Here is a 72,089-nt window from a genome sequence, read left to right on the forward strand (position 1 = left end):
ACTGACCTTTGACTTGGTTTTGTGACCTGAAACTCACAGGGGATGTTCAGTGATGCTTGATTACTCTTATGTCCAAGTTTTATGAACTAGATCCATAAACTTTCAGAGTTAGGATGGTAATTTAACATATACCCCCAACACGGCCAAAGTTCATTGACCTTAAATGACCATTGACCATGGTCATCAGGTCATGTGACCTGAAACTCGCACAGGATATTCAGTGGTACTTGATTAACCTAATGTCTAAGTTTCATGAACTAAATCCATAAATTTTCAAAGTTATGATGGTAATTCAACAAATACCCCCAACTTGGCCAAAGTTCATTGACCCTAAATGACCTTTGACCTTGGTCACGTGACCTGAAACTCGAGCAGGATGTTCACTAATACTTGATTAACCTTATGCTTAAGTTTCATGAACTAGGTCCATATACTTTCTAAGTTATGATGTCATTTCAAAAACTTAACCTTCGGTTAAGATTTTGAAAATAATTTTCCCAACATGGTCTAAGTTCATTGACCCTAAATGACCTTTGACCTCGGTCATGTGACCTGAAACTCAGGCAGGATGTTCAGTAATACTTGATTAACCTTATGTCCAAGTTTCATGAACTAGGTCCATATACTTTCTAAGTTATGATGTCATTTCAAAAACTTAACCTTAGGTTAAGATTTGATGTTGACGCCGCCGTCGGAAAAGCGGCGCCTATAGTCTCGCTCTGCTATGCAGGCGAGACAAAAACTAACATTCATATTCCTTAAACCTTCACCAATATATTTTTCTGCTATTTTTACAGTATGGCAGTGTATCCTATTGCCGGACACCTTTATTTCAGTGCTTTAAAAATGACAACTAGAGGAAATACAATCAAGAAAAATTCACTCTTGCTATTCCAAATATGAAAATTATGAATATGATAAAATTATTCTATATTTACCAACCATTTTCTTTGCATCGCACTTGCCGCATACCCCTCCACGAAAAACAATTATTTTCGTGCGCGACAAATTATATCATGATTCCGGACGCGCGCCGGACGGGTAAAGATATCCTTGATTATATTTATATGATGTAAGAACAAATTTGTGTGATTTTTTTCTTATATCATATCATGAGTAAATTCTAAGTTTTTATTTGCTTTTTTTATATCAAATCTGAGCAGATGTTGGTAATAAATTCGTGTTTGATAACTTATTCTATTTTTTCTTGTTAGCTGCATGTTCCATGGCACTTTCCATTAATAATAATGTGCTCGCGTTCGTATCGTGACGCTCATCAAGTTCTACCGATGTGCTGCCGATCGACGGCTCTACTCACGGTAAACCTCGCGCATGGGTACCTTGAGAACTAGCCGTCGACGATCACCCACAATACACCACACCTCATCATTCGATCGAAGGAGTGGACGAGATTGAGATTGAAATTCGGAAAATCAGGCCCATATTTCCGTTAGAAAATAAATTATATCAATCGTTAATGCAAAACTATATATGTTATATGATATTTTAAGCATTTTCTGTCATTTAAGAGATAAATAAGGTAAAAGTTGGATTTTTTCGCCTTGTTTTTCAATCTTTTTCTATGTATTGCTCTGTGAAACTGAATTGCGGAAGTCTTACGGTACGAAATTGTTTTCGAACGCAGTAATATGCGCGACTATAAATCATTTGTCAGGGTGAACTTCTCCTTCAAAACAGGTCGATAAAATGGTACCTAAGAAACACCTATGATTATTTTAACCTCTGCCATTTTTACCTTTGCCATTAATAATATTACCTCTGCCATTTTTTACCTCTGCCATTATACCTCTGCCATTTTTACCTCTGCCATTTTTACCTTTGCCATTAATATTACCTCTGCCATTTTTACCTCTGCCATTATTACCTCTGCCATTTTTACCTCTGCCATTTTTACCTGGCACCACTTTATGGATGATGATGATGAAAATTGATGGTGATTAGGCCTACTCTGTACTCAGTTTAATTATAAAAATCAAATTCAATCTGCAAGTGCAAGTGCAAAGGCTAGTCAAAACTCACAAAACAAACAAATTAAAATAATATCTACCCAATACCTTCCAGATTTAACCTATAGGCATCTTGAAATTTAAGGCAAAAAAGAGCCCTGAAAGTGGAAGAAAGAACAAGACTAGCAAGGTCCAAGGACAAGGTAGAAGAAGAGACCGTAGACGCGCGCGGAAGAGGAAGGGTTCTCGCGGAGCTCTTCATTTCCTTCCAATTTTTGGTGTTCATTATCAGAATTGCTATTTTTTCATCGAACCGCATCTTTTACGGATCTTTTCGGACCAATATTTGGATTTCTTCTGCAAAGAGAAAGCAAAGGTAAGCAGGATTTGTTGGCCCTCAACTAATTCCCATTCCGCACACACTAACGCATAGGCTAACACGTATTATTTTGAATACCCCGCCCTGTAGCGGCGGACCAATCATGGCAGAGGGTCACGCGAAAACGGGACCGCCATTGCAAGATACCACTGACGATGAATTCCGGACTGTCACGTACGCACGATCACCTAAAATCAAATTTCGCGGCAAACGAAGACGTGAAGGAAGCTTGGACGTGGAAAATATCACGCCCAGGGCGGAATCTTCGTCAGATAGTACAAGCAACACAACTTTTACGATACACAGTACCCCATCCACAAACAGAAGGGTAAATTTTACTCTGTATATTAGCCCAATAGAAAAAAACAAGAATTTCAACAACGTTAATCCCATAGAAATAGCAAGAGCAATTAAATGCACTTGTCCCAATCCAATTGACAATATTATCTCTCTCCCTCATTGCATTATTGTCAAGTGCAAAAACCAAAAGCAAATGACCGCTCTTCAACAAATAACCCAAATTGGCAACATCCCAGTAAAAATAGAAGAAAAGCGAGCCGGAGTGAAGGGCGTTATTCATGGGGTCTCTACAGCTATCTCAGAAGAGGAAATCAAGCAAGAGCTAAAGACCCAAGGAGTTTCTTTTGCAAAGAGAATTACTAAGAAAACAAAACAAAATGAAAATGGCCCCATCGAAGAGGTACCCCTCAAAAGTGTGATTCTAACATTCAATAAAACAAATCTACCCCAACAAGTAAACTTATGTTTTCAAATTTTCCCAGTTAAGATCTTTGTACCCCGTGCTTCAAGATGCTTCAAATGTCAACGGTTTGGCCACGGCATAGCTCAATGCAGAGCAAAGATACGTTGTGTAAGGTGCGGAGAAGCACATACTTTTGAGGAATGTCAAAAGAAAGAAGATAGGAAATGTATCAATTGCGGGGGCAGACATTCTGCAGCATACAATGGCTGCGCTGTGGCTAAAAAGGCACAGAAAATACAACACATAAAAGTAACTAAGAACATAACTTATGCTAACGCCGCAAAAATGCTCGCTAATGAAGAAAAAACAGCAGAAAATAACTTGACCACGCCTCATAATGTAGACTCTACTAACAAGCACCAAATTGATCCCCTTGTAGCTCAAACTAAATCCGCCCCTCCGATGGTCCGTCCAAAAGAACCCCTCCCCCAAAAGGCTGCACCACAAACAGAAGTACCAATGGATCTTAATTATGAACATACAAAAGAAGAACATAGATACGAGCCTAAAACGGAAGGTAATTTTTTAACAACAGCAGACAATGAACAGATTATAAATTTTATTACCTATCTTATATTCATTTTTGTGGAAGGAAAAACAAAGAATGAAGTTTTAGCTCTGGTGGAATCGGTAACTGGACGATTGCTAAGAAGTGGATCTACCCCTACCCCACAGGCAGAAGGAGGTAGCTAGTTCTTTTCTTATCATGGCGTCCCTAGCAATATTGCAGTGGAACGCACAGGGCCTACACTGCCATGGCAGTGAACTTATTAGATACCTAAGCAATCCTCACAATTTATTCTATCACATTATTTGCATACAAGAAACTTGGTTCGGGGAAGATCATATTTTTAACATTCCCAATTATACATGTACATGTATACCCAGGAACCGTATGAATCAAAATAGAGGAGGGTGTGCATTTTACATCCACAACACGGTCGACTACTTAACCCCTCATTTTGATAAGGAACATGAAATCCAACATATTAAAGTGTATTTTGGCGAGTCCCATATTGGCATAGTCAATTTTTACAATCCATGTCAAAAATTAAATGAAAATATTTTAAATAAATTACTAACTGTAGCCTGTGGTACTGATAGGTTTCTCATACTAGGAGATTTTAATTCCCATAACAGCCTTTGGGGCAGTGTGAAAAATGATCATAACGGACTTATCATAGAAGATTTCATTAATAAACACCATTTAGTTATATTAAACGATCTTTCAGGAACAAGACTTGATCCTCTCTCTGGAAAAATGTCCAATTTGGATCTTAGTTTAACTTCCCCAGCTTTATCGAACTGATGCTCCTGGGAGGTCCTCAACAATTCTTTTGGCAGTGATCATTTCCCTATATCGATAGAGCTTTTTATGGATATCTCTAAAGACACCGCACCTCGAAAAGATAATTCTACTCATAGGAAATTTTGGTCTTTCAAAAATACAAAATGGGCTGATTTCGCAAAGAAGTGTGAAAAATTGATGGATGAATTCATAAATTTTGAAAGTCCTCAAGAATTTTATACTTTTTTCATAAAAAGTCTTACAGATGTTATTCTTAAGACAGTTCCTTCTAACACAAAAACACAGCATAACCCTATTCCTTGGTGGACTCCCGAATGTACCAAAAGCATAAAAGCGAGGAATAGAGCTAAAAATAAACTAACAAGACATATATCTGTACAAAATCTTGCCTCTTTCAAGGAAAAAAAGGCAGAAGCACAAAAAATTCTACGTAAAACGAAAAAGGAATATTGGGATTTATTCTGCAAAAAACTCAACCGTTTCGTTCCCGAAGGCAAAATATGGGCAACAATCAAACGGATGAACGGCATAACTAGCAAGAAATCTAACAGAATGTCGGCACTTATTGAAAATAACAAGGTAATAACAAAAGATCCAGACAAATCAGAATTATTAGGTAATCATTTTCAGGAAATAGGATCATCTACCTTTCCAACAAAAAAACAATTACCCAACCTTGAATTTGAGATTTTTCAGGCACAATCTGAAGGTTTAGATCATGTAATAAATGAATCTTTCACAATTTTGGAACTAGAAAAGGTTCTCAAAACCTGCAAAAATTCAGCCCCAGGTAAAGACAACATCCCTTATATCGTTTATCAAAATCTTCCTCTTAAATCTAAAAAAGTAATGTTGAAAATAATGAACAAAATTTGGGACTCGGGAGATATACCACATGAAATGAAACATTCTACTCTCGTTCCGATTCTTAAGGAAAAGAAAGATCCTAAACTTGTCTCTTCATATAGACCTATAGCTCTTTCTTCGTGCTTCTCCAAAATATTTGAACGCATGGTTAAAGGAAGACTTGAATGGTACATTGAAAAACATCATATTTTGCCTCCCATAATCAGCGGCTTCCGAAAAAACCACAACACCACTGATAGTATTGTTGATTTGGAAAACACTATTCAAAAAACTATTAACAATGGAGAACATACTTTGGCTCTATTTTTAGACGTCGAAAAGGCGTACGATAGATTGTGGATAAAAGGTCTAATTTACAAATTATTGCAGTGTGGTATAAAGGGTAAAATGCTAACTTTTCTCTACAACTACCTTTCAAATAGAACATTTCAAGTTACAATTGGAAAGAGTGAATCAAAAATATATGTAATGCAAAACGGACTCCCACAAGGAAGTACTCTTAGTCCCATATTATATAATATCATGATGAGGGACATCCCTATCATCAATCCAGTCACCACATCTATATATGCAGATGATATAGCAGTCTGGATGTCCGGGAATCAATTAGATGTAACCTCAAACAAAATTCAAGAATATCTTAATAAATTACACGAATGGTTTAATAAATGGGGTTTCCGTCTCTCCTCTCATAAAACCGCTCTGGTTTTATTTACAAAAGCTCCCCAAAATAATTGCCCTGAGATAAAACTAGGAGAGAATCGTCTAACTTTCAACTCTGTTAAAAAGTTTTTAGGTGTCACTTTTGATCACCGACTTACATGGCATGCCAATATCGAGGATATAGTGACAAGGTGTAAAAGGAAACTGAACATTCTCAGAAGCCTTACTGGAACATTATTTGGAAGCTCCTCCAAATCCCTCCTCATTGTTTATAGGGCAATAATAAGATCGCTAATGGATTATGGGTGCGAGGCTTATAATAGTGCATCCCAAACAATGAAAGCAAAATTAGATGCAATTCAATATCAAGCATTAAGGATTTGTGTTGGAGGGCTCCCTCTTACTTCACTAGAAGCCCTACAGGCTGAACTCGGGGAAATGCCCCTCGACCTGAGAAGAAGAGCACTCACAGATAAGTTCAGGACAAAGATTGAAACACATGAAGACCATCCAATTTTGCTTAATATAAAACCATGCTGGCAATTCGATTTATCCAAAACTCAAAAAAATAATAAACCTTTTGGAATCAGAGCAGAAAAAATAAACTATTCTGTAGAATCATATATATACGCTTTTCCTCCATGGCTTTTTCAACGCCCGAAGGTTTCAGTAGAACTGAACAAGGAATTAAATAAACATGACCATCCATTATACCAAAAACAAAAAAGCCTCAATCTTATTAACTCAAAATGGTCAAATCAACTCCATATTTACACAGATGGATCCAAAGAACCCGTCACTGGAGCCTGTGCTGCCTCCTTTTACGCTCCAGCTTTCCATTACTCCCAGTCTAAACGCCTCACTGATTATACTTCATCATATAGAGCTGAATTAGCAGCAATTATCTTAGCCCTCCACTGGTTAGAAAATCTTGATATATACGTAGGAGTAGTAATATTTAGTGACTCATTAAGCTCCCTCGTAGCAATATCAGAACAAAAAGAAGTACCTTTTGTCTCAGAAATTCTTACCCTACTAACAAATCTAACATATTTAGGCATAGATATAAACTTTGAATGGATCCCCAGCCACTGCGGTATTAGTGGGAACGAGATGGCGGACATGAAAGCAAAAAATGCATTGAAGAAAAAAATCGAAATCAACAACAAATTATCTTTAACAGAAATAAAACATCTCATTTTCAAAAGATACAATCTAGAATGGCAAAAAAGATGGAATGAATCCCACCGCCTACTAAAATTATACCATCCCACTGTTAATTCTCCATTTTTTTGTTCCCTAATTAGATTCCACGAAACCATTATCCACAGACTCCGTTTTGGCGTAATAGGATTGAACTACGATTTATAAAGACTTAATATACACCCCACGGGACTTTGTGATACATGTCAGCCTAAAAAATTTGAAACAGTTGAGCATTTCTTAATCGAATGTTCCAAATATATAATAGAGAGAGCCATGCTACTTACAGAAACAAATCTATCAACCCCCCAAAAAATAATGGATCTCTTAAAGAGTACTAAGGTAGAATCCCAATCTGCACTAGTCCGTTTCGTGCTCAGAACGAAACGACTATATAAATCTGAATGAGGAAAAAAAAAAGAAGAAAAAAAAAATATATCCTCCTTTCTTTCCTTTTGCTAATTATCCGAGTTTTTTTTTTTTTTAATTTGGCGTTTTGTCAGGGGGACAGAAAGGAGATAAGGATGAAGAGAGAAGTTTGGTTGTTTATTTGTTGGTTTGTTTAGTTCTTTTTTTCAAATTTTTGGTTTTGTCTTTGTTTTGTTTTTGTTTGTTTTTTGCACTTTCATCTCATACTTTAGTTTCGGTTTCCCGAAACCTGAAGTTTTATCAGGCCACAAATCTAGTTTTCTTTTGTTTTCTCTGTTGCAGCTTACTGTAGCAGAAGAATATCAAACGTGCTGCAAGAATAAGAACGCATACAAAAGAAAAATAAAGAAAGAAAGAAAAGGAAGGGAAAGAAAAAGAAATAAAAAGAAAAAAGAGAAAAAGAAAAGAAAAGAAAAAAAAGAAAAAGAATACAAAAAAGAGACAAAAGAAGAAAAATAAGAAGAAAAGAAAAAGAAAAAAAATAGAAAAAAAAAGAAAAGAAAAGAAAAGAAAAAAAGAAAAGAGAAGACAAAAAAGAAAAGAAAAAAAATAACATGAAAAGGAAAAAGAAGAAAAAAAAGAAGAAAATAACAGAAAAGAAAATGAAGGAAAAAGAAAAACAATATTAAAAGAGAGAAGGGAAAAAAATTATAATAAGCTACTGAAAATGAACAAAAGCTGTGGCAAAAATAGTCAATCCTGACTGGTTGCCAACCAAGGAAAGAAGAAGAAGAAGAAGAAGGTAGGCGATATTTTTTTTAATTTCCAACATAAAACTCTACAATACGGGACCAAGGTGAATTTTTTGTGCGTGAATCCATTGAAAATATCAATCCCATTACTAAATGTTGGTTTAAGAAGTTTAATACTTCACATCTAATTGTTAGCCTTAATGCTTATTTATCAAATGAAAAGCAAAAGTATTTACCATTCATTGATAATGTCGAGAAAAGCTCTGTCTCACTGAAAAAAGTCCGAAGATTCCATGCCTACCTCACACTGTTCGGTCAGTGAACTTTAGAGGGAGCGCGAGATCGAGAGAAGAATCTGACACAACAAAATGAGAAAAGAACGAATTAAGAGACCGTGATTTTCCGTTAAAAAACTGAAATAGCCTTTTCCGTTTCAGAAAATCTGAAACTCTTAGGGGTCTAGTAGAGTAATTAAGAACTTGAACAATCGGAGAGCAACAAGAAATGCAGAACATGCACAAACAGAGGGAGAGTTAAAGGGATGGTCCAGGCTGGAGACCCTGAGATATTTTATATCTCAATAAATAGGGTAAAATTCACAAAGCAAAATGCTGAAAATTTGATTAAAATCTGATAGCAAATAACGAAGTTATTGAATTTTAGATATTTCATTATTCCGGTGAAACAGTTCTAGGCATGTCTTCATGAATTAGGTTGGCTGGTGATGTCATATCCCCACTGTTTCTTTTGTATTTGTTACTAGTACATGAAATTAGGTTTATTAAAAAAAAATTCTACCAAGAACTAAAACAATTAGATTTCAACTGATTAAGTGCAATAGTTGTTTATTGCCGCAACTTATTTAATCATAATGGAGACACATCATTTACACATGTATGAAAAAATGTAAAAATTATGATTTCATGCAATAACATAAGAAAAAGGAAAGTGGGGATATGACAATTTCATCAGCCCACCTAATGAATATTCATGACGATGTGCATAATAACTGTTTTCACAAAATTTGATAAACTTTAAATTTCAATAACTTCGTTATTTGTTAACCAATTTTGATGAAATTTTCAACAATTTGCTTAGTGAATTTTACTCTATTTATTTAGATATAAATATTTTCATCTCGGGCCATCCTTTTAAAGAAAAGAACAATGGAAAGAACTTAAAAAATATAGGCGCGGATCTATTGGTCCTTTCATGAAACACTCCCCAGGGAGCGTTTCGTGAAAGGACTTGTCAGACGTTTTATCCGACAATTCCCATTTTATCCGACAGTTACCATAGTAACAGTGCTTCTTAGCCAATCAACATCAAGGAAAGATGTCAGATCTGACAACTTGTCGGACAAAAATGTTGATGAAACACTCCCCTGCTCCCATTTCATAAAAAGTTGCTATAATATAGTCTATAGCAACTCTTGCTGGAATGTCAACTACCATTACAACAGTGAAAAATTTGTTTCCTGGGGAGTGTTTCATCAACATTTTTGTCCGACAAAATGTCAGATCTGACATCTTTCTTTGACTTTGATTGGCTGAGAAGTACTGTTACTATGGATACTGTCGGTTAAAACAGGACTTGTCAGATAAAACGTCTGACAAGTCCTTTCATGAAACGCTCACCTGATTGGCTCTTCAAAAAAGTTGAAGATTTCCTTCGATCCCGCCCTCTTTTGCTTTTAGATTCTCGACTTTCAAATTGCAAACCAAAAAGTTTGAAAACTATCCATTCTTGAGTGAACATTGTCCACTTAATTAACGCAGTTGCCCATCGAGTCTGATTTTTATTTTTATACAAATTTCAAAATTACATGTTAATGCCTCAAAGTCCCTTTCACCTCCTCTCGGACAGAAAGTTTATTTTTTTCTTTTAACTTAATTTCTCTTTATTACGAAAGTTATATAAACATAATAATCAGGTGTGTAAGACAAACAAAATGAACTGGGGCCCGTTTTATAAAGAGTAACAACTGTTGTAACTTTGCCATTATGGCAACTACCATGGCAACCTTGATTTTGATTGGCTGCTGAGCCCTGTTGCCACTGGTTGCCATGATGGCAAAGTTACAACAGTTGCAAGTCCTTTGTGAAACGGGCCCCTTGTTATAGCTGCATAAACAATGTGATATATGTTTTCCTTTTTTTTCATTTGGTTTATCTTTTGTTTTGTCTCTAAATGTTCTAAACACTCATAATTAATTGTTTGTATAAGATATTTTGTTTTTCAATACAACTAAATAAAATGTCCATTTAACTAATGGGTATGGGAATTATGCTATAGCTAGGAATCTTTCAGTTTTTAAAAAGCAATTCCACCCCAACAAAATGTTGATTTGAATAAAAAGAGAAAAATAAAAAAAGCATGACACTGAAAATTTCATGAATCGGATGTAAAATAAGAAAGTTACTACATTTTTTAAGTTTCGGTTAATTTTACAAAAACAGTTTAATGCACATCGTGGTCGGTATGCACATGAAGGGACTGATGGTGTCACCCACTCACTATTTCTTTTGTATTTTATTATCTGATATATAAAATATTCTAACATGGACGGAAATCTGTCCCCCAAGGTAGGGGACCAGGTGCCGGAAACTTTGACAAGGAAAAAAAGGATATCACCCAAAATGTAAGGTCATTTTAACCAAAAAAATTGACAAGATAAAAAAAAAAAGGTTTTCACCCAAAATGTAAGGTCATTTACATGGCCCTGTGAAGCGGGGGTGCTAGCTGAAGCACCCCCGAGATTTTCCCAGGGAGTGCTGCGTGTATTATTCTCTGATTATTCTCCATACGCACCACCCCCAGGAAATCTGGTAGGTATGGCATATTCGGCTTTTTATTCGCAAAGATATAGGGAAAATTACGCACATTTTGTAGTGAAAGCTTTTTTTTTTTTTGCTTGTCAAATTTGTTGGCAACAACACGGCTTTTTTTTTTTTGCTTGTCAAATTTAATTCAGTACCCCCAGCAAAAAAAAATCGTTCCCAGGGCCCTGGTCATTTAGTCCAAAATAACGTATTATTTCGAGTGTGAGTGATGTATTTTTCTTCATCATAAAAGAACAAAAAAGAGTAGGGGAACATTTGATATTGTGTCCCCCCCCCTATTTTTTTTTGGTAGGGAGGACGCGTCCCCCTGGGATTTCCGCCCATGTATTCTAATTTTCTCCATGAAACAAAGTTTTCTTCCTCCTTAAGTGGAATTAACATTGTTTTAGTTTTTACCATTGATGGTTCTGTCAAGTTGGTCCTTATATTGTCAAATCTGTGAAAAATGAAATATTGTACAATTCAGACAATAATTAAAAGAAGAAAGTCAAAAGGGGCCTAAGCTTTCGATCCTAGCAGAATCTTCGTCGGAGGCAAAAATGACAAACATATAAAGTGGCATTAATTAAAAGAAATAGTGAGTGAGCTATGATAAGGGACACCGGCTCTCATTTGCATGTGAGTATATATGTTTCATCTTTATTAATCAAAAAAAGTTATATATTCAACCCAGGTCAATGGCACAGAACTATAACAACATAATCATTGTGCCATTGGCAGGGTGTAATAATAAAACCATACAAAGATACATACATGAAATAGAAAATGAAACTTTTAAAGATCTAATTTGAATAAGAGAGTACGTATTAATTCTATAACAATAAAAAAAGTATATTAATATAATGATATTTCAACATATTAAGAATTGCGTATGTGTTATTCATTAAACAATAATAATACTTAATTCATACATTCATAAGTTATATGGAGTGGAGTAGGCCTATTAAATTTACAATTGTAGAAAATAGTTGATATGTACAAGGATAATTTGTTTTGGACATAATTATATCGGTATTATTAACGTATCGTAAATATCGTAATTAGGTGATAGTACATAATTATGTTTTGTGCATATGTTTTGTGCAAAATAGGCGAAACTTTAAAATGTCATAACTTTCTTATTTTATATCCGATTTTGATGAAAATGTAAATATTATTTATGGCTGATTTTCCTCTATATTAATTCAAATCACCTTTTCTGGGGTGGACTTGGCCTTTAAGAGTCGAGTCCTTTAGGCTTTTTAATCTTGTATAACTTGAGTTGAAGTTGTTGCGCTGACTGGCCAGGAATCAACAAAAGATCGAGGATCGATCTTTTCATTTGTCTCTTAGTTATTTTGCTAATAATACTATAGTCAAATTGACGAGATAAGTAGTCAGCTTGGTGCAACTGTTATTCTAGTCATATTTGACTATAGAACAACAGTGGCACCAAGCTGACAGTATTTAGTCATTTTTTACTGATATGTTTTGAGAGTGTGTATACCTATATGCGGAGAGGCGCCTATATAAATATAGGCCTATATAAACCAGAGAATTAATAGTGAACTGAATTTATTATTTATTATATCCATGTATCATACGATGGGCGGATCCAACTTTTGCCAACATGGAGGGGGGCGTAAAATAATTTCTTTTGATCTTAATTCTTGACTTTATTCTTACAAACAAGATAATAATAATAATAATAATAGAAATAATAATAATATGGAGGGGGCGTAAAATAATTTCTTGCGATCTTAATTCTTGACTTTATTCTTACAAACAAGATAATAATAATAATAATAGTAATAATAGAAATAATAATAATATGGAGGGGGCGTAAAATAATTTAATTCTAAATGACATTATATTATCTTGAACGAAGGCCCACTATTTTCGTTAGACTCTAATCTTTCTTTTGATACTATTATGAGTTCTAAGAAAATATCGAAAATATATACGATGATTTATTCCTTATTTTTTTAATTTTCTGCCGGAGAGGAAAAAATTGACTTAATTCAATTAGTTTCAAGTTCAGTCTGTCAATTGTTTGAATTGGTTTTTTTTTCTTTAAGTAAAATACTTGCCTTGAAACTTGTTGTGTACGAGTTACAATGGTTGGCAATTTAAAAGTGAAAGTGGACTACATTATTATGGCCTAAAAAGTCATTTTAGTCCCGATTTTAGTAGGCCCTAAAAGTTTTCACTCCAAAATGAAGATGCATTTCGGTCCCTTTTCGGTCAGCAAATAATAGTTGACAAGCAGCATAAAAATGTCATCAATTTACTTTTTTTATTTGTTTGTTTTCAATGTTTATTATTTTCGAAGAGTTTCAAATAGTTACAAATATTGTGATTATATGTCATGTATGTGGTTACCACAAAAAACACTCTAAAATGAAGTTGATTTTGATTCAATACTAACATTTCAACTTAACAACTTGATATCCAGGGTGCTGCCTATGGTGTATACAGTGGCGTACCTAGGATTTTCCACAGGGGGGGGGGCAAATTCCGCCAAAAAATTTGACAAGCAAAAAAACAAAAAAAAATCGTCAGGGGGGGGGGGGGGCAGATATGTCCCTTGCATGGGTTGTGACTCGTCAGGGGGGGGGGCAGTCTGCCCCCCCCCCCGTAGGTACGCTAGTGGGTGTATAACGTACGCAGCACCCTAAGAAAAATCTTGTTGGTGCCCCTTTCCCAGGGCCATGGCCATCCACCCACCCTTCCCCCGCGGTATGACATTCGCTCTCACAAAAGAGAACTGTTAGTGAGCTTAATTAATTCGTACACTGAACTACGTACATGTATTGTTTCAGTGGCTTTTTTTTTTACACGGGCACACGTTGGTATCAATAATGCAAAAAGCATATTCATTTATTTGATGAAAGATAAAAGACAAATGTATCATAAAATTGCATTGGTCAAGGACCGTGCCAGGAATCGAACCCCTAACTTTCATGGTCTAAGGGCGCCTTATAGACCACTCGGCCACGGCATCATTTTGTCAGAGTTTTTCTTGTGTTGCTGCCCTCTACGTTAATTGCAGTAATTTTTGCATAAGAAATAAATGTCAATAAATTTTCATTTACAAAGTCGCTTTCCCGATCCGCGGTGGAGTGGAGGTATGTAATGTTACACTCTAATCAGTTTTCGCAGCTGTTTTTTAATCTTGTACGTGTTATATGTTATTGATATTTTATGTAATTCATCAATTTCGGTAAATGTAATTTTTGGTGAAGAGGATAAGATAAAAGAGAGGGGTTTTGTTTCGCAACTCCGATCGCTGATTATCCATCTGATTTCGCCTTCGGTCCCGAACACTATTTTCTTTGTTGTATTATAATATTACTGTACGTTTCAGAAAAAATGTAATCCAAATCTAGAGGGCTGATTTTCGAATCATACTAAATTTTGTGAAATTATTCTGCATGGATATGAAAGAGAAACTCATCAGCTTTCCATTGATACCCTATTTGTGCCACGCATTGTTTTGTTTTTGCCACTCTAAGCACCAAGGCTAAGTATTAATTCCTGTGTTAAAAAAGTGAGTGCACGCGAATTAAATGTTGGACTTAAATTACTTGATCTTACCATGGAGCTCCATGACGAAATATGTTCTTAAATTAGACTCTAGATATTACTAAATTGAAAAAATGTATAAATAGTACTCGCCTGGTCTTTTCTTGGGGTATTGAAGCCTTTTTGTCCAGAACTTGCTCAACTTTTGCGGCAAATTTTGTCGCCATAGTCATAGATAGGGTTGTGCATATTCTCGTTTAATACTGGTTGTCACGTGACACGGCAATGTCGTTAGGCTGTTTGGCCTGTATTCAAGGCGTTCTATCCGTTATGATTTTATATTGAATGAAGCTAATTCCATCAGGTATAGGCCCCTATCAAGTCAAAATCGATACAGGGATCGAGAGGGGGGGGGGTGGAGCCAAAAATTTCCCAGTCACATGGTATGAAAATGATATTTTTTATGATTGTCCACGATCATTAGGGCAAACCCGTGTGTGGCAGTACGGTAGCGTGATGAGTAAAAAAAAAATAAAATAAAAGAAAGAAAGAGGGCCAATGTAGGCATACATGGCACGTGGGAATAAAGTTGCTTTATATGTTCCAAGCGAGTGAAGCAAGCGAGAAAAAAACTTTTCGTGCAAATCTAAATTTGAGATAGATATCTTAACTTACACTTTTCCTTTTCTTTTCATTAATTCCCTTCATTTCTTTTTTATCTTGGTTGTAGAACTTTCGGGGGCCCCTAGGCCTAACCCTTCCATCGTGTACCCCCAGTGCAATATCAGCAGGTGGGTCTCGATAACTCTGGATATTTAGCAATTAGACCTATTTATAGAAAAACATAACGTTAATGTTTTGACCCCTTCCCCCCCCAAAAAGGAAAAACAATTATAAACTAAGTTATATACATCCCCCTTTTCTCATTTCGCTTTTTATTTTCTCTATTCCCTCCTTATTTTTTTGGGGGGAGGGACCTTTTCGGGGGGCACCGCCACTAGCTACGCGCCTACCAGATGAAGAGGCGAGCGAGCAAAACCTTTGTCACTTTTATTACAAATATCAATTTTGCAATAGATTTTGACATAACATTCGGAATTATTCTCGCATGCATTTTTCTTTCCTTTTGCTTTTTTATGGCCTTTTATTTCTCTTCCCTTTCTCTTTCTGTCTTTCTTTCTTTCTTTCTTTCTTTTCCTTCCTTCATTCCTTTTCTCTTATCCCGTTTTTTTTGGGTGAAATCCACTGGACCGGGGATCAAGGGCCAGCCTGCATGCCCCCGGCGGTTTACGCCTCTGCCGTGGATGTAAGCTATATATACGCATGATCTTAATCTTCATTATGATTCAAACTATATAGAGGCGCATCCAAGATTTTCCAAATTAAGTAGGGGGGGGGGTGGGGTGAATTTTCTCAAGTAAAATTTGACAACTCCCAAAAAAGGTTCTTACTAAAAAAAAAAAACCGGTCATTATATTGTCTCGCGTAAAGTTTGACAAGTTAAAAAAAAAATGGTCACTCAAAATGAAAGTCATTTTGTCCGCGTAATATTCGGCAAGCCCCCCCCCCCCCACAAAAATAAGAAAAGGGAAAGTCATTTTGTCCACGTGATATTTGGCAACCCCCCCCCCCCAAAAAAAAAAAAAAAAAAAAAAAAAAAAGGTTTTAACTATAGCAATGATCGAAGGTCATTTTGTCTCGCGTAAAATTTGACAATTTTTTTATAAAGTTGTCACTAAAAAAGAAGGTCACTTTTTCCACCGTTATATTTGGCAAGCCCCCACCCCCATAAAAAGTTTGTCCCTAAAAGTGATGTATAGAAAGTCATATTGTTAATTTGTTCCCAGTAAAATTTGAAAAGCAAAAAAAAGGCAAAAAAGAGAAAAGAATATGAACGAAATATCCCCATTACAAATAATGCTGTGATTCTCATAAGGGAGGGGGGGAGGGCACATAACTAGTATTAACAAAATATTTAATTCCAAAATGTTTACTATAAATCTCAAAAGGGGGAACGGGCAGAAATGCTCACCCCACCCCCCCCCCCCCCCCCCCCCCGCCACTGATTCCAATCAATAATGACTTTTCTCTGCAATACTGATGCTTTGAAATCAAGATACTGAAGATTGATACGCTTAACATAAATTATGAACGTCTGACAAAAAGATAACCAACCGATCACCTGACCGATCAGCTGACCAGTACGCGTATCACTTCGGAGTTGATCACTCGTCGCAGCTGTGTGGAACGCTCACCGAAAATCAACAAAAAGGGCCTGAAATGTAAGTTTAACAATAATCGATTTTAATTTCAACTATTTTTACAACTAAATAAAGGTTTGCCGTCCGAATGAAAGGTATATCGGATAACTCTAACTTGTATTAAGGTGTACATTTACCAAAGTCTTGGGTTGGAAATCAGAACAGCATTGTCCAACCCATAATTTGGGTAATGTCGCCTATGAGGTCCATACATGTTAATGTTTGGACCTCATTGGTACTAGGAGTGGTTTTTGCCAGGCATGTTGAACTGAAGACTAGACCAAAACAAAAGCTCTCTGACTCTGTATTTTTGGTTGTTCCGCTGAACTGCGTTGGCTCCAGCTCCACTCACCAATACTTACTAGTATACATAACATAGACTGAAGAGTTGTTGGCCCGTATATACAGCCAACGTATTAGCAGTAGGCCTAACGTTAGATCTAACATTTGGCGGAAACCAGATTTTTTGATTGTTTTTTGTACATAAAATGTCACATTATAAAAAAGAAAGTAGGGCCTACATTCAAACTTACGAAAAAATATATAAAATTCAGAAATATCGTACCGGTACCTCAGCTCTGACCGCAGTTACCGCTAATTCCTTTCAAATGATGATCGAAACATAGTCATCTTCGATCCTTTCGTCGGTCAACGTAAGTTGCCATCTTGGATGACGTCATCATCCTTACAGACGTATTTACCAGTCGCTATATATCGCGATTTGTGCCGCTGCTTTGTAGAAGGGCGTGCGTTCGGAACTTGTCGCTCGCATTGCATTGATTGGCCAGGATATCGAAAATTTAATCGGAAAGCCTTGATAAAAGCACAACTCGTTGAACGTAGAGGGCAGCAACACACGGCTGCCATTTTTTCCTCTCCGGCAGAAAATTACAAAAATAAAGAATAAATCATCGGTAACGTATATTTTCGATATTTTTTTAGAACTTATATTGTATCAAGATTAGAGTCTAACGAAAATAGTCGGCCTTCGTTCAAGATAATATAATGTCATTTAGAATTAGAAAAAAATAAAAATCTGGACAAAACCCGGTCGCCCGAATTGCTGACCTGGGGCCCGTTGCAGAAAGAGTTGCGTTTAAACACAAGCCAAAAAATCAATCGCAAGTCCCAAATGCGCGCAATTGATTGGTTGAAAATCAAGTTGCGAATGATTTTTAGAGTTGCGAATGATTTTTAGAGTTGCGCCTGATTTTTAGAGTTGCGCATGATTTCTAGAGTTGCGATTGATTGCAACTCTTTCTGCAATGGGCCCCAGATTACACATGCAGGCTCGCACTAACACACTACCGTTAGTGAATGGGGATTATAGTAAAATGTCAGAAATTGTTAAATAAATCCCCAGAAACAACGGTTATTCCTATCTAGTTGAAGACTACCTCGAGCGAAGTTCGTGCAGGCTCTTCTTCTTCCGGGTGTAGTACAGACCTCTGGGTAGAGTATTTTCGTACTTTGTGCAGTGCTGAAAAACTAGTGTGCCATGCTGCATTGCCAAACCTCAGTAATATGCTTATGAGGTTAAAGGTGTATGTACATATTAGGTAAAAGTGCTCCTTGTGCAAGTAAAAACTAACTCCTTTTCCATCTAAGCCTGGAGCAGCGTTATCCCGTCCAGCTGCCTCTTAAACTGTTCTAGAGAAGAAGCAGATGTTACACTGGCAGGGAGCTGGTTCCAATGGCGTACAACACTAGGAAAGAAGGAGTTCTGAAACCCAGAGGTCCTACACAATTGTTGTCGATATTGAGTATGTCGTCGTCCAGATGATCGTAGTGCTGGGTAGAGGTAAGGTGGTTCAGGTGGGATGGCAATCAGTCCATGAAGAATACGGTAGAGCATGATCACTTTCAGATGAGCTCTCCTTTCAGCGAGAGACTGCCACTTCAATGAGTGAAGCATTTCGGTGACACTGTGTCTGGGGTGGTAGTCTCCAAGTGTAAACCGAGCAGCACGCCTCTGAACCATTTCAAGTTTCCAGATGTAGTCTTGGTAGTGAGGATCCCAGGCTGTTGCTGCATACTCAAGGATAGGTCGTACATATGTCCTGTAGGCCTGGTCCTTGATTTTCTTGGGGCAGCCATACAGGTTTCTCTGGAGGAATCCTCGTGTACTATTTGCTTTTTTACATGTACTGTCAATATGCGTCTTCCAGCTGAGCTTGGAGTTGATGTGTACTCCGAGGTACTTGGCATTGTCAACAGCTGGAAGTTCAACTCCATGAAGAGAATAAGGCGATTTGATGAAATTTTTCACCTTATTGGTCACTCTCAGAACTTCACACTTCGATGGATTGAAAGACATCTGCCACTTGGCTTCCCAATCTTGCAGGTTAGTGAGATCTTCTTGGAGTGCGTCTGCGTCAGATTGCGAACTGATGTGTCGGTAGAGAAGACAATCGTCGGCAAACATCCGCACCTCCGACTGGACACAGTTAGGAAGGTCGTTGATGTAGGCCAAGAAGAGAAGCGGGCCAAGTACAGTCCCTTGAGGTACGCCCGAGTTGACATTAGCTGGGAGAGAGGTAGTTCCTTCAAGCACCACCTGTTGGACACGATCTTTAAGGAAGGCTCTGATCCAACCAAGAAGATTTCCTTGGATGCCATAGAAGGCTAGTTTTCTCAAGAGTCTTTCATGTGGTACTTTATCAAATGCCTTTGAAAAGTCTAACAGTACTGCATCTATCTGCTGTTTGTTGTCAATCCCTTTGGCAAGGTCGTGTATGGTCAGTAGCAGTTGGGACTCACAGGAGTGGAATTTTCTGAAACCATGTTGCTTTTCAGACAAGATACTGTTAGATTCCAGGTGATTGATGATTTCTGAGAATATGATGTGTTCAAGGGTTTTGCACACAAGTGAGGTCAATGAAATTGGTCTATAATTGCAGGCTTCGTGCCGGTTACCTTTCTTGAAGATTGGTGTGATGAATGCAGCCTTCCAGTCTAATGGAATTGCACCTTGATGTAGGGTGGACTGGAACAGTAAAGAAAGGACAGGTGCAAGCTCTGTAGAACACTCCTTCAGGATACGTGCAGGAAGGCCGTCAGGTCCTGGTGCCTTGTATGGGTTGATCTTGAACAACAGTTTCCAGACTCCTTCAGAACCAATTTCAATGTTGCAGATCTTCGGGTGTGGACTAGCTCCCATGTCAGGAATGTTGTCTATGTCTTCTTTTGTAAAGACTGAAGAGAATTGATCATTCAGGACAGCAGCCTTTGTTTTGCTGTCACATCGGAGGACGCCATCTCTCAAGAGTGGGGATACTCCAGAGTTGTCGCACCGCTTATTCTTAATGAATGTCCAAAATCTCTTGCCTCCACTGGGACCTTCTCCACATATCAGATCTGAGATGTAGGTCTGGTAGGTTTTACGGCATTCCCTTTGCATAGTTTTCTTAAGTTCCTTGTAATTACGGTGTTCTGTGTTGTCAATCTCGGCTGCGGCAGCTCTCGATCTCCTGAATGATCTTTTCTTCTTTCTGGAGAGACGTTTCAATTCTGTCGTGATCCAGGGTAGGCTAAATCTGCATGAGGTCATCTTCGATGGTACATCTTCCTCGAGTGCAGATGAGATCTTACTTTTTATCTCTGTCCACTGACTTTCGACCGGGGTATCTAGAGAAGTCTGGGCCAAGTAGCTATCAGCAAAGCTTGCCATTGCTTCTCTGATGGTGTCCATGTTTGCCTTCTTCCAAAGATAGACCTTCCTCTTGATTGGTCTCTGTATCTTCGCCCTTATGTCAGCAACCGTGAGGACCATATCATGATCACTGATACCTGGTAAGGGGATGCATTTCCTGATTAGAGATGGACGATTTGTGAGGAAGACATCTAGGATTGATTGACCTCTCGTTGGAAAGTCTACTATTTGGCTGAGGCATAAGTCTTGAAAGGTTGCAAGGAATGCTGAGTTAACGCCGAGGTTGTACTGGTGGCCCGTCACAGTCTCAGTCTGCCAGTTAATGTCTGGCAAATTAAGATCACCCGAGATCCAGATGGCCGAGGATGGGTTGTTTCTTACGACGCCACTAATAGCACTGCATATTTCCTCAGCACTGGCTATGTTGTTATCAGGGGGACGGTAGAGACAGATAACTATCAGCTTGTGACCACCAACGATTTTTATTTCAGCAGCCGCAATTTCCTTGTTGGTATCAATGGACACTTCTGATACGATAATATCTGATTTGGTTGCAATAAGTACACCTCCGTACCCATCATTTCTGTCTATCCGGATAGCCGGTAAGTTGTAACCCGGTGGGAGGATTTCCGAGCTAAGGATGTCTGGCTCCACTTCATTACCGCTCCACCTACCTGAACTTCGAGACCGTGAACTCGATCTGATATTCCGAGTGACAAAGGTGGGATTTTATGGGGGGAAAATATAAAATTCATGCAACATCACGATCTTTAAAAACAATTAAAACTAATATTCTTACTTTACACAAAGTTTCACTTCTTTTCCATGCTTCTATCAGTCTCAAAATTGGTGACTTTTTGTCGCGTGTGGAAAGTAAAAGTAACGTAAGGTAAGACCCAAGTGAGCAAAGCGAGCGAGAAAAAGACTTCATGAGAATCTAACTGAGATAGATTTTTACAATGATCTTACATTTTTTTCCTTTCATCCTTTTCTTTTTAATTCTTAGTTGAAGAATATTTTGGCGCCATGGGCCAAACCCTCGTTACCCCCGTGCTTTGCTAGGGGTCCTGGGACCTCTGGATATTACTTCATCCAATTTAAACCTTACAGAAGGCCGCTTTTTTAATCAATCATGGGTGACATAGATTTGAAAAAAAATGTAAAAAGTCGCCAGAGAGCGAAGCGAGCCAGGGGGAGGGGGACTTTTGAGATGAAATTCTAATTAAGTATACCCTAAAATTTGTGGTTTCTTGTTCAAGTTTGCAACCATAGCCACTATCATGGTATGATGTGAGTTCCGAAGACCCCAATTTTTTTTAATGAGTCAGTTCTAGAGCATTCCATAGTTCAAATACCAATCGTTGATCCAAGAGCTGTTCCAGATCGAGACCCCCATTTTAAAACCAAGAGTTAGTTCCAGACCACAGGGCCTATTTTCGAATATGGTGTGGCAAATCTCGGTATTGTTATTATTTGAGTAGCCCCCCCCCCCCCAGGGCCCTTGGCTATAAGGAATTTTGTCCTGAATGCAACCGTTATTGCATACAATTAAGCAAGCCTATATAAACACATTTCTACTGATACGCAATTCATCTTTCTTCCCGTTCTTTATTTTTAATCTTTGGAAACGCGGTCTATTTTTTTTTCTTTTTCATTGTCCCTTTTCTTTAATTTCCAATAGCTTTTGACCCATTCCATTCTCCCTTCCTTTCTTGCTACCCATTCCATTTTCCCTTCCTTTCTTGCTTTTGTATGCCCCTTCTTTCCTCTTTCCTGCCATTTTGCCCTTGCCATTTAAATCATCTTATATTTTCCCTTTCTCATGCCAATGTATTATTAGCACTTCGGTTAGTGGCGTAACGAGCTAATATTTTTGAGGGGCTAGATATTACGGCGTATCGGGCAAAATTTATTACAAATTTTCCTTTCTTTCTTTTCGGAGAAATCCGTTAGGGGGAGGGCCAGCTTGTCCCCGCATGTTTGAGCCTCTGAGTGTATGTAAGCTATTAATCTTCATCATACTGACCAGGAGCGCATCCATGATTTTCCAAAGTAGGGGGGCACAATTTCTGAAGTAAAATGTGACAACCACCCCCCCCCCAAAAAAAAAAGGTTATCACAAAAAAAATGAAGGTCATTTTGTCCCGCGTAAAATTTGATTAGTGAAAAATAAAGATGGTCACTAGAAAATGAAGGTCATTTTGTCCGCATAATATTTAGCAAGCACCTTCCCCCAAGGGTTTTAAATGATCAAAGGTCATTTTTTCCCGCATAGAATTCGACAAGTAAAAAAAGTCACTGAAGAAAAGAAGGTCATTTTGTCCCGTTTTGGGCAAGCCCCCGACCCTCCCCCCATAAAAAGGTTGTCACTAAAAATGATCAAAGTCATTTTATTCCCCGTCATATTTTACAAATGAAAAAAAAAATTCAATGTAAAAAGAAGGTAATTTTGTCCCGCATAATATTTGGCAAGCCCCCACTTAAAATTATCAAAAGCCATTTTGTCCCCCGTGACAAGCCAAAAAAAATGGAAAGAAAAAGAAAGGAATATGAACGACATATCCCCATTACTATTGCTGTGATTCTCATAAGCATGATAAGGGAGGAAGGGGGGAGGCACAGAACTTTGTATGAGAGACATATTTACCTAAAAAATATTAGCTATGAATCTCAAAAATGGGCACGGGCCAGAAATGCTCAGCCACCTGGATTCTCCACTGATTCCAACCTAAAATGACTTAATACTGATGCTCAGAAATCAAGAATATACGGGAGATTGATATTCTGTAATATAAATTATGAACGTCTGACAAAAAGATAACCAACCGATCACCTGACCGATCAGCTGATCAGTACGTCGCGTATCACTTCGGAGTTGATCAGTCGTCGCAGTGTGTGTGGAACGCACGCTCACCGATAAATCAACAAAAGGGAATGTTGTCAGACCTGCAGATATAGGTCTAACCGTCTAAGTACAATTTTTACTTGTACCTTTATTAGATCTGAGGCAATTTGTTTCCTTGTCATTACAGGTGTGTTTTAGTAGCATGATGAACCCCAAGATGAGCCTTTCGCCTCCGCAGCAGCAGTTCCCGGCCATGAACTCACCGCAGAGGGCTGGCTCATCCTCGCTCTCTGTTCCGGGTGGCTCATCTAGCCGCATCAAGGTTTCCCTGAAGCCTGGCCGATCCCTAATGGACTGGGTTAGGCTGGGTAAGCAGCAGGGACGAAGGCTGAATGGAGTGCAGGGCCAGAGGATGGAGGTGACTGAAGAAGAACTTGCTAAGCATAACAAGATTGACGATGGCTGGTTGGCGATCAGAGGTGAGTTCTGAGAGACTTCTTTGTTATCTTCCTCTCTTTTTTTTTCTTTCTCCTCTTCCCATCATCTTTATCTTCCACTGCCTTTTAAATTAATTCCTTTACATCATCTTGTTCTTTTTCTACTAATTTGTACTTTTTATTCTTTTATAACGTAGCTTTCTCATCTTTTTTTGTCTTTGTCATCTTCTATTTCTCCTACTTCAGTCTTGAAAGTGCTCTGTATCCGTTTTCTTCTCCCCATCCCTTTCACTTTTTTTTCCTTTCTAGTTCCTCCAAGTGCTACTTCATCTGCAGCTCTTCCTTCTCAATTATCTTGTCCATTTCTCTTTAATTCTGTCTTCTCTACTCATGCTCATTATCTTTTTCTAAATCTTCACCTATCTTGGAAATAACAATTTTGCTTTATATAATGTAGATGTTTGTAGAATTCATGTACATGTATCTTGTTTTCTTTCATATTTTCATTTGTTTTGTAATTCATATCTTCTCATTTGTTTTTAATCCTTAATACTTATGATTTTTTGTCTGTTTGTCCACTGTTTCTTCTTCTTCCTCCTCCTCTTACTCATCCCCATCCTCTTCCCCTTCTTCCTCTTTGTAACACTCTTCCTCATCTGCAAGCAACATCACAACACTTCATTTATAAAAGACTAATAGCAAATTAAGTGTAAGAATACAAATGTAATTCGAAATTAAGTACTAAACCAGTCATTATTTAATTGATACCATTCCTGAAATGATAGATAATTATGAACAGTGAAAATTTTGCCTTGATATTGGAGGTCTAAAATCCTTGGGTTAGACCTTGACCTTGGGTTACATTGTACATGTAGGTCAGGACTTGGACAAGGCGGGACGAGACATTTTAGACAAGGTTTACAAAAAGTCAATAGATTTAAATATGGAAAATTATTTGGAGGGTTGTGATCCTTGAGTAGAATCTTATGTGGTTTCGGACTCAAGGTCAGCCTTGTCCTTGGCCACGGCCAAAGCCTGAGATTTCTCGGCTGTCACATGGCAAAACGATGTACCGGTATCTGAATTTGTTTACATTTGGAGGGTTTTTTCAGGGAGCACTTTTCATTACTCTTACTCTCATAATTACAGGTATTTTAATTTTCAAGATAGCATGGGCTATCTGCAGTACTTTTTTTCAAATTTGCCAACTCGTTTGATGGTAAAAGGATGTATCTTTAGTTACACTCCAAAAATACCACAGTAGAACACAATGTTTTTCAGTGAAAAGGTGTATCTGTTAGTTACACTTTTCTGCTATCAAATGAGCAAGCGCACCAAGCTTCGTGAAATATGGCCTGGGGGGGGGCCACTTACATTGACGAGTGGATACCATGCGCGACCCCAAAAACACGTTAAAAGGATGTCTTTTTCAAGATAGGGCACGTATTAAGGGTGTCAAAAACACTAAAATAATGAAAAAATGGTATCTATTTTTGTTTGGAAGCTACGTGTTTAAGGTCAAATTTGCGATGGTAAAAAAAATTAAGACAACATATAAATTGTTTTATAAAGGATGTACTTTTTGCCCCAAGAGTCAACACTATACGTGTTTAGAGTTCGATTTGCGCGAGGTGTGGGAGGTGGGGCTGTACTAAACCCAACGATGTAGGTAAAGGTAAAACCGACGACCGACGTCCGTGACATAACAATTAAAATATTGCTGTACTTGTTTATGGGCCAATTCAGGGAATACTTGCCAAGAGTATCGTTTTGTTTCCAATACTTGTTAAGGGTAGGGTTTCATCGCACGCCAATACTTCAGAATATGGAAAATATGTGTTAAGGGTGCTTTTCGAGACCCTATGGTCGCATGGTATCCACTTGTCAATGGAAGTGCCCCCCCCCCCCCCCCGCAGGAAATATGGCAAAATGATGTAATTGCATGTATCTGCAACATACAAATTGTGTGCCAAGAGTTTTGTGTGTCTTTAGTTTTAAAGACTTGTACCACAAACATCAAATGATGTATCCTCAGATACATCATTTTGCCTTGATTCAACCATAGAAACTAATCGATGTATCTGCAGATACACCTTTTTGCCATGATGTTGCCATCGGAAATGTATTGTGATGTATATCTGCAGATACATCATTTTGCCATAATCGTATTTATACACAGACTACTTATCCTCTGAGCAACAACCATATCAAATCATGAGTAAATTCCTGGTGACGTTACATATGGTGAGACTACCACATATTGACCACCTCTTTTGAAACCGACCACCTTGCGCGCGTTAAAATTATTGCGTATTACAAACGATACGCGCGGGAGAGTAGGCGCAGTGTCCATAGAAACGGTAAGAATAAATTTTACGAGAAAAAAAGAAGCAACAAAAAGTAAAAATTTAGTAGAATTAATCAAAATTGTATTGACCAGACCCAGACCCCGCTGAAAAACCAAGAAATCCGATAGGAAACGGCTTTAGAACAAATATCCGTCATCAATCGTCGAATCATGTGCCGGAGCTCGCAGTGGAAGTAGTGAGACGATAATTTAGCATGTTGACATCATAGAACTGATTTTGAAGAGTAAAAATATTTCGCCACCGTGACAAGAATCGGCCGTAAACTTAGGGTAACGCGGGTGGTCGGTTTCAAAAGACGGGTGCAAATGAGCAAATGTAAAATCGTTGTATTCGTTGTTCGTCGATATATACGCGGATTGAATCGAAGTCGCCGAGCGAAACATGGGAATCTGATCTGCTCAATTTTCTGCACAAATGAGACGAAAACTGGGTAAAATTGATGAATATTTTCGCAGATACGATGCTTAGAAGATTAGGTGGTCGATAAGGGGTAGTTCTAACCATACATGTACATGTACTATCTTTATAGGCAAGTACAACTACATGTACTATACATATTAATGTACTTTGTCAGTAATGGTGTTCATGTAACATCAAACAGATCTCATATTTAAATTCCTTTAAATCCAAGTTGAAAAACTTTCTTTTCAACCATCCAACATCTTAATTTAATTCATCCCATCATATTTCCTAATTATTATATGTTTATTTTATCAGTACAAGTCTTGAATTTTATATTTTACTGTCCATAGGGACTGCCTCGACAGAACATTTGCTTTGTTCTTTTGCAGCTCCCCATTTCATGTTCATTTTTTATGCATGTACTGTAATTATCCTTATACAATCTTAGCCTTTTTTAAAATCTTACTTGTATCTTACTATGTTTCTTTGTTTCCTTGTTTCTGTGTGATTTTTATATTTTTTATATGCTCAATGTATTTTAATGGACTTGAATAAATGTAGGAGCTGTACTTGTTCACCCCCCCCCCCCCCATGAATGACAACCTTCACGTTTGATCTGAAATGCACCTTTCATACCCACCCTCTAAAGTTCTAAACCAGCTTTGACTGCATGCACCCACATCTAATTACCAGTACACATACATTACATGACATTAAACAAACTGTTCTTCTTGGCTGGGTTGCTTGGGAGAGCACCACATATACATGCATATATGTACCCTACCCATACATGTATGTATCTGACTCCCCCCCCCCCTCCCCACCACACCCAGGCAATGTGCAAGGCTGATTGAGAGAGCGCTTACACTGTTAGAAAAAGAAAAACCTCCAGAGTACAATTTATTAATGGATCTCTATTCAAACCTGCTCTAGAATCTAGATAATGCGCTCGCTCGAGCCATCAATCCACTTTGCTCCATAATTTTCTGGATTTCAAAATTCACGTTGCCTTGACATTTTGTGTTTTATGCACTATTACTGGAAAGGATAGGGTTGGGCAGACAGCGCTAATTTTCTTTTGCCATTAACAGATTAAGAAATTTGTGATCTGTAGTTCATGAGTCCATATTAGTACAATTAAGCACAATTAATTTTGGTGTAATACTTTCGCTTCCTTCAAAATACATTTTTTTTTATGTGTTACTATTTAAATGTACTGAACACTCATACACTGTGCTTGTAAGTTTCACAAATTACAATGTATCCACAAACCCAGATCAACAAACAGAAGCAGAACTTCAAGTTTTAGTCTGTAAAGTTAGAAATCATTCAGCTACCTGTACATGTATGTACTTAGTCATTTCAATTCACAATCTTTACTATTCAAATTGAATTTAATTTGTAGTTAAAGGTCAAGTCCACCCCCAACAAATGTTAATTTGAATAAATAGAGAAAAATCAAACTGGCAAAACGCTGAAATATTCATCAAAATCGGATGTAAAATAAGAAAGTTATGACCCTTTAAAGTTTTGCTTATTTTTCACAAAACAGTGAAATGCACAATTTCAAATGAGAAAGGTGATGTCCCTCACTCACTATTTCTTTTGTTTTTTATTGTTTGAATTATACAATATTTCATTTTGTATAGATTTGACAATAAGGACCAACTTGACTGAATCATATAGTATTAAACAATACTCATTCCATATGTTCAGGGAGGAATTAATTGTTTTTTTCACTTGACAATGAGGAGAAAAATAGAATATTCCCTATTTCATATAATAAAATACAAAAGAAATAGTGAGTAGAATATTCCCTATTTCATATAATAAAATACAAAAGAAATGGTGAGTGGATGACGTCATCAGTCTCCTCATTTGTATACCCACCGGGATGTGCATACATGTATAACTGTTTTGTGAAGTTTTAAAAGCAAAACTTTCAATTGTCATAACTTTCTTATTTTACATCCAATTTTGATGAAATTTTCAGTGTTATGCTCGTTGGATTTTTCTCTTTTTATTCAAATCAACCTTTTGTTGGGTGGACTTGACCTTTAATACAGGGCCTATTTTCTGAGCTCTTTGCCTTTCACTCAAGTCTGGAGTCAGTATCACTTTTTTGTCATTGCAATTCATTTTCATTTTGTTCATGTAAATGCCTAGATGTATGATGGGAATAAACCGGGTGTTTTAAAGTGCAAATATATCTTTGACACTTCCGGAATAGTAGCCGGAAAGCCTTGTTGTAATATTTGTTTTTGAAAACTTCTCATCACTATTCACAAGTTCATATTAAAGTTGTACGTTTGTTGTAGAAGTTTAATTTTTCTTCACTTTTTTAATACAGCTTCTTTGTAAGACTTTCATCCTTTAATTCTGTTGCAAACCATTTGACATGTTTCTGAAAATGTAATAGTTCTCTAAACTCTTCCTTCTGCAGCTTTAAAATTGTTGAGAACTTAAAAGTGTTTAATGTAAAGTAATCTACTATTTGTCCCCTAGCCAATATTTGGACAATTGTTCAGTTTATACTAGAGGAATAAATGAGTGATATTTCAAAACCAAGTTTTTTTAAGCAGATTGTTGTCCTGATATGAGACTGTTTGAAAGAAAATTGATAGAAAAATGGGACAGAGCGGGCCAAAAACAATTTTTCAGGAGTGTGGCTTAAAAGTGCTGACTCATCGTCTCTTTTAATATTAAGAATGAAAAATAGTCCTCATTTTCTTATTTGAAGAACTATTGAGCTGATTCTGGTGTCTATAAATATGTTCCTGAAAAATCCATCAATTGGCATTGTCAAGAATGCTTAAGAATTGAAATACGGCCATTCTGGTTTAAGCCCTTTAAAGCCTTCTGCCCCCCCCCCCCCCACCTCATTAACTTTTGACATTAAATCACAACCATTGTGTTTTATGCCATGCCACTTCCTGATTTTGTTTTATAGACTTGCGCATCTTTTGACACTAAAATAAATTAATATGAAATTACAGAATTATTTTTGTGACGTCGCGTAAGCCTGAAAATGGAGCATTTCTCAGTTGTATGTTTAGCGTATGGAAGAAGGCATTTTCATCAATTCTTCCATTAATATATATTTGTTTTCTTATTTTATGTGCTGTTATCAACTTTTCTTACTGAATAATTAATAGTTAAGATAAAAACATGAAACAGTAGAACTTGAAAAAAAAACATATAGGGCCTAAAAAAGTTGAAGTTGAATTTAAAACAAAGAAATCATAAGAAATGTGTGAAACAAAGAAATACATAAAAAATGTGTGAAACAATAGAATACATTAAAATAAGAATCATATTATGAATTTTATTCATTTTTCCTTGTTATGTTTTCAATGTATGTTTCCAAGCCTTTTACGAAGAAAACATCTTTTGGACTTTCATTGTACAGTTACATGTACATGTATTTTAATTCTTAATTATTAAAAATCGAAATTCATCTCGACCCATTCTTTTGTACGCAAAAATCAGAAATTCTCAGTTTGAGGGTTTGCAAGAGGTTGAAAGAAGTCACGTAATTCCCTAGTGATATGACAAAATTTCATGCATTTGGTGTCAGAAGATGCACAAGTCCATATAAAAAAATCAGGGAGCAGCCTGTCATATAATATAACACAGTGGTTTCAATTCAACTGCAAAATGAAATGAGGTGGGGGTCATAATGGCCCCTAAGCCTTTAAAGGGTTTCAGAATTGCCTTGTTCAATACTTGTTTAATAGCATATTTTAAGCACTTTTGACAATGCCAATGGATTTATCAGGCTAGTAAACATTTACATGTAAGTAGATATCAGGGCCCCATCTTACAAAGAGTTACGATTGATCCAATCAATAGTAACTCTATAGATGGAAATCCATCAGTATCACAATTTTTTCTATAGGAATTTGGCACAATGTCCTTTGTAAACAAAGAGAACACAGTGAATTTTCAAGAAAGCAATGAATGCATGAATACACATGTACATGAACATCATACAGTAGTTAGAAAATATTTTGAACAAACATGCATAATGCATGTTGACGTTGCGAGTCGTCCATAGTTGCCATTGATCGGAACAATTGTAACTCTTTGTAATGACCGGGCCCAGAATTGATCAGCTCAATAGGCCTACAAATAAAAAAGATGAGGACTTATTTCATTCTCAAGAGAAGATGACTCAGCACTTTTAGGCCATGCCCTCTCAAAGTCATTTTTGGCCTGCACTGTCCCATTTTTCAACCAATTTTCTTAAAAATGGTGCGATACAATCAGGACAACATTCCGCTACAAATGAGATTACACATGATTCTGAAATATCACCTATGCATTTTTTACTCCTGCATAGCCCACCTCTACTTTTACGAGTTGTATTATGTGTATTTAAACTTCATTGAAGCACTGTTTGTTCATAGCGTGAGTCATTCTTTGCTTTGTAAAAAGGAAGAAAAACGGACAGATAAAGCAGTTTCCGGATCATTCCTTTTTATCTTTTCAATACTGCTGTGTCATATTGTATTTCATGTTACACTTTAATACCTCCATCCATCTCTGCCATTATAAGACTATCTTGTAGCAAACATTTCTGAGTAATATTTCAAGGAAATTGGTTCCAACTGAAAAAAAAAATAATTTGTAATCCTGAATGGAAAAAATGTGAAGTCATGGCTAAATAATGGTCAGTAAACTTAAAACTGAAATTGATAACTCTATTTATAAGATGAGTTATAAAAGTGAGGTACACAGTTCTGCAATTCAAATTAAGAAGCTGGAGTCTGCCTTGGTTCAAAATAAAGTGAGTACATTGAAGAAACCTAGGTTACTTTTTGAAAATAAATTTATTCAATTGATTCTTTTGATTGTGCCTGAAATGTAAGGTTTCGCAAGATCTATGTCTTGTCATGATTTCAGATTTATTTATTGAATTGATTGATATGAATAATTTTCTTTGCATTTTTGGTGTCTTCTTCATATTTTTTTGGTATTGATCAGTTATAGTTTATGTACATGTATTATGTTCATGATTATGTGAAATATGTCAAATGAAGTCAATATCAATGTTGTACAGGATATCTCACTAGATTATATTGTGCAGACACACCAACTGGTACATTTAGCCCAAAAAGCTGCAATCGTTAATGCGCCTTTCGGTATGCATTGAGGTCAAATGAATATCAAATATTAGATTCCTCCTCATCTATTCGCATTTTGTGGCAATTTTTCTGAGAAAATCTGTTGACAGAATCAATGTGTAGAATATTTATGGGATGCTATAATATTGTTGTAAGCAGCACTTGATACCAGCTAATATTCTGTTTAGACCATGCATATTTGAAGCTTCATCAAAGTATTACATGTTTTTTTTTTGGAGAATACCTTGCTTATTTAATATGCAGATGGTCATCTGTTCTTTGATTTTCCATGTATTTCTTTTGTGACATGCCTTTTACTTAGTAAACACTACTGAAAAAAAAAAACATTTGGATTCAATGCGATATATCCCAGTGCCAATGCAGCAATATTAGTTAATGTTTATCATTTACCATGTTTGGCACTTATTTGAGTCTTTTTTTTATACCCTCGCTAATTGGACTGTAAACACATAATTTTCCTATCGAAATATATAGGCCTACCCTTGTTTTCATTATTTTAGTGTTTTTGACACCCTTATTTCGTTACGTACTTAACGTGTCCTATCTTAAAAAGACGTGTTTTTGGGTCACGCATGATATCCACTCGTCAATGGAAGTGCCCCCTCCCCCCCCCTGGTAAGCTTCAAACAGTGTAAACTGTGTCTTACAAAGAGTTATGATTGGTCCTATCAATCTCAACTGTATAGAAATCCATTACTGTCATAATATTTTCTGCAAGGAATTTGAACAATGTCTTTTGTAAACAAAGAGAATCACATTGAATTTTCAAGAAAACAATGAATGTCTGAATATACATGTATACATCATAATTTTGAACAAACATACTTTAGATGTCAGCGTTGCTGGCTTTCCATAGTTGTGGTCGATTGGGTCGATCGTAACTCTTTGTAAGACGTGGCCCTGATTGTCCCTTCACCCAACCAAGCGATGCACAAGGAATACTGGTTTAAAACTCTACATTGTATACCTGTATACAATGTTGTGTGTCACATGTAACAGAATGGAGGGAGGATGAAAAGACTTCATAATTCTTTGTGAGAAAAGCAATCGGAAGCCCGCCTCTTTTGTCATGGTTTTCAGGTAATCACAGGAATGTGCACAACATCCCCAGTCAGTCAGCTATTGATTTGACTTGTTCATTACATAACATTCTATTCACTCACCCCTCCTACTCCATCAGATGGGGAGAGAGCCTTGACCCAGTTTGGTCTATTTTTAGACATGACTACATGCACATGCTTTCATGCTGTGTTAAAGTCCAAGTCAGGTTTTTGTACTTTGATAATGACATAGGGGTACTACAGGACTGAAATGAGAGGATACTCGTGTATTTTCTTTACCTACTTGTATTCATTCGAGGAGTCTAGTTTTACAGTTTGATCTAGATTGTACACTTGGAAAAGGTAATGATAATTATTAAACAGTGATTTCTTTTTAATGATAAACAATATTTGACATATATTATGACCTCTCGTAATATTCATGTTTTGAAAGCTATAGTGTTCTTGTTTGTGACTTGCTGATTACAATTCTTGTGCTATCTTTGAATTTGGATTGGTTGGTGGTACAGCTTGCTCGTGCCCCCCTTTTGAGAGGCACAATTAAAATTTGTAACGTAAAAATGCTGCTAAAACACAAGTGTGCCCCCCCCCCTTTGAAAGTGAGGACCTTTTATTTATTTTTATTTTTTTGCATGTCAAATTTTTCCTCGGGTAAAATACATGACTATGCCCCCCCCCCCTTTGGAAAATCCTGGATCTGCCCCTGATTTGGATATATGGAAATACATGAAAATGATATGTTTGTTTTTAATATTAACAGGTAAAGTATACAATGTGACCCCCTACATGGAATATCACCCAGGTGGAGCCGAGGAATTAGAGAGAGGACTTGGAAAAGATGCTACTGATCTCTTCAATGAGGTAATTATCCTTTTCAACTTTAATATTGTGAATTGATAAATTAAAATTTCGCTGTGAAGGTTCATGTAAAAATGCAGATTATATTTCAGTTCATACATGTACATGTACAGGTGTACATATCGCTTCAATGACCTGCTTGGGTTAACGAGTATTAGGTGAAAATACAATTCTTTGTATTATTAATTTAATTGCCCTTCTTCCTTTTTTTTCCCTTTCACTCCGATATTATCTCTTTGAATATACCCCTTTCTTTCTCTTTCCCTCTGGAAACTTCTCTTAATATCTCTCTTCCTGTCTTTCACCTCTCTCTCTCTCTCAATCTCACTTCCTTTCATATATTTCTGTAATATTTGTGCATCTAATCTCTTTCTCCCTATTAAAACCTGTCTCAAGTTTTCTTCTTCTCTTTTACTGTCTCTCAATGGGTTTTCATGTATCTCTTCCTTTCTTCTCCTGTCTCTCTCTCTCTCTCTCTTCTCTATCTCTATCTTTCCTATCCCAGGTACATAGATGGGTGAATGTAGAGTCAATGCTTGAGAAGTGTCACATTGGTTCTCTTCAGAAAGGTGATCCCATGGCTGTCTTCAAAGTGCCAGGTGAGTCCAAAATTAAAAAATCACAATCCCAATGTTTCACACACATCATCTTCATGATATTTTTTTAGATATTTGTAAGCAGTTATATATTGCACAATTTCTATTAAAATACTGTATCATCTTATTGCATAGTAGGATGAGTTTGATGTTGTTAAATATTAAGTTACTTCTTTTTTATACTGATCTCTAAATTTTGGTTATTTTAATATGATGATAATGAAAATGGTGTGGATACCTCTTTCAGTAACACGCTGGACTAGACCAGGCCTGGGCTTAGTCATAAAAGTTTGAGTGTATTTTGGTGCTGCTTTTATTAGCACCAGACAAGCGCCATGGTGAAAGCAGCGTAAAAAAGTAGCGCAGACCTGCTACAGTTACTGAACGCTTATGGTGCGTACTATTTTATTGCGGGCCTGGTGCGGACTAAAAAATCATGAGTTACTGAAAACGGTATAATATATAATTGTCTGTAAAATCTTTTTTTTAAATACAGATGGGTTGTATTAACAGAGATTATAAAGAATACCTGATTGTATGGGGGAGGATTGTTCCAGAGTTTTTGTCTCACCTGCGAAGCAGAGTGAGACTATAGGTGCCGCTTTTCCAACGGCGGCGGCGGCGTCAACACCAAATCTTAACCGAAGGTTAAGTTTTTGAAATGACAGCATACATGTAACTTAGAAAGTATATGGACCTAGGTCATGAAACTTGGCCATAAGGTTAATCAAGTATTACTGAACATCCTGCCTTTGTTTCAGGTCACATGACCAAGGTCAAAGGTCATTTAGGGTCAATGAACTTTGGCCAAATTCGGGTATCTGTTGAATTACCATCATAACTTTTATGGATCTGATTCATGAAACTTGGACATAAGAGTAATCAAGTATCACTGAACATCCTGTGCGAATTTCCGGTCACATTACCAAAACGTCAAAGGTCAATGACCTTTGGCCATAATGGGGGTATCTGTTTAATTACCATCATAACTTCGAAAGTTTGTGGATATGATTCATGAAACTTGGACATAAGAGTAATCAAGTATCTTTGAACATTCCGTCTGAGTTTCAGGTCACATGACCAAGGTCAAAGGTCATTTAAGGTCAATGAACTTTGGCCATGTTGGGGGTACTTGTTGAATTACCATCATATCCGTGTAAAGTGTATTGGTCTAGTTCATAAAATGTAGACATAAGAGTAACCAAGTATCACTGAACATCTTGTGTGAGTTTCAGGTCACATGACCATGGTCAAAGGTCAATGGACATTGGCCATGTCGGGGGTATTTGTTGAATTACCATCATAACTTCGAAAGTTTATGGATATGATTCATGAAACTTGGACATAAGAGTAATCAAGTATCTTTGAACATCCCGTGTGAGTTTCAGGTCACATGACCAAGGTCAAAGGTTATTTAAGGTCAATGAACTTTGGCCATGTTGGGGGTATTTGTTGAATTACCATCATATCCGTGTAAGTATATTGGTCTAGTTCATAAAACTTGGACATCAGAGTCATCGAGTATCACTGAACATCTCATGCGAGGTTCAGGTCTCATGACGAAAGTCAAAGGTCATTTATAAAGATCATTGAACTTTGGCCATTTTAGAGGTAATTATTAGATTGCTTTCATAACTTTCAAAGTATATAGATATAGTGTATAAAATGTGGATATAGGGGTAATCAAGTATCAATGACAAGCTTTAGGTCACATGATCAAGGTCAAATATCAATGAACGTAGTATTGTATCATATGAATGGTGTTTTTTGGGAATAAACTTAGTTTTCAAAGTCAGCACTGCTGTTATATTGAATCGCGTGATGCAGGTGAGACCGCCAGAGGCATTCCACTTTTTTTTTTTTGGGGGGGGGTCAAGAGGTACTTACAAAGTATATAAGATCTCCAAGGGTAATACTTTGCTTACATGGAAGGGGAAAAGTGTCTTATGAACGCCAAAGACTTGGGCTAATAGTAGACCCAGTGTTACAGTAGAGAAAAAGAAGGTTGACTGTTTAAGAAAAGAAAGAAACTGATCAGAATTTCATAGCATTAGAGGGGAAGTTCACCCTGACAAAAAGTTTAATGTAAAAATAGCAGAAAAAATAATTTAAAAATATTGGCGAAGTTTTGAGGAAAATCCATCATGAAGAATAAAAAATTTATTAGAATTGATTATTTTTATTTTGACGTCAAATGCGAGCAGCTTTGATACATATTGTGTGGTGAAAATCAATGAATTGTCATTTTCTAAGAAATTTGAAAATGGTTTTTATTGTACATGTACTTCAGTATATCAATACACAAATGATTTCATATCCACTTCTAAAGAGAAAAAAAAAAGAAGTCATCACAAACCATTAAAAAATGAAATTTATAATGTATTTTATATTACATATATGGGGCAGCTGCTCATTTATGACATTACAAATAAAAAACCTGACATTCTAATATTAATCTTCAATGGATTTTCTCAAACCTTCACCATTATTTTTTATTATTTTTTCTGATATTTTTACAACAAAGCTATTTTCAAGGGTAAATTGCCACTTGATGTGTGCCTGCTTTTTCGACTGTCCATATGGACTTGTCTCATTTCATTTCAATTCTGATTTATTTCAAGCAGTCATAAAAATATGCATAAATATAGGCCTACAGATAGTTAAAGACTTGAGATTATGAGCCCCTGGAATTCAAAGAAAAAAATACTGGTGGGGCACTACCGTGACAAAATATAAATAAATTTTATAGGAAGAAATGACAACTGTGTTTTGTCTTGTCTCACCTTTTTCAGTAATTATAGGCCGTTTTGGGCTATTACAGGCTGCAACTATGACACCGTTCTCACTACCTTCCTAAAACTAGTTTACTAGAAACTAGTGGAAACTAATTTAACGTGTAAGGAGAACGTGATCTTGGAAGCGATCTTCCAAACTGGTTCATAAAACCACCTTACGATGTAGTTTTCATGATCGCTTTGCCTTGTTAAACTGGTTTTATTGTAAGTGAAGACACAACCGTTCTTCGGAAAGCGATCTTCGCACGTTTTTTAGCACGCTACTCCACACACTGTGTAGAATGCCCACGCTGCGGTTTCAAAAAAGAAAAGTGTCACCCCACTGAGAGCGTTCCCATAGCAACAAGATCGCTTTACGTGAAGTGATGTTGAAAACCACTTTCGGTTGATCAAATGGGAACGCTAGCAAAGTGATCTTCCAAACTGGTTTCCTGAACCGGTTTCCAGTAAACTAGATTTAGAAAGCGTAATGAGAACGGGGTAACTGACTACAATTAGAGCAAGGCATTTGACAGGGCCACTAAATTGTGAAAACTCAGATTTGTATTAACAGAGACTTCTCCCTAACTTGTTGTGTCTATGGTCTGTCACAATTCTGTTAAATGAGGCATTTCTTGCCTGAAAATGCTGTTTTTGTCATTAACTAGTACAAGCCAACAGACTAGCACTTCCTTTGAAAGCAAATACAACTGAAAACATGAATCAAGTTTTAATCTGCTTGCCTTCATAACAGGGTCAAGGTGGGGCACTCTATATACAAAGAAGACTATTTGGTGGTAAAATGATCTAAATTCTTTGAGGATTGTGTTTAGACCTACATGTATTGTTGTCATGCATGAGTGAAAACTTAGGATTTCTTGCAATAAATTTGCCCAGGAGGAAGCAAAATGCTCAGCCTAGAACTCTTTCGGTTTTGTGGGAAATTTCTGTTTGCACCTGTATTACAAGATTTAATGTCCTAGAGTCCTTGAAATTCCTTTTAATTTAAAGGTAGTTTGTAAAAGAAATGGATTTGCAATCAAGGAAGTAGAGTACTCCATCAAGTTATTTTTACAATTTTTATGTATTTATGATGTTGAATTATATCACTACAAACACTTTTTACTTTGTACAATGAATATATACATGTAGGCTTTTTGTCTTTTCTTTGAATTTTTTCTAAATTGTTTTTTTTTTCTGAAATGTTTTATATCATGCCATGGTGGTGTCCTGAGGCGTTTCACTTGTTCAATTCATAAACAGGATTCTCAAATACTGCAGCTTGCTCTGCGGTCGAAGGTCTAGATTCCCATGCTCAGGCACAGCACTGATTTTTCCCATAAGCCACACTACAGTAGTTCCTCGCTTCACTCGTGAAATGATAATGCGGACTATTTCTGAATCCATGAACACGATTTTCACTGGAGAGCTGCGTTATTCTGAGCCACTTCCAATCTGGACTGCATGTACATTGACATGTATTTTAGAGGGAGATCATGAAAGTGAATATGCACGTGGATATATACTAAAACGCCTATATCCCAATAGAGTTTCATTTGTACAAATCATGTACTATGCAGATTTCTTGTGTTAGTGCTAAATACACACATTTGTAATTGGACTTTTCTTGGTGAAACTGATGAAACAAAGTGTCATTACATGTACCCATATCTGCGAAGTCCATGGTTTATTGTACCATGGTAAAAATTGAAACCTCTTATCAGGGTGCTACATAACTTTTAAGAAGCGCTTGCCCGGTCGGGCAAGTAAATTTTGAAATAGTTGCAAAATACTTGCCCAAATATCTATTTCACTTGCCCCAAAAAATCCTTGAAAAAAAAAGTTTTATCTCTTCAAAAGAAAGTTTTGCAGTTTTATAAACCATTGACCTTGTTCTCTCTTTTGACATGAACTGATCTACCTTGTTATTGCTTTGCTTTTTCCAAAGTGATTTTATCTTGTCTGCCATGGCCGAAATTAGGGTCAATATCATATCATATCGACCCTACTTTTGGTCATTCTACTGTGAGAATTTTGCTTTGTACTGTGTGGATTTTGCTTGCCCAATTCGGGCAAGTAGTTTTGGTCTTTACTTCAAAACACTTGCCCGACTCTAACTTTTACTTGCCCCGGGCAAGTGCTTATGTAGCACCCTGCTCTTATAGAAAATATGAGTTGTTGTGCCTGTGCAATATAAATGGTTGTTTTATCATTTTTTTTCTTCAAATCTTATCCCCTGTAGATAAGAAGACCTCCCCTTCCAAGCCTGAGGAGACTGGAAGCTATACCATAAAATGGCCAGATACTGTAGAAGACATTCCGTGGTATATGTGCAAGCTCAGAGGCAGAGACAATAAAGTCAGAGCAAAGTAAGTTTAATACACGTAGGGTTCGAGAGCGGTGACACAACATATGCTCTTGCGATATTTGCTCCGGGATTGATATCTCAGACGGCATAGGGTTTATAGAGTAATGATTGTAATCGAGTTTTCGTATTATTTAACAGTTATAAATCTTTTACTGGAAATTTATAAAAAATTGTTAAAACTCACAATAATCTGTGGTTGTGACATTTCACCAACCACTGTTGGCTTATTTAGGGCAATGAACAGAACACCAGTAAAAGATTTATAATTGTTTAATATTTCAAGTTTCCAGGATGAATCTTAATATTCATGGATTTAATAGAGTTTTTGGTTCAGAATAATGTGGACATCAATAAGTACTAGACAAGCTACAATGACTTTCACATCCTACACTATACCTTTTGTATCTATCTAATAGATAGCACCTACGATTTGTTATTATCACAACTGGAATTCATTTTTCTAGCAGTGGAACAGGAACTGACCCAGAGTTTCTGTGTATCAGATATTGTCTGGGACACACCCTGACAATATGATTCTAGCAGTAAAAACTCCTTATTTTTCAATTTCTCACTCATTCCCACATTTATTACCTGCATATGAGATCGTATATAATGAAAATAAGTCTGCAGTGCTTTCATATTTCAGGACCTCGTCTTAAAAAGAGTTATGATTGATCCGATCAATCGTAACTCTGTGGAAATCCATCAGTGTCATTTTTTTTCCTACTAAAAATTTTCACAATATCCTTTGTATTACTGACATAAAGTCTGGCATGAAACTCAGTTCTGATCTGATATGATGATCTCCTTGAAGAAACTGCCAGCTTATATATACAAATTTCAACTCTTCTGGAAGCTTCTAGTATTGTCTTTAAAAAGAACATTTTGCCAATTTCTAGAGCAGTCTAATTTTAGAAGACTCTTGAATGACCTCAGTGAAATTAACAATGTAAACAACATAGCTAATCATATTGTTCTTTTCACTGCCACTACAGGTCTATTATGAACCAATCTCTACTCAGAAATAACAAAATTCCTCAGCCTTTAAATACGTGTAGGCATGCCTAACTAAGCTCATTCTGGAATATTCTTAATCATTCTATGCTATGAATAGCCTATCCTTAAAGAGAAAATAACTAAACAAATGAATGTAATTGCTCTTACAATTCTTATATATATAACAATATCAAATATGAAATTTGAGGGAAAAATGATATTACCATGGCAGCTCTGCAGTGTCATAATATGTTTCAAATGTGAATGGTCCCATTCTTTTCTATGTACATGTATGATTGTTTACACATAGAGCAAATATTGGATTTGAAGAAAATTACCTTGGGAGCTCTGCAATGCAGTAATATATTTCAAATGTGAATGGTACCATTCTTGTATACACATAGCAAACATGAGATTAAAAAAAGTGATATTACCATGGCAGCTCTGTCATGCCATAATGTATTTCAGGGCCCCGTCTTACAAAGAATAGCGATTGATCTGATCAACCACAACTATGGAAAGCCAGCAACATCAAAATATTATCAAGATATGATATATATACATACATTCATTATTTTCTTACAAATTCAATGTGCTTTTCTTTATTCACAAAGGCCATTATGTAAATTTCCAAGAGTAAAATTTATGACACTGACGGATTTCCATATAGTTGAGGTTAATCGGATCAATCGTAACTCTTTGTAAGACAGGGCCCTGGTGTGAATGTTTACTCATTTATACATGTACCCTGTATGTATCTGTGTTCACACTTTATTTTGTTTTTCCGGTTTGTTATTCAGACACGACTGGTACCAAATGGGCGATCAGGTTGTCATATCAATATACGCTAAGTGCATGGTAAGTTCAGAAGTTGGACGCCTAATGATGATATATTATTTCTGCTATTAAAGGAACAATGCACTTTGTCTAGTAGTTGTACATGTACATTCAATTGCGCATTTTAACTGCAAAGAATAATTTACAGAAATTTTGGAATGGAGTAGAATCACATTTAGCATTTTGAATTTAATCTGAAGAATTTGTAGTTTCGTGTTTGTGTTATTTCTCAATGCTATACATTCCTTGATACTGCAATCATAGAATTTCCACAAAAATTTCTTAGTTTATGTTTATGTTGGCTGTACAATTACAATTGTAGTTCAATAACTCCATTCTCTTTCCTTTGCATACAATTGGGACTATTCTTCATGCACTCTGTACAGTTTTTCACCACGGACCATGTAATAATAGATCTGAAAGAGAAGACCCTAAAAGTAACTCTCTACCTCGACAGTCAGTACTTCACACTCCATCTTGGTAAGCCCAAAATCTGTAGTTCAAAGCCCAACTTTGGCAAGGGATTTATCTACATTTTGCCACTCTCCACCCAGGCACTGCCATGTAAGGAACGCATGCCCCTTCTGTATTTTATGGGTGTTCCATTGAACATACATTGATATATATAGCTAAATCTAAGAAATTTGTTCTCCGCACCTCCTATATTTCCAAATTGGCTTTTTGAGCCCTCTCTATTTCCCAATCCTGGATCCGTCTTGTACCCTGGTGTAGTAAATGGATACCTGGCAAGAAGAAATTCCTTGAATACTTGACAGCTGATCATGGTAGCAGTATCTGGGAAATCAAGGGTAAGAGTACATGTATGCAGTGCTTATGAATATTGTAAACACTATATGCATGTGAATGTTATTATCATCATCGTATTTGTAGACCACATTGTCCTTTCCTGCTAGAGATTGACATGTAGAGTCGTACAAGACTTCTTTTACCCTCCATCTTGCAAGCTGAAACAAGCATATTGTAACCATGAAATAGAGAGTATACATCCATATCAATATAGCTCTGTTTTGGCTTGAAAGCGCAGTCGAATATCCTCCATCATTTGGCCCTCTTTGGTTGGCCCAAAGAAACATTGATACGGCTCCAAAATAAAGAGTACACTTGTCAAATTTGTATGTAACAATTACTTCATGTAATAATAGGAATTCATTTGATATTGATGGTGGTAATTTCCTTCAAGAAAGTATCCACATTGTGTTGCACTCAACCCAGGTGAGGTAAATGGGTACCTGGCAGGAAATTTTTTCCTTGAAATGCAGTGTGCTTATCAGCTGTTCTGCTAACACCAGGGTAATTATGCTGCATACTGTACAGCGCATTAGAGACTTCTGATAAAGCGTTAATTGCTACATAAAGCAAGTATAATTACTACTGTCATTGTTATTATATAACAAAATTAATATATGTTCTTTCTACAGAACTTCCAGAGGAGGTCCATCCAAACGTAAAAGGTAAGAATCCAGGGAATGTTTCATGAAACATCTTGACAGGGATTTTCACTGGCCAATTTGTTCTGAGCCAATCAGATGCCAGGATTTCAGTAGCTTACAACCGTTGTCAGTGAGAAATTCCTGATAACATTTGTTTCATGAAATTCTCCTCAGAGGGAGACATTGAAATACAATTGCTTGTTATTTATGAACCTTCCTACTTGTATGTACATGTATGTACTATAGTAATGAATGAATGTGTTGATCTGAAATTTTAAGAAAGGCAAAATGCACTCGTCTTCTTTAAATAAAGATATTGTAATAAAGAGATTCCTATTTAAGTATATACCTTGCATCAACATAATTCATAATATGAAAAAAAAATTATTAATCTGCATTCTTTCATAATATTTTGTGATAAGTAATTCTCTCAATCCCAGATAGGATTGGTCATGGATGAAATGAATCGTTGCATTGTGTAATATGTACATGCACACTTCAAATGTTGTCAGTCAGTAAATCCAGGTTTTAAATCCGGTTTAGTCCCCAACTTTTGGGGGTGGATGACTTCACCTTGCTCTCACAGAGATCACCCTCACAATACACTTCTCTCTATTCAGTGCATCCTCCCTCCCTCCACCCTACCCTCCTACTTTCACCCACCACTTGCTTCTTTTCCATGTCTTCTTCGGTCGCCCCTTCCCCTCTGACCAGCAACCTGGAACTAAAGGCGACCGCACACCTTACGATTGGTCTGCGGCTCAATCTTGGAATAAAACGTAGTAGAATTTGATGCTAATATTGAGACTTGGAATATCTTACTGCGTAATGTTCAAAATCATTGTACGAATACCAATGTTCATATCTGTGACTATGCTATCATCCGTCTTAGAATAAAAGCAAATTTAATGTCTAGTCGTAATGACGTCATAGCAGTCGTACGATTGGCTACGATTTGAAACCAATTTGGCCTGTACTCCAAAATTAAGGCTTGCAATCTTTCAAAATGGTTATATTAGTATTCTTTCAATTAATTTTTACCTCAAATAAAATGATATGTTCCATTCACATTTTTTAGAAAATGAGCAAAATGCGATTTGTTCCAAAATCGGATTGCGAACAGTCGTAAGATGTGTGGTGCCCTTCTCAAAACACGATCATTATCCCTCCTCAACGCATGCCCATATCACCGTATTTCATTCGCCCTTGTGATCTCATCCACCGTCTCTTCCAAAGAATCCAACTTCTGCATCAAAACCCCAAAGTCCTCGTCGTTCCACCAGCTTCATCAGCTTTTTTTTTAATTTTCATGAAACTTGAATGACAAAAATTTCACTTTCATAATGGTAGATTATTTTCATTTATGACCTGACCTCGTAGTGACGCAACGCAAGGGTAACATGCCTATAAGATGCGACCTTTGGCTGAAGAAGAAGAATCCAAACATCAAATGGACGACGTTAGGGCTCCCTCTAGATGACCACAAGAAAACAGCCCCAACCACTGATTACGGTAAGCATATTAAAGATTATTAATCCACTGGACACCATGCAAGTAATTGAAAGTGTAGATGTTCAGAGCAAGTAGTAAGTGTGCATATACATGTATCATGTGTGTTCAGTGTTCTAGCTAGAGACTTAACTTATTGTCTTGGTCGCCATTTTATGGCAATAAGCCGCAATACAACGTGGTTCTTTTTTTACTGAGTTATTTGTCTTAAAGGTAAAATACAGTAGTTGCATCAAGGTTATTGTCAAAATATTATATCATACATCTACATGTAGATCTGTTACATTAATGTAAACTTTTCTTTGTAAAATCATGAAATCTTAGCTCAAAATCGATAATTCTGATATTTACTAACACAGATGAGCATATATGGGACAGTGTATTAATATTGCTTCGAAAAATACGTTTACCCTGCATTTGATGGAATTCCGTGCTTATTTCGCTCATTTCTCAGCAATTACACATTTTCTTCCAGAGCTATTTGGCACATATTTTTATATGCCTGTCCTAGACGTCGAGACGTATTATGGTATCACGCTCGGTGTCCGTCCGTTAACTTTTTATTGTAAACGTGATAACTTCAGTTTGACTTAACCTAGGCTCATATGATTTGATGTGTACATGTATGATACTAGCATAGATCCCAGGAAGTCTATTGATTTTGAGGTCAAAATGTCAAAGGTCAAGGTCACAGTGACATATTTTCATCTTACCCTTCTGCAGTCCTTGTAAATGTGATAACTTCAGTTTAAAGAGAAATTCCAGTATTTGCAGTAAACACTGATTTCATGAGAAAGTCTGTAAAACAAGGCTTAATTGTCAGTATATCATCGAGGATCTAGATCTGGTACAGTTACATAAACTGAACTTTGTGAAATCTTGAAATCTACGCTGAAAAATGTTCACACTGAAGATCACCAACACAGATAGGCACACGTGGGACAGTGTATTATTATTGCTAAAATAAAGACCCGACGGAAGTGACCGAATCCGCGCTTATTTTGCTTATTTCTCAGCAATCACACAATTTCTTCCAGAATCCTTTGGCACATATTTTTTATTCATACAAACAGACACTTAGGTGGTCATTATATTAGATTCTGTAAAAAGTCATTTTTAGATCGTTACCAAAACTGGAATTTATCTTTAACGTAACCTAGGCTCGTATAATGTGGTGTGTATGATACTAGCATGGATCCCAGCTAGAAGCCTATTGATTTTGAGGTCAAACGCACACGACCCACTGTTCACAAGGCGAGAGTCAGAACCACTACAACACGGCTCCTCCACAATAATGAATAATGTGCCTCAGAATAGATAATTTCTCGATAGAGTGAAGCTCTACAAATGCCTATTATTATTTTCCTCTTTGCCATTTCTAAACAGAGCCTTGCTTCAGGACCTGTACGTTACGTAAACGGACACCTGTGACACACGACACATATCTGATGACCTTTGACCTTCCAGAAGGCACACAGTTCAAAGTTCCTTTCGGATATCATGTATACCTCAAAGCAAACGTTCATGGTAAGGATTTTCTATTTCTGAGTTAAAGGGGAAGATCACCCTGACAAAAACTTTGTTGTAAAATTAGCAGAATAAATAATAAAAATTATTGGTGAAGGTTTGAGGAAAATCCATTAAAGATTAAGAAAGTTACTAGAATTTCAAGTTTTTGATTTGTGCCGTCATAAACTAGCAGCTGCCCCATATGTTATGTAATATATGTTCGTAATGACTTATTTTTCTTATATTCTTTTTAGGAGGGGATGTGAAATAATTTGTGTATTGGTATACTGAAGGTACAATGAAACCATTTCCTATTTTCTGATAAAATGACATCTCATTGATTTTTTTTTACCATGTGATATGTAGGAAACCTGCTCGCATATGACATCACAAATCAAATAATTCAAATTCTAATAACTTTTTATTCTTTGATGGATTTTCTTCTAACCTTCACCAATATTTTGTATATGTTTTTCTGTTATTTTTACATTAAACTTTTTGTCAGCGGGAACTTCCCCTTAAGAATTATTTATTTTCATGATCACAAAACAGGGACAGTGTTACATGGGGGAAGGGGTGGCTACCCCTCACCCACCACCCCCCCCCCCCATTATTGGGGGGGGGGGTGAGTGAGAGGGAAAAACTTAGAAAAAGAGGACTAAGAGTAAAAAGGAGAGTATCGTAAGGGTCTTGGTCATGTACAACTATATTCTTTGCAAAGAAGAGGATGTACATGAAACTCAATGTAAGCCTTGTAATTGAAAAGAGAAAATAATAAAAATGAGTTGAGAGTTTTGCGGTAACACCATGTAGGTTAGGCCTGGAAAGGACTGTTGGTTTATCTTTCTGATAGTAGCCTCTGATTTTGGCTCAAGTCTTCATTTCTGACGAAGAGCAAAGCTCATCTGCTCGAAATGTCGAGAATAACGGTTCTTTTCAGAGCTACTATCAGAAAGATAAACCAACAGTCCTTTCCAGGACCAACCTACACGGTGTTACTGCAAAACTCTCCATTCAGTCTTACCACCATGCAAACCTTCAAAACTCAAATCCCCCTTCAAAGTGGGGGCGTCGTGGTCTAATGATAACTACTCACGTCTTTCAATCAGATGGACTTGGGTTCGAATCCCAGACATGGCATGTTTTCCTTCAGCAAGAAATGTACCCACATTGTGCTGCACTCGACCCAGGAGAGGTGAATGGGTACCCAGTAAGATTTATTCCTTGAATGCTTTAGTGCCTATATGACGGCTCGGCTACAGCTGGGGTATTAATATGATACCAAGTATCAAGCGCAGTAGATTATATGCAATTATAGTATGGAACATAATTATGTCACGTTCATGTTAATCCACTGGGCAGCGCCAGTTCGCGCAGTGGCTCAAACTGGCACGTGGTGGCACATAGCGGCGCCAAAGAATTGAATTTGGGGCGACAGACATTTTAAAATATTTGTCGTCGCGCCAAATTCAATTTTTGATCAACGTTAATCTATGAAAATGATGAAAAATCGATTTGAATAAAAAAACAGAATCCTTTGAGCACACTTCTCTCTGCACCAGCCTTGTGCATTAAGCCCTTTGTGTATTGCACCTGCAATTATTTACATTGAATTTAATCATATTGAGGTGTCACCTCCTAAGCCATGCAACGATACATATTGGACGATACGTGTGCAACAGTACAAATGTTGAACGTTAAGCGTCCCATTGCATTCAACAACAGTGGACATTGTACAATTATTTTGATTTCTTTTTTATTACAGGAGAGGAAGTGAGTAGACCGTACACACCAGTGTACCCAAGCCTGAAACATGAGGAGGATGAGGAAGAAACAGATAGGTCAAACTCAAAGTGCAGTATTCACCTCATGCTCAAAATATATCCACAGGGACTCTTCACACAACACTTAGCAACTCTCAAGGAAGGTGATTGGAAATATAGTGTTGAGAGTGGTGGTGGTGGTGTTGGTGAATAAGGAGGAGGAGGATGATAAATGATGATAATGATGATGATGATGGTGGTGGTGATGGTGGTGATGGTGATGGTGGTGGTGATGGTGATGACGATGATGATGAAGATGATAATGTAATGATGGTGAATGATGATGATGATGATGGTGATGATGATGGTGATGGTAATGATGACGATGATGATGATGACGATGATGATGATAAGGATGAAGATGATGGTGATGATGATGAAGATGATGGTAATGATGATGAAATTATTTTTACTAGGAGCATTGTCGCCAGAGCAAATGCATAGAACCTAATTGATACCTGTATCGTTTTTTCCCTTGATCCAAAATTTTACGTTTTGTTTGCTGATGTTTGATTCTGTAGGTGACGAGATAGAAATGAGTAACCATGATGGTAACTTTAACCATGAGTGTACGTACAAGCAGCTAACAGTGGTCTACTTCATAGCAGCGGGAACAGGCTTTACCCCTATGGTCAAACTCATCCAGAGAGGACTTGCAGAAGATTCAAAATGGTAGGAAAAATATCTCTAATATTCTCTCACTCTTGCAAATTTTACCAGGATCAAGTGTAAATTAGTAGATTATTACTCCTTTATATGAATACTGCTTTCCAGTAAGTCAACATCTTCGTGTTTGTTGCTAAGAAAAAAATGTACATTTGTGGAGCATTGAAGGTTAGTGGATTAGTCTTCTGACTTTGAAACAGAGGGTCGTGGGTCACTGGTGTAAATTCAAGTTGTGAATCTGTTCTTCAGGGGTTGGATGAACTATTGTTTCCACCCCCCCCCCCCACGTGAATAGTTGGGCTCAATCACTTTCTTCAATTACAATTACAATGACTAAAAAATGTAATTGATGACGAAATTGATCAATTTCCTTGTAATTGAGCTCGACCCTGCCCCCCCCCCCCCTTTCACACTAACTTTTAGTAAATTAGTACAGTAAGTTAGCGTGGTGTGCCAATCCTGGTATTTTGCTGACACAAGGATAGAATCTATATAAAATTAAAGAGGACTAACCTTGTCATTAGTGTACGCAGGAATTTTTAGGGGGGGGTTCAAGCTGAATGAAATGTTGACAACGCAAAAGAAAAAGGTCTTCCAAAAATTGAATTCTTAGGGGGAGGGGGTTTGAACCCCTGTAAGCCCCCCACCCCTGCGTACGCCACTGAACCTTGTGATTCGTTGCAGTCCTATTTTGCCCTTAAGTGTTCCCGTTGGCAGGCATTTCGGAGGGCAAGCAATGAACTTTGGTGCGTCAAACCATGGTTAATCATTGTTTTCATGGTCTAATGCACAAGTTCTCCATTGTTATGTCCTCCACTTTGACGTCATCTGACAATGCTCTTTAGTCTTTTAAATGCATTTAAAAATTCTACAATCCCTCACTATGTGAGCTTTAAAAACATGTTCACGATTATGCTTTATTTATCAGGGCCCTGTTTCATAAAGACTTGTTGCAAATGCACAGTTTCTGACAAATTTAGTATCGGCCAATCAGATTGAAGGATTGTAGTAGCTTTTACAGTAACTGTCATTGCGAATTTGTTATAACAAGTTTTATGAAATGGACATATGGGGGGTGTTTCACAAAGATTTCAGTATGACTTAGAGTCGGACTTAAATACCGAGTTGCGTACGGTATGAAAGGCTTTGACCGCATTGGTCAGATCTTGTCATGAGGACGGGCACTACTGTGTATCTATAAATAAGATCGCGCGTTGCATATCATGTACGTGTCGGCATTTAAGTGCGACTTAAGTCATACTTAAAATCTTTGTGAAACACCTCCCTTGTCTTTCCCTTGTTTGTAATGAAAATTGCAAGTTAAAGCTGTTGTTCTTCAACATGACACAAAAAGATATCATCTGGAGAGAGAATTTGAAAACGTTTTCTCTTTCAAATTTTCTGTATTCTGTAGCCTTCCATCTTCCAGTATGGCCAATTTAAGGACATGATTCATATTTGATTTGCTTTATTCTGTTTTCATTTCCTATTCTTTTTTTTTCTTCTTTTTTTTTAATGAAAAAAGCTATTTAAAGCCTTTCTTCTTCAACGAGACTCAGAAAGATGTCGTCTGAAGTGAGAATTTGTAGAAGTGTTCTCTTTCAAATTCTCTGTGTCTGTACCCTATTTTCATGAATATAATTCCTACCATCTTCCAGTATGGCAAATTCAAGGACATTGTTGATATTTGATTTACTTTATCTGGTCTTTATTTCCTTTTCTTGTTTGTTTTTTTAATGAAAACAGCAAGTTCAGACTGTTATTCTTCAACAAGACCCAGAAGGATATTGTCTGGAGGGAGCATTTGGACGAGTGTGTAGAACAGAGTAAAGGAAGGTTAGTAGATCAGGCACTGGTGGATCCATTTTTACATTACAAATTTTAATTGTGCCTCTCAAAAGGGGGGGGGGGCACAGGCCAGTTTTGCCCCTCCCCTTTTGAGAGGCACAATTAAAATTTGTAATGTAAAAATGCCGTTAAAATAGTGTGCCCCCCCCCCCTTTGAAAAAGAAGACCTTTGTTTTCTTGTCAAATTTTTTTGTGGATGAAATGTACTTATTTTGTGTTGAAAACCTTTTTTTTTTTTCTTGGGGGAAATCCTGGATCCGCCCCTGAGTTCAGGGTAGTGTTTCACAAAGCTGTTCACCAAGTTATGATAATAATAACAATGGTATATTTACCCAGGGTAGCCACTTCAGTTCCGAAAAATATTCAGCTTTATCATAATCTAAACATTATTTGGGCTCAAGCAGGAATTAAGTGGAAAAACAACAACTTTTGTTGCATGAAAATAATTATTTTCTTTCATGTTTTATATCAAAAGTTTCACCTATATTACACAATCTTTTTTAAAATCCAAACACATGACCTGAAACAATGACTTTTCTTCTTTATAAAGATACAAAAAACATGAAATTTTGTCAATATTTAGAGCAGCAATGGCCGAATAAAAAGAGGTGTTTTCGTCCGCACCAAGCTCATTAACAATGCAAAAACCATCTAGTCATGAATATCACTTGGATAAAAGAAGCTACTTTTTGAGGGCTTGCTAACTGACTGATAGTGATGATGGTGGGGATGATGATGATCATGACGATAATGACCATGGTGGTGGTGCAGTTGATGTTGGATGTTAATTATGATGACAATCTTTTATAATACCCATTCTATTCCTAAGGTTTGAAGTAACTCACATCCTGTCTACTGAAGGAGCGCCCTCATGGACAGGTCACACGGGTCGCATCAGTAAAGAGCTTCTCAACGAGCTTATACCCAAGCATGGCCCTGAAGATATACCTGTCTTTGCCATTTGTGGGCCTACTCCTTTTATGAATACTGCTTTCCAGTAAGTCAACATCTTAGTGTTTGTTGCTAAGACAAAAATGTATGTTTGTGGAGCGTTGTGGCCGAGTGGATTAGTCTTCTGACTTTGAAACAGAGGGTTGTGGGTCACTGGTGTAAATTCAAGTCGTGAATCTATTCTTCAGGGGTTGGATGAACTATTGTTTCCATCCCCCCCCCCCCACTTGAATAGTATGACGTCATGGATTTACGCCCTTGTTGTGAGTTTAATCCCGGCCATAGCGTAATTTCCTTTGGTATTAAGAAATTGATCCACATTGTGCTGCACTCGACCAAGGTGAGGTAAAATGGGTACCTGGCAGGAGTTTGTTCCTTGAAATGCCTCCGTGCTGTCAAAGGCTGCGAGGCTAATGCCAGGGTAATAATATCCAAATCCTAAGGAAACGCATAGGGATGTCATATCACAATGTGATATGCGCTATACAAGAACTGCAATATTGTTTATATTACTTTGAAGATATATGAAAGTAGTTGCAGCAACAGTACATTTCATGTACTATTTCATTTCTGTAAATTTCAATATATCACTGAAGATCTAGATCTGGGGGCTGTTTCATGAAGCTATTTGTAAGTTAAGAGCGACTTTAAGAACGACTGGTGATCCTAATTACGCGCTAAACCATCTCCAATGAATATACCATTTACCACAAGAAAGGATCACCAGTCGTTCTTAAAGTCGCTCTTAACTTACGAACAGCTTTATGAAACACACACCTGGTACAGTTACGTTAACATGAAATCTAAGCTGAAAAAACGATGACACCTGTTGACGCAGATTAGCACATGTGGGACAGAGTTTTTATTATCGCGTTGAAAAAGACCAAAAATCATGCTCAAACAGAATCCTTTGTTACATATTTTTACAACCCCCCCCCCAAAAAAAAAAAAGTAAAAATCTACTTTTTTTTTCTGAGATTTTCACAAATTTCACATAATATTTGTTTTTCACATCCCCTCCCCACAGAAAAAAAAATCTGCCTACATATTTCTTTAAAAAAACAATAACCGGGCATGAAAATGTATTATCCATTGACAGACTTTTTTCGTTTTTTTTTTAATTGGTGGGTGAATGGCAAAAGAAAAGTTTGGGGATAGAGGGAATAAGATTTATTTTGATACAAAATCATTTTTAAGTTGTTACCACAACCAGCATATATCTCAAATTACCTTTTTCTCAAAAATGTTCAAAGCTGTTATGTTACGTTATCTCTTTACTCTTTAGCACTCTACCTCGTTTATAATTGGCCAATTCTACTCTTTAGAATGCTCAAGGCATTATTATTCAAGATCGGGGGATGGGGGGTTTCATAAAGATTTAAGTTTGACTTAGTGACGCTCTTAAATGCAAACTCGTACAAGATATGCAACGTGCAATCTTATTGATCAATACGCAGTAGTGCGCGACCTCTTGGCATGATCTGGCCAGTGCGGTCATGCCTTTTATAACTCACGCAACTAGACATTTGAGTGTGGCTCTAAGTCATACTTAAATCTTTGTGAAACGTCCCCCAGATCTGGGGGGTGTTTCACAAAAAGCCAAGTATGACTTAGAGCCACGCTCAAATGTCAACGCGCACATGATTTATAACGCAAAATCGTATTGATTAAATCGCAGAAGTGCACATCCTATTAACATGATTTTGACAAATGCAGTAATACATGTAGCTTTCAATTGGGAATTTTAGTGTGTCTCTAAGCAAAAATACTACAAAGGGAAGATCGGACACTTCAGCAATTTTTTTAAAATGCTCGTGGGGAAGGGTGCCCAACAGCGTTGAGTTCGTAAAACTTCAAACAACGGCACGCTGTTGTGTAAAAAAAATATGGGGAAAATGAGAGAGGGGATTTAGAAGAGGGCATAAGGGTGATGCATGTGGATAATTTTATCTTTTCCCTTACTATAAACCTCTGAAATATATTCATCTCTAATTTTAGAGAAAAAAAATTTGAAGAAAAAAAATCTTAAAACTTTAAAAATCGTCCATTCCTCCAACCCTCCACAATTTCCCTCATATGTTTTGTACACAACCAAAATTGGCGAATTGGCAAAGGCTGGCGAAGGTTTACTTAACGCTGTGGGGCGCTCTTCCCAAGCGTTTCATTGCAAGCTTTATGTACTGTCCAATCTTCCCCTTGTAGTATCTGTGCTCTAAAGTCACAATTAAATCTTTGTGAAATGCCCTGCAGGTCACGTGTATCAATTCATGTCCATTGATTAAACTGTTCTTTAGCCATCCACAGGCATTAGCTCATGTTCTTACTTTTTGTATGTGTGCTTCCTTTAATACTCTTCTGTTATTGTATATTGTATTTATCATTATTATCATTGTATTGATTATTGCTAGTGTTTATCTGGAATTTATATAGAATAGATGATATAAAGTTCTTGTTCCTATTTGTTTTATCTTTTCAGATTGCTTCTGGATGCTGGTTATACGGAGAAATGCATCTGTCTTTTCTCAGGTTGATAATGGCGAGACAAACCATAACAAAGAAATAGACTTTGGCTAAAAAACCTTATAATCTAGACCGGATCCCATCATTCCTTTCCGACCCACTCTCCATCATTTATGAATGTTGAAGTCTTTTGGGATTACCTTGCCATGTGAAACATTGAACTATTATACATGTAGCTTTGTGGTGGCAATTTTCCCTACATGTGACTACTCCTCCTATCTCCCTTACCTCTGAATGAATGGGATTTATCTGCCTTGGATATTGTGGTATGGACCCTGTCATTCAAGCAGAGAGATGTAGCAATGATGATTGATACATGTACCTTAAAGGGCACCGTCGCAACAAGATGAAATTGAACTTGGGTCTCCGTGTTGCGACAACAATTTCCCAACAGAAGCTAGAGCCTCTGATATGGAAGTCTCATACCGAAGACGCGAGATTCGGTACATTGGACTTGGATGAAGAGTCGCACAGCGAAATACATGTAGATGCCTTGACAAGTGATGCAGTAAATGTCATGTTCAGACTTAGACCCCTGAGCAATTTCATAGTCCAGTGACCAACTTGTAGCTACTCTGCCACAACGCCTTTGCTGATCGGAGAAGCAAATTCGACAGATTTTCAATGATGAATAGGGGGCATTCTATCAAAGCAGCTAGTTTCACTCTACTGTATCTCATGAATTGAGGATCAGGGCCCCGTCTTACAAAGAGTTGCGATTGATCCGATCAATCATAACTCTGGACGGCCAGCAACGTCAACATCTATTATGCATGTTTGTTCAAAGTATTTTCTGGCTATGATGTATATTCATGCATCCATTGTTTTCTTGAAAATTCACTGCGCTTCTCTTTGCATACAATGGACGGGGCCCCGTCTTACAAAGAGTTACGATTGATCCGATCAGTCGTAACTCTATGGAAATCTATCAGTGTCATAATATTTTATACAGGAAATGTGCAAAATGTCCTTTTTAAACAAAGGAGAACACACCAAATTGTCAAGAAATCAATTAATTTATGGATATACATTCATATCTAGAATCTTTTTTTTTAACAATCATGCATTTTATATGTTGACTTTGCTGACTTTCCATGCAATTCTTTGTAAGATGGGCCCCAGTACTGGACTATTAAACCCTGGCCCGTATTCTGAACTTGGGCTAGATAAATATCTATTACAAATTAATGAGTCCACTCTTCAAACAGTCGACTCATGAATAAAATAGCGAGGATAACCACGGCAACATGCGTCAATTTGGCGCACTGTGACAGAATCGCGCATCAGCATTGGACATTTTTAAAAATATGCGGTAAACCATGGGTTCAACCGATGGTTTTAAAAACCACCTTTGTGATTTTGGGCTATTATGTCCTTAATCAATTACATAGGGATATATCACTTTGCACAATAATGGATCACCACTTGTGCATTAAATCATTTATAATTTACAAATAGCTTTATGAAATGCATAGACCCACCTTGTTGAACGTATCAGCTCATTTGATACATGAATAATTCATAACTGTCTTGGAATAATAACTGAAGTAGATTTCTTCATTATGAGAACATGAGTAGAGAGCACAGTCGAGATAAGAAATGTACAATGTAAGCAATATTTGACACTTTTCTGCTTCCCATGATTTCAGCCCAGAGATTCACCATAGCCTAAAACTAAAGTTCAGTATACAGACCCATGAGTATTTCTTGGTCTTAATCATAACAGCATAAGAGACACACACTTTAATCTGCTGCGTACTTAAGGTCGCAAAGGCCTATTACATTGGGAAGGCAACAGATATTCATTCGAGCCAACCCATTATCAATTTTTTTTATTTTGATATGGCTGATTGACAAAGTGAATGAATATGATTGTCCATCTGACGCCGATTCTATTTTTGGTAATTACTGAACTTCCTTTTCCCGCATTGGGAAGAAATATCACCAACTTTGGATCTATATTTTGACTGGCGGAAGGATAAGGGCTATTTCACTGTTTCAGGTGATGAATTTGATCCCTCGGGAGATTCCTTTATAAATGCCAATTTATTCTTAAAATGAGCCGGCCGGTCGAGGGACCCTTTTCTGGTCAGATATGGATTGTCAGATATTTATCCTATCAACTGGTAGTAAACATTCGACCCCCAAATTTCATCCTTATTTTTTATGAATTTTTTAAAAGTGCCATTTTAACACACGAGTCTATGGGAAATGTTTTAGACCTGTGATACCTTAATTCCCAAATCACTTATCTGTCCTCTTAGGAACGGTAGTGACTATGTATTAAGTTTAACTTGAAAAGTACTAGCCATATTGGACAAGATTTAAGCAAAATGGGAGTCAGATATTGTCACTTGAAAAGTTACAGCTCTATGTACATGTACGTCTAAAGAATGAAGCAGAAATACATGTATGGGGAAATTTCATATTATCACTACAATTGCAGTATATAATACATGTACAGATATGATCATTTTTTTATATGTACATATTCATATATCTACCAATTTCAAATTAATTATAGCAGTTGTAATTTAGATGTTTGATTTGTTTCAATATATTTTACATCCTTCTTGAATATTTGAATCATGATATTTACCATGTTATTTACATGTATATGGAATGTATTTTTATATGAATTTCTGGAAATTATGTTATGTTTGTATAATATATGTATATATCACCACTCTTTACATCTTTTCTGTCATGAGATAAAGTCAGAAAAATTTAAACCTTTTGTATTCCACACCAATATATCATTTCCTGTTGTATTTCATATTTGTAAAAACTGTATATTTTGTCCTCTGGAACATCTGTTACCCTTAATATTTTGTGCTGTATGTTTGGGGGTGTTTACTCTGTGATCCTTAAAAACTCAAAGCAGTTGACTGGATCTTTATTGTTTTAGACTTTTCATTCTGAAATACTACCACATTATGATTGAGTTTGTTTTATATGTGATGTGGGTGTATTGATTTGTAATAATAAATTGTAAATTCTTCTCCTTTTTGTGGGTGAAATGACAAATCAAATTGAGACATTAGCTTTAGACTTCTCTGAGTAAAATTTGGCTCAGTGATTTGGAGTAAACATTCTTTATATTACAAACATTTTCATCAATGATGTTATTCATAGATGTCATTTTTGTTATGATTATTGGTATGATGTATATACTTTCTCTTTTTACTCTGTAAAAAAATACAATCCAGCCTGCTATGAAAATTTCTCATAAACCATTTAATTCCAGTTTATTGGTGTTCTTGTAGACAGATATTCTTCCTTTAATCATATTGAATTAGGATAAACTTTCCTTTTATACTAATTGTCAATAATTAATTGGTGTCTGGTGACTTAGCTGATCTATCAATTTCATATTGACAGGATTATGTTCAAACGATGCTGGGAAAAAATAATCGTCAAAGTCCTCACAAGTTATTTTTTGTCTCTTCAAATTTATTTAACTTGTAATTTATTATTTTATATATTTTGACGTCATTTCATTGTCAATCATAAGTATTATACCAATTTTCTAGAATGTTTGAGATAAATTGTTTTGTGAATCAACGTTTTTCCATGAAGATGATTTCTTTCATGTAAATGCTTCTTTATATTGGCATGTTGCTAATCAACTCATTTGGGTGGTATTCTGAGAATTAAACCTAGGTTTAACCCTAGACTAAACTAGAATTTAAACCAAACTTTGGAATGCTGGGGTTTTTCACATTTCATCCATATCTGTGGCAAGTGTGATATATTACTTCATTAAAATTCATATTTTTGTATTTTCCTTTTCTTCCCATTTCAGGATTCAATTAATTTTTGACCTACTTTCTGCAGTAGGATAAGAATGAATTTAATTGATGTATGATTTGACAACTGGCACTCCATAAAAGTCTGGTTTAAGTTAACCCAGGTTTAACTATAGAGTGCCGACATGATGACGTCACAAATACTTTTTTTGCATTTCAGCGTTTTTACTATACAGTATTTAGGTAGTGCATGATGAAAAACCCCTACAACCCAAATTTGGTGAGAATCAGTCCATGGGGGCCTGAGATATGACCTAATGAATACATAATTAGCCCCATTGAAGTCAATTTATATCATTGGCCTGGTTCCTAACTTTTAGAACCAGGCCAATAATACACTGTCTTCAGTGGGGCTAATTATGTATTCATGAGGTCATATCTCAGTTCCCCATGGACCGATTCTCACCAAATTTGGGTTGTGGGGGTTTTTCATCATGTAATACCAAAATATGGTATCAAAAATGCTGAAATGCATAAATCGAAAATTGATGATGTCACACTTTGGTAGGTACTCTATACCATGGGTAACAGAATACCATCCATTGTCACTTGATTTTGGAGATAGATCATAGTATATTTAGTTATAGATATATTTATATGATATATATTGAGAAAACTTAGTAGAATTGCTGCTTTTGATAGATTATGGCTATTCATTCAGTGATACGGAAGTTATGTATTTATTTCATCGAAAGCAATGTGTATTCTTGTTCTTGATCAGGTGGTAGAAACGTAGTGGAAATAGACGCTGGCATGTTGTCATCAAATTTCCCCTTGGCATCATTTCTTTTAGAAGTTATTGATAGTTTAGCACTCAGAGGTTGAAGAATTGCTTCCTTTTTTTTCCTACATGCACATTTGAAGAGAATTTTGCCAGGAATTAAGATTTATGAAATTTTAAAGGTTTTTCTCACACTCAAATTGACCGTTGACCCTATTGGGTCTAAAGGGAAAGGTATGTTCTCATTGACAAGGGCCAGACGGTATTACCCTAGCTTCCGCCAGAGATGCTCGTAGTCTTCAATCACAGACTCATATTTCATCCTTTAACCAATTACACCATGTTTAGAGTGAAGACTAGACACCAAGAGGCCCGTATTCTGAAGTCAGGTTTAACTTATTTTCTGAGCTAAAATTATGTACGTATCTTATGTTTACTGTGCTCTTTCCTGATTCATCAATGGTGAAGACAATCATTTTTTTATACTTCCTAGACAATAATATGAATGATTTGAGAGCCAAATGAGCTGAAATATGATATCTCTCCTGTTAGTGATTTACATGTATGGAACAATTGGCTATCCATACTTAAACCACAACTTTAAACCTGACTTCAGAATACGGGCCAGATTGTGTTTGGTAGACCAGTCACAGTATTGTGAATCTAGTCTCATTACTTCAGACTCTGCATTATGCACTATGCAAAAACCGAAGGTCTGTGCCTAAGACTAAGTTGCACCTCTCTAGTAGACATTAGTGGGGTTTCACCACCGATATTACTAACAATAATGTAACATAACTTGGTAAATTATGAAATGACTATATTAATCAAGAAACAGGTTATTATGTTATTATTTTCAATAATCCTCCCGTTTTTGTCTCGCCTGAACAAAGTTTGGTAGAGATCTAGTAATCACTTTTCCTGTTGGTCTGTCAGTCTGTTCCTCAAGATGTTAAAGCTTTTGTTCAACTTGCTCTTATTTCTTCATTTCTGTATCTATTATGTTGAGACTTGGTACATATGATCCATAGGTAATACCGCATGTGTGTCCATGAGGGGGATGGGGTCAAAGGTCATCTAGTGGTCAAAAGGTCAAGTTTTTGTTAAAATTGCTCATTTCTTTATATTTGCCTCAATTGTGTTTACACTTGGAACAAATAATCATTGGGTAATACCACACGTGTGCCCATGAGGATGATAAGGTCAAAAGATCATATTGCATATTTTATCGATCTCGATGTCAGGCGAGACTCCACCTTGTTTTTTAGTAAGAGCCCACCTTGGATTTTGTTAACAGTGTAATTGGCAATATATTATGTGGTAGTATAAAAGTTTCATGATTTCTCTAGCAAGGGCATACTTTGCTTTGTGTATCTGTGTACATTTGGGTTGAATATGAAATGGACAAAATATTAGAAAATACTACTCTCTGTCCTTGTTCATTTTACTGAGTGTTATGTTAATTATCTCTTTCTCTATATACTGAGTGAGTGAGAAGAGCCTTTACACCTTGAAGATTGAGGGTTTGGTGCAGTGGTGGACCTTGACCCGGAGGAGACAAAGCATTGGAGGGGCACTGTATTGTTTGTGAACAATGCTGTGCCCCTCCAATGCTTTTTCTCCTCCCGGTGGGTGTTTCATAAAGCTGTTCGTAAGTTAAGAGCGACTTTAAGAACGACTGGTGATCCTTTCTTGTGGTAAATGGTATATTCATTGGCGATGGTTTAGCGTGTAAGAAATGATCACCAGTCGTTCTTAAAGTCGCTCTTAACTTACGAACAGCTTTATGAAACGGCCCCCAGGTCAAGATCCACCACTGGTTTGGTGCAAATACATGTCATGACCACACAATTATTCCTCGATGTCCTGGAAGACTATCTCCAAAATAATTTGATATGATTTGTATGTGTAATATACAAACACATACTAGTATATTTCAAGAGGTATTAAATACTGTACATGTAGGTATGAAATTTGATTCGTTTCAAAGTATAATGACTGCAATGAATGAATCCAAATGTCCATGAAGTCATAATCCGTAGTCATTATCCTACATGAGCTTTGGTATTAGAATGTCATTGCAAAATTTCTTTTCAATAAGTGAATTATTATGATGAATTTTACTAAAAAGTGTTTATTAGATATTTCCCCTGTTGCATAAAGTATTTTGCAATGATTGCTTTGATTCAACTCGTAGGATTATGTTTTTTCTTGGCGACTGAATTAATTCATTGCAGTCATACATTTCTTTGACAAATATCAGGTTTTACATCACAGAAAACAATACCCCCATAGGAATCATACTATTTCAGGTTAGATATGATCCTCGTGATTATATGATTATGTTCTTAACCAATGGTTTAAGTTAAATTTGCATGTTTTGATGTGTAAGGTTGTTTCTTCAAAATAATGCTTGAATTATAAATGAATCTTCATGGGCAATTCAAATATGGTGAGAAATTAACAGTGAGAGGAAAGGGGAATTAAGTAGGGTCTCCAAATAGAAAAATAGGGGCACCTCAAATTTTGTTTTGTTCCCACATAAATGCTATAAATTTATTGTACTCTATTATTCATCAGAAAAAAATGCATGCTTTTATGGGGAGAAATGTAAGTTTTTGCGTTATGTTATTTTTTTCTTCATAAGTGCAAGATTTTAAAATTTCTCAGTTGGTGGCCGAACGCACAATAGAGCAAGTTCAAAATTATGCAGGACTACTAGTATTGTTTTGTTTTTAAAGCACAATGATGCATTTTGTACATATTTCAACTATTTTAAAGGTACATGTATCCCAATGGGCAAGTGAGTGAAAACTAAAATGATTTGAATATTAAAGATGTTCTAATGATTTTGGCCATCACTGTATACCCTACACTAATTAGGCCCAGTGTGAGCAGGATATTTCATAAGGGGGCAAGACCACACACCCGGACCACACATTCAGCCAGATACACTGTCATTGGGATATTTCAAAAGTGGGCAGATTCAGCCGGATTAGACACAGAGGCCCGCATTCTGAAGTCAGGTTTAACTTAGACCACAATTTAACTCTGTGCTAAAATTGTGGGGAGCCAAAAGTTAAAAATTCTGTTTGTATTGTATATTTCTTATGTTTACTATTTTGTTTTCTTTGCTTTCATAATAAAGAAAAATACTTATCATTCCCAGACAATTATGAACAATTTGGGTGTCATATGGGTAAATAAATTGAATGTGTACTGTTAGGGATTTGTGTTCCAATTGGCTCTCCATAGTTAAACCACAACTTTAAACCAGGGTTTAATTTAAAACGGAGTTCAGAATATGGCCCAGTAATTTTGAGAGTTTGTGTATTGTGCAAAAACACTGATGGCCTTTAAAATGGTATATTGTGTCTAATCTTGCTGGATCCGCACCTCGGCAAGTCGGTCTAAAGGGGACATCATTTTTTTTTTCACTAAACTCGAATAAATCTTGAATGTTGGTGGTCATGCACCAACTGATACAAATGTTTGTATCATATATCTTCGTATGGATTCAAGACCACAAATATTCCAAGTTTATTTATTTGGCGTTGGTGAAAATATAGGTACTTTTGCATATTTTATCTATATTTTCATTCAAGTCTTGGTGCCTGGATTATTAGCCCTAGAAGTTTAGATTAATTTCATGATTTTAATGTTACCATTTGTCAAGCAGTCATTTTATATTTACATTGACTCTTATCTTTTACAGGCTTCTGTTAGCTCTATCCAATTTCCCCCTCTCGAACCCCCCCCCCCCCTTTCCTCCACTCTATTGCTCACTCAATTCTAACCTTTCCATTGCTCTTTTCCTTTCATTCTCTTACATAGTTTTGTTCATTTAAAGCCTAAATCCCATTTTGCTATCCATTGTAATCTTAGTTTGGAAAGGAATTTTATATCAAAATTTGCAACGTTTGGATAACCCAATATGTTTGATTTAGAATTTGAATAGCCATCCAGAGAGTAAAAAAGAAAACTCCTCGGCGCCTTCTTGTATGGACATTAGAACAGTTTTATGATTATATTTTATGTGAAATCTATTTTGCCTTTAATCTAAACAATGTGCAACAAAATCAAATTTTTAATTAAAATGAAATCAGGGAAATTCATTTTGTGAAAACACATCCCTTTCATGCCGTTGCCATTCTTTAAAAAAAAAATCTGTCACAGTGGAATGCAAAGTGCGAGTCAGGCTCAACTCTGTTTCTCTCTCTCTGTCTCTTTCACTCTTACAATTACCATGTCATATCTCTGTCCCACTCATTCACTCTCTCTCTCTTAACATGCTTCTCCATCAACCAATAATGACACTGTAAAACCAGTTTATCTGATTAAAGTAGAAAAATAAAAATACTTTATTTCATCCCATAACGAAGAAATATATACAACCACGAACTTGTTTTGATATTGTTAATAAAAAGCACCTCACTCCACTTGATACAATTGCAGTATTTAAACCCCCCCCCCCCCACCATAGACCTATGAAATTTTAAGCATGGTTACGAATAATGCTCATATACCAGGTCCAAGTGTTTATACCAACATTCTAAAACATGAACTGCATTTGTTAAATTTCTAATTTGAATTTTTTTGTCTTGGTTTGCTGACAGTGCTATGGTTCCGGTTAAAGCAGAAATAGTTTGTTCATTTATAAATGAAACATTCAAATCCGATGACAATCTTCTTCCAATTAAGATGACATCGTTCCTACAAAAAACAAAACAAAAGACTCTTGTTATTAAAGATCTAGAACCATATTCATAAAACCTGAATAAGTCTAGTTATCACCTAATTGCAAACTTAATTAGGTGATTGCTAGACTTATTATAAGGTTTTATGAATATGGGCCCAGGTCATTAATGATGCAACAAAGCTCATCCATAACATATCTTCATGTGATATCCAAAGCGAATAATACCAATGACTCTATAATTTTCGGGCCGAGGATGAGTTTGATTACAGTACCTTGAAACATGCTCCGTTTATTACAATATTATGTTCTATTCATTATATTTGTCTTCAAGCTAATATTGTGTCCTCCTTTTGGTAATTTATGGGATATCGGGCAACAAAAAATTATACAAATGCAGGAGATACAATATAAGCTAGCTACAAGAAGCTGTGGATTTTGAAAATAATTTTTGACTGATAAAATTCTTTACGGGTCTCTATGAGTTGTTTGATTATTATCATTATCATTTTTTTATTGTTTCATGCCGCAACAGCGCTATGTATTGTCAGGAAAAAGCGCTGTATAAATTCAATCATTAATTAAAATGCTGATTATATAAACAAACAAAACCATGATACTTGTACCTACCAATACTTACCACAGATTTAGAACCTGTAAATTTGAATTCAGAATAGATAAGATTGGACCAATAAATGTATAACTTTGTTATGTACATGTAGGTTAATATGCCCCTGGGTACTGTTTGTGTGCAGTTGTAAAGAAAGACCCCCATCCCCCAATAAATACGCTTCGAAACATGTGAAACGGTTGTTTTTTCCAAGACATTTTATTCAAATCTTAAACTACGTACAAAGTCTATTTACAACAAAATGACAGTTTATACAATTGGGCAATTCCATAAAAAATTCATTTTGCAAGTCTGGCCCCCATTTTTCATTGCTTTGCTCATTGTACACACTGCTCAAGCCATGATAATTTCTGAGCAAAACAATTTTTTTCATATGAAAAAGAAAACAAATATTTTAGAAAGGTTCAAAATATGGAGGATGGGACGTTAATACTTTATGGAACTGCCCAGTTGTAAGTAAATGTGATGAGATTGAATTTTAATACCACTGGTACTCGTTTTCCCCTCAATCATCGTTGCAATTATATGGTTTGTAATTTCAGCATTGATGCCCCCATTTCACCCCTTTCCATTTTTTTTATAGTGTTCTTGTATCACTGCAATGCTAATTCAATGGCTTTGAGAACCGTTAAAACATAAACTAGGCTTGGTCGCTTCGTAGGGTCCAAATCGCAGCACTCAAGTCCAATGTTCAGGAGGGCATCTAGATGGAGACGGTTGCCCATCCTAACAAAGACCCGACCAATCTGGAACGTATCCGACTTGATGGATGGCATCTGGCCGTCAAGGGCAACCTCCGGTGCTACATGATTGTAAAGCCCTTCCGTCCGATACCGTCTCTTTGCATCTTCATTGAGGCAGTAGATACGGGAAGGGCAAGCACGTCGGGTTGCATGACCAAAATCAATGATCTTGGCCCTCAGTCTGCCTTCCTCCTCATTAAGCAAGATGTTGTTACACTTAAGATCATTTATCAGGAATCCTTGTTGATGCATTGTGACGATTCCCTCAACGATGTCCAGGGCGATGGTAAACTTTTCTTCCTGCGTCCATCTGGAAGGTGTTCTTTCCAAGGAGTCAGCCAGAGTGATGCTCTTCCCCCGCTGAGCATCACCCACAAACTCCATCGCCAGAGCGAGCGTATGGCAATCCACGGTGACATATCCGTAGTACTGGGGGAAGTGACGGAATGCACTCAGATCTTTCTGTATGCTGGCCTCCTCGCTGATGACATAGAGCTGTCTTTGGCGGTGCGCAGGTTCCCTGGACAGAGGGAAGTTCTTCAGAGCGATGGGATCTTTAGTCACCGCGTGCCTGAAGAGGTATACTGCTCCATTGGAACCCCTTCCCAGCTCAATGGTCCTGGCTGTGCTTGTTGACCACAAAGCAATGTCTTTCAGCTCTCTCACCATGTTGTTACATCTTGGTGGGGCAACGGACTGCATTGCTTTCTGGATGCTGGTGAAAGCTTCAGCACTGGTCCAAACATGAGCTGCTCCAGAAGGTGATATTGAAGAGCTTGATGAGTTGAGGTTCGAAGAGGATGCAGTCGTCGAAGGGATTCTGTTGGACAAAGAAAAAAAAAGAATTAGTTTATAATTGAAAAAAATACATTATTAATACTTTTATTCTTATTTTATTTTATTGTTATTTACCTACTAGCAGTTCAATTTTGTAGTGTTATGATTATAAAGGTTCTTCAGAACTATTGTAAAGATTGAATTAGAATCTATAAATTGAAATTTGAAAACAAAAGTGATCATATACATGTACATGTAATCTGTTTAGAGTGCACATACAAGCTTATATTCTGACATGAAACATATTCTGGAATGTACTACTGGTAAAGCTTTCCTTTAACTTCAATACTTCTATTATTATGTTGAAGTAAATTTGCTAATGTAATTACCAAGGCATACATTAAGTTGTATTACTTTTCATAACTCTTGTTTCAAATGTTCATCCTAGGTATTGTTCTTAATCAAGTTTAGTTAATAAAAATATCCCAGTAATTATTGAATGTCTTTATACCTCTTTGATTATGTTTATGTCACTTTAACTTTTTTTTAAGTTCTTAAAATTTTAAAAAATTCACAAAGCCTATTAATAAAAAAAATGTTTTTGCATGTGTGACCCCCACTAACTAGTATTGAAAATATCAGTAACTTGAAAAGGTTCTTCACACCTCTATTTTTAATGAGAATTATTATCATGTTTATAAAATTAGTATACTTACTCCTCTTCACTTGATCCATCAGATGTTCCAGTGATGGTGAGTGCTGGGTGGATAAGCCTTAGGGAACCCTCCTGAGATGATGGAGAAGCTGATCTGAAATCTCCAGCAGGAATTGGTCCTGTTGACTCGATCGGTGGAAGGATGTACATCCGATCCTGACCAAGGAATTCCTGGAGAGAAGGTTCCCCTTGCGACTCCTGGTTCTGTTGGTTCTCTGCGAGTGATTGGGGAGGTGTTGGGATGGACTGGAAGCTAAGAAGCACAGCATCGTCTGGCTGATACTCTTCGTCCAGAGGCACGTTTGAGGCAGAGTCTTCAGCTGTTCGGGAAGAGTTGCCATCTGTCTGTGCCTGAAGGTCGGTCATCTCTGGGAAGCTCTCCAGACCAGATGGGAGGGAGACTGAGGAGGTCTCCTGAGATGATGGAGAAGCTGATCTGAAATCTCCAGCAGGAATTGGTCCTGTTGACTTGATCAGTGGAAGGATGTATGTCCGATCCTGACCAAGGAACTCCTGGAGAGAAGGTTCCCCTTGTGACTCCTGGTTGTGTTGGTTCTCTGCGGGTGATTCTGGAGGTGTTGGGACAGATTGGAAGCTTAGGAGCACAGCATCGTTGGGCTGATACTCTTTGTCCAGAGGCACGTTAGAGGCAGAGTCTTCAGCTGTTCGGGAAGAGTGGCCATCTGTCTGTGCCTGAAGGTTGGTCATCTCTGGGGAGCTCTCCAGACCAGATGGGAGGGACACTAAGGAGGTCTCCAGAGATGATGAAGAAGCTGATCTGAATCTCCTCCAGGAATTGGTTCTCTTGACTCGATTGGTGGAAGGATGTACGTCCGATCCTGATCAAGGAATACCTGGAGAGAAGGTTCCTCTTGCGACTCCTGGTTCTGTTGGTTCTCTGCGGGTGATTCGGGAGGTGTTGGGATGGACTGGAAGCTTAGGAGCACATCATCGTTGGGCTGATACTCTTTGTCCAGAGGCACGTTAGAGGCAGAGTCTTCAGCTGTTCGGGAAGAGTTGCCATCTGTCTGTGCCTGAAGGTCAGTCATCTCTGGGAAGCTCTCCAGACCAGATGGGAGGGAGACTGATAAGTTCTCCTGAGATGGGAAGGAGACCATGGAGCTTTCCAAAGATGGGAGGGAGGCTGGGGTGGTCTCCTGAGATGATGGAGAAGCTGATCTGAAATCTCCAGCAGGAATTGGTCCTGTTGACTCGATCAGTGGAAGGATGTACGTCCGATCCTGACCAAGGAATTCCTGGAGAGAAGGTTCCTCTTGCGACTCCTGGTTCTGTTGGTTCTCTGTGGGTGATTCGGGAGGTGTTGGGATGGACTGGAAGCTTAGAAGCACAGCATCGTTGGGCTGATACTCTTCGTCCAGAGGCATGTTAGAGGCAGGGTCTTCAGCTGTTCGGGAAGAGTTGCCATCTGTCTGTGCCTGAAGGTCGGTCATCTCTGGGAAGCTCTCCAAACCAGATGGGAGGGAGACTGATAAGTCCTCCTGAGATGGGAAGGAGACCATGGAGCTTTCCAGAGATGGGAGGGAGGCTGGGGTGGTCTCCAGAGATGGTAGGGAGACCAAGCAGCTCTCCTCCGGTGATGAAAGGAAGACTGATGATGGAAGGTCATCTCCCTCTGTTGTAGAAATCCTGTCAGCGTCAGCAATCTGATGATCCAAGGAGCCAGAGATTCGTGGTTCTGTCCCACGTTGGAGTACCGTCTAAAAAAAATGTAGTAATGTGTTGATAAGTCTACAGTTAGTAAAGAATTTAACAGCGTAAATCAATAAGTTAAAACAGGGGCAGGCGAGCAAAGGTGAAAGTGGTAGGCAAATAGAAAAAAAAAATCCTTTTTTGAAAGGGGCATATCTACCCTTCTCTAAAATGACAGATATGTTCACCATCAGACCATGCTTTTGCCCGAACTGTTTGTTTTAAAGTAATATAATTTGGGAAATCCATTTTGAAGGAGATTGCTGATTATTAAAGTTATTTGCCAATTGTATTTTTTTTAGTTCATCAAAAAGTTATAAACAATTCTTCCCCTTAAAATGATTTTGATTGTTGAAATCTTGAAGAAAAAGTTATCATAAAAAAATTCCCTCACTTGAATAGAACATAAATATGTTATCACAGAAAAAGATGGAGATGGGCATTTTTTTTTTACTCCAGAGGGCACTGTAAGGTAAAAAAATAAATGTCCTATTTAGGTATAACATGTTTATAGAAATGAAATTCACACAAATATGTCTTTGCATTGTAAGTGTGCCCTTTCGAGGATGTAAAAAAAAAAGAAGAAAATATTGCACAATATGAAATACATATATAAACAAGAATAAACTTTAAAAACGAAAATGCAGAGATTTAAAAAGAAATTGTTCCTCTTAAATGCCACATTTAGTTTTTAAAAAGGGCAATTTTTCCCATGAGAAATTGTAGCGCCCTTTCAGTTCCACGAATTATGCAGATATTATACCTTATGCAGATATTATACCTTATATTAACAGACTGAAAATTTTTAACAAATTAAAAAAGTTTCAAAAGGGTAACTTATCTAATACAAGAATGTTTACTTATAAGAAGGCAAAGGGGCTCGCGTTAACACATGAAACAGGTTCATCTAAAATAAATAGGGGCACTGAACACATTTACAAGGGGCGTTTTTCTTGGGTAAAAGGGACACTTTTTAATGTTTGATAAAGTGGGGATGCTGGCCTCCCCCCCCCCCCCCTCCCTGGATTGCAGAACCTGAGTTGAGATTTACCAATATGTAATTGTTTTGCATAGAAATGATGAGTCTATTAAACAGGAGAGATAAAAATTGAAAGTAATTGAATTATGATAAGGCAAGAGCAACCCCCCCCCTTTATATTTTCCTATCATCTTCACTGCTGTTTTATGCTGTTTTGCTTGGGTTTATTCTTAAAGTCTTGATGATATCAATGACGGTCAATATAAGTAAGGATGATTACGATGAAAATGCTCTAATTCTTTTCTACGTTTGCCTGTCCTTTATATAAATTTTCCTTCCTTCATTGTTATTTTATGCTGTGTTACTTGAGTTTCTTCTAAAAGTCTTGATGATACCAATAATGTTCAAGGTAAGTAAAGATGATGATGATGACGAAGAAAATGAAGACGACGACTTGGATCATAGAATTCCTTCCTTACCTCGAGGAGTACCTCTAAGTCTAAGACGCGTTGTTGTGCGGTCAAAAGTTCCTCTGTTTGGTCTCTCAGTCTCTGTTCTACTCCCTGAGTAGTAGAAAGAAGGAGGAAATGAATTGCACACAAGACGTAAAAATAACATTTTGTAGCATTTGATTGAAAAAAAAAATCATAACATTCCACGCGAATTGCATTTTAGCTAGTTTCTTAAAGAGGAATGATGATTTGGGGGCATTTTTATTTTAATTGAAAGTGAAAGGTCTCTAGTCTAAATAAAAATGTTGATATGATATGCTACTGATAAGTGGGTTAATTTGTTCTCAACACTGGAACATTATAATCATATCTGACAGTAAAAGGGGTGGGTATTTACAGTTTTGCCAAACTACTTTGTAATAAGCTAGCACTAACAAGTAACATACTTCATTTCCCGGGTTCATTTCATGAGCAATAGGCCTATCATTTTTTTTTTTTTATGTTGAACAAACTTCACACACAAGCTTACACTAATTTAATTGATAGATAACATACATGGACCATAGCTTCATGCATGGACTTATCAAGTTATATTCTACTTCTAAAAAAGATTGAGTCCTTACTTGGAGTTGTGTGGCAAGCAAAACATTCTGTTGTCTGTCTTGCTGCCAGGCTGTTGCTAACGCTGGAATAGGGTTGCCAAGATCAACGCCAACACCCATCTCAGTGGCCAGGCTGTAGAGATAGCGTACCATCTGGTCTCCCACATTGGCTCGAAGCTGCAGCTATTGTCATGAAAGTCAAGAGACAAGTCAACATGTGTTTAAAGATGAGCAATTTGGAAGAGAATGGAGATCAAAATAAAGAAATGAAGATTAAATGAGCAATTTTTTTAGCCATAAAAAGTTTTGCACATATTAAAAAAAAGTGTGAGCGATTGTACTAATCCAAAAGAGGGGAATATGATAGCATTCTATTTACTAGTTAGGACCTTTACCCGTCACATCTTTTCCAAAATCGTATAAGAACAATCTCCCTCCCCTTCCACTCAAAAAAGGAGAATAAATGAGAAATATCGGTATGCCCGTATCAAATTCAAAAGAAAAATCTAAAAAAAGATATTGTTTATTCTGAGTTTAGGAACTTACATCTAAAAGCTGAGCACCACCCACGGTGGGTTGGCCATGCTGTACGGTAGTCTCTTGCCTGAACAAAGGCGGGCTGGAGACACCATTATTATTGATGAAATAAAGAACAGAGGACAGGAAAATAAGAAAAAAAGAGAGAAAGAAAAAGAGAAGGGTGGGATAAGTTCCCAGACAGCAACAATGGAGAGATATAGGAAATAAAGAAGATTACACTTAGGAGAAAAGAAGGAGATAGGAAAAGATGTGTACATCATTCGCGACGTACAAGCACCCACAGTAAAATATTATCACTAATCTTAGACGACTGAAAATTTTGAAGATGATTTTAAAATTTTAATTTTAATAAAAACTGAAATCTTTGTAAGACAAGATATTTCTTCATGTATATATCATGTCAAAAGGTAACCCAGGTAGGCCTGACATCAGCGTAGCCCAGGCTTCGAGCCAATCTGGGTAAGATCTAGTCAAAAGGTAAACTTAAAAACTGATATTTTTCTTTCTCCAATGAGTGTTGTTTATATGACCAAGATCTCCGAGATCTTTTTTTCATGAAACTGTAGACTACAGTCATAACTTTCAAATGACTGCAAAATTTTCTCTGCTGCAGAGTTACAATCATTCATCATAATGTTGATTTCCATCAAGTAATTCTACATCTAACTTAGATCTAGATTTCTAGATCTCTATTTAGACTAGACAATTTAAATCTAGCTATTGCCTATTCTAGATCTAGATCTCTATATGTATAAAGTTGAAAATCTAGACTCTACATTGGATTTTGGACTGAACTTTAGTTTTAGTGACCAGTGGATTGAAATTATTGCTAAAAACAAGCAGCTGAATCCAAGGTATTTTGTTTATTGATTTAGGGTCAAGCCTTTGAGTTTGAATGATTAACGTTAGGTCAATGTTAGATCTAGATCTAAATATATTCTAGCCTAGAAATTGTTGTTACATCTGTCCAGAAACGGTGGGTAGGTCTAACGACACGTTAACTCTTAAACTGTAGGAAGCTTTTTTGGTATAGCCTATAGCCTAGGCCAGGGTCTAACGTTAGATCTACTGTCTGTGGAGCAGTAGATTATAGATACTAGAGTAGGGTGTCTGGAGAAAAAAAAATATTTTTCTTATTTCAAGAAAATATCACATTTTCTTTGTGAATTTGAAGAGAAATTACCTTCAGACTGACAGAAATGTAACATTTTTGAAAAAAATCAAATTATTGGCTGCCAAAAAGAAGAACGAAATTAGGTAAATTTTCAGCATTTCTCTGCCATAGACTGTGTAGTTAAGAAATGGACGCACACAAATCCAAATTTTTAGCTTCCGAGAGCTGTTATAAATTTATTATTTATGCCAAAAACTTGTCCATAAAGAGTCCAATAGGATTTTTTATGCTCTATCTGATGGTATGATTTTTATAAAGATTTGGAAACCAGATCACAATGAAAAATTGCGACAAAGTGAAAAAAATTGTGCAAAACAGAAATTTCATTTTCCCATAGAAAACGCATGGAGAAATGGCAATTTCAACACACACAAAAATAAGGGTTTGCAATTTATCTCTAAATCCTTATTTAAAATGATCATATAAACTTGTCCTTACTGTCAAAAGAGCCCCTGAATTTTCTCTTTCCATACATGCCAAACACAAGTTAATATTTCAATTCAGATCACATTTTTCTAGTAGCCTGAACTTCCCCGAAAAAATGTGCCATATTTTCCCCTAAATTAGCCTGTTTTATGCTGACATTTTTCAGTGTGGCTTCAGACACCCTAACTAGAGTAGAGATCTAGATCTAACCGTACGTTAGGCCTACATCTATACAGTTAACTTAGGTATAGGTAAGTAGATATCTATCTACCCAAGAAAGTAAGATGGGGTGTCCGAAGCCAGGGCGAAGCCCAAAACTACAGTAAAGTCTAAGAGGCAGCCGAGCAAAAAAAAAAACTTGAGGCAATGTCAATTTGGCAATGAGCTATTTTTTAGCTAGGCCCTAAGCTAAGGCTAAGTTAAAAACAGATTGCAACATACATGCTGGTTTGATAATATTTTTCCAGACATGATGGAAATCTGCGATAGTTTTGAAAGTTTGACTCTCCCTGGCCTTATCTAAATTCTAATACTGAAGAGACCCCCATACTTTACTACTGCCATTATACTAAGCCTTGCCCTTGCCTTGGCATGGAAGGCATTTGGCCTACCGGT

General features: G+C 36.8%; 1 protein-coding gene across 5 annotated transcripts; it reads left to right on the top strand.

Annotated features, from left to right (window-relative positions):
- Positions 1–14,142: 14,142 nt before the first annotated feature.
- Positions 14,143–59,451, top strand: LOC129258728 (cytochrome b5 reductase 4-like). Of its 5 annotated transcripts, none has more exons than XM_064098783.1 (15): positions 14,143–14,222; positions 23,565–23,856; positions 33,554–33,654; positions 34,157–34,250; positions 39,264–39,390; positions 41,186–41,243; positions 41,609–41,702; positions 42,662–42,694; positions 44,054–44,185; positions 45,569–45,709; positions 47,457–47,618; positions 48,036–48,186; positions 49,927–50,016; positions 50,858–51,025; positions 53,456–59,451. In XM_064098783.1, exons 2-15 carry the CDS (start codon positions 23,580–23,582, stop codon positions 53,508–53,510), a joined length of 1,683 nt encoding a protein of 560 aa, XP_063954853.1. In that variant the 5' UTR covers positions 14,143–14,222; positions 23,565–23,579; the 3' UTR covers positions 53,511–59,451. The 5 variants fall into 5 exon arrangements, 4 of the variants coding, with proteins under 4 accessions (XP_063954853.1, XP_063954852.1, XP_063954856.1 ...); XM_064098782.1 differs by having other exon boundaries at positions 14,206–14,271; XR_010293433.1 differs by lacking the exons at positions 14,143–14,222; positions 23,565–23,856 and adding an exon at positions 32,846–33,135 and having other exon boundaries at positions 53,456–57,591; positions 57,635–59,451.
- Positions 59,452–72,089: the final 12,638 nt, after the last annotated feature.

This window comes from Lytechinus pictus, chromosome 4 (genome assembly GCF_037042905.1).
Source record: "Lytechinus pictus isolate F3 Inbred chromosome 4, Lp3.0, whole genome shotgun sequence".
NCBI classification, from domain to species: domain Eukaryota; kingdom Metazoa; phylum Echinodermata; class Echinoidea; order Temnopleuroida; family Toxopneustidae; genus Lytechinus; species Lytechinus pictus.

What these genes read in the sequence shown, in the direction of transcription:
- LOC129258728 (XM_064098782.1), top strand. Translation starts at nt 14,230, where the DNA reads ATGTTACACTCTAATCAGTTTTCGCAGCTGTTTTTTAATCTT. An exon ending in CGCAGCTGTTTTTTAATCTT is followed by an intron (nt 14,272 to 23,564) that starts GTACGTGTTATA and finishes TTGTCATTACAG; the next exon opens with GTGTGTTTTAGTAGCATGAT. An exon ending in CCTCAAAGCAAACGTTCATG is followed by an intron (nt 45,710 to 47,456) that starts GTAAGGATTTTC and finishes TTTTTATTACAG; the next exon opens with GAGAGGAAGTGAGTAGACCG.